Raw genomic sequence first — 65765 nt, 5'->3', positions numbered from 1 at the left:
CAAACAGCTTTTGACTTACCATGTTTAAGCAGTCCAGTTAGGGAAATTGGCACATTTAGTCCTTCTGAATTTAAAATATTTAACACCGCTTGTATACAAGCACTTGTTGGATGGTAGTTGCAGTACCATTCTTTGAATTTATCAATTAAATTCTTTTGCATTTGGTTATCTATTTGCATTTTGTTATCTACTGCACCAAAACTAGAAACATTTATTTCATCACTTTCTTGTAAAACTATACTTCTGATTTTTTCTGCATTACACTTTTTTTTGGGGCTTCTACTTTTTCATTCTTTCTTTCACATAGCTTAAGTTTGCGTATTAAATAATTTCGTTGCTTTTTCTTTTTATAGAACTCGCGCTCATTCCTCTTCTACCCATCTTTTTATTTATTTAATTTACACTCACTCTTTTTGTTATAAATTTTACTTAAGTTATTTCTAACTTTCCGAAGCACGTCTTTTCATCACAAAAATACACTTTTAATAAATTTACAGAAATGAACGCGTCGCTTTTTTTTGTTTGTACCGCTATACATAACTGTAAATTTCGACAATTGTGTATACAACGTTAGCTCGTAGCTACGTAGCGGACAGTTTATTTTGTAACACCTTGCCTACTCACTTCTCGAGACATAAGCATTTTACTTGCTTAGAAGCTGTTCTGTTATAGCTTATGAAGGCAAGATATTGCACCATTTCCTTCTGGGATATTTATTCTGAAAAGATATCAATTGAAATACGATAACGGGCGTTGTATGGCATTGTAAGCATAGACGACATTGTAAGAGCTGGCGTACTAGCAGAGTAATCGTTGTGATTCGTAGGAAATCGCCAACAGAAATCAAATGCATATAATTTGGCATTCCGAGAAACTGGATTTGAAAATAACATGGTTTTCCGGGAATCTCTAATTTCAAGCAATAACACATCACAGAACAAGGCGAATTGAGTATTGAAGGTGGCGCCATTAACCCATTACTGCATAAAGTTTGTCCTTATACTTATAATGAATTTCTGTGAAAATTTCGAGTTATGGAGATCACATATGTAAATCGAGTGGTGAAAGAAAAGTTACACATTTGTCTGTAGTTTGTTGTAAACAAGCCGTCCGATTTATCGAACGTTATGCATACCGGCACCTCAAGCTATCTCATGAGAAATAAAAAAAACCGAATGCTTCTAGCAAAATTTATTTAAAATATTACTGAAAATGAAGAAATACAAGTAAATCTTATACATATATAAAATAAAGTCAACTTTTTGTGTGTGTTCGCTAACCGGCCGTGTCTTTGCACCGAATTAAACCGAACTTACACACATTGTTACGTAGGTATTGAAGATGGTTTACGTATAGTTTGGATACCTATTGGTGGATAGAGCTCGAGCTATAGGTCAAAACGTGGACCCGGGTAACCTTCGAATGTGTATGTACAATATGGGTATCAAATGGAAGCTGTTGGTGAATGCTTTAGTTCAGAGTATTCTTCATGCCGCTCCGTGACTAGGGTCTCGAGATAGAGACCAAAACGTGGACCCTAGAATGTGTTTGTACAATATGGATATCAAATTGAAGCTGTTGGTGAATGCTTTAGTACAGAGTATTTTTCATGCCGCTCCGTGACTGGGGTCTCCAGATATAGGTCAAAACGTGGACCCGGGTAACCTTCTAATGTGTATGTACAATATGGGTATCAAATGGAAGCTGTTGGCGAATGCTTCAGTTCAGAGTATTTTGCATGCCACTCTGTGACTAGGGTCTCGAGATAGAGACCAAAACGTGGACCCTAGAATGTGTTTGTACAATATGGAAATCAAATGGAAGCTGTTGGTGAATGCTTTAGTACAGAGTATTTTTCATGCCGCTCCGTGACTGGGGTTTCGAGATATAAGTCAAAACCGGACCCGGGTAACCTTTTGTTGTGTATGTACAATATGGGTATCAAATGAAAGCTGTTGATAAGTGCTTCAATACGGGGTAATTTTCATACTTATTGATGACTAGGGTCTCGAAATATATGCCAAAACGTGCATCCGCCGTGTCTTTGCCCAGCGAAGCGGGCCGGGTTTGCTAGTTAATTATATATAAAATATAATTAGGTATTGGGCTCTACATGATACTCCATGAAACACTTAGGATGGAGGCCTACTTCACATTTTTGGCATTTGTATTTTGATTTCCCACCACACTTATTTGCACAACGGCGTTCGGAATTTATTGGAACAATCCAATGGTTCAGGCAATCAAACCTTGTAGTGGACAATGGTATAGCTGGTTTTCGGCCTTTATGTGGGGGTGTTCCGTGTGTCACAAGCAGAGTTCGAGCCACATGCCTCCTAAATGCAAAGAAGGACTCAGTGTCCTTATTACAGCCAACTTTTTTCGCAAGTAACCATCCATTTACAATTGAAACATCAACGAAAGAGGCAAAAATTGGTCACCACCATTTCCTTATCCGCATCCTTGTACGCAAATTTGCAATCGCATTTATCTATTCCACCCATATACTTATTATAGTTAAAAATTAAAGACGGTTGGGGGAGTGCAATTTTTGCTTTATTCACGTGTGACCACCGCGTGGCAGTTGTCATTGTCATTTTTCGAAATTGGTTGCGACCGTAACTACATTGTTATCTTTCCAGCGACAGGTTGATTCAAACCTGTTACACCTTATATTTTCGGAAAGAAGTTTTGGAACATCGTTGTCTCTGGAAAAATAAAGTCGTTTATTTGGTAACTTTGCGTATCCTGAAAGTATCATTCCTCCCAAAATAACATAAATTTTATCTTCAGTAACCATCAGCTGTTTATTCTTCTGCCCAGCGTAAATATTACTTTGGTCCACAATTTGTTTGATCAATTCCTGATTGAAAAACAATTTAAAACAGTCTGTAGGAGTCTTACAGTTAAAAGCTTCTTCTGATGGTATTCGTTGGCTGAATTCTGTGCAAGAAAAATTTGGAATTTTCATTGTTAACATTTCCATCATCGCTCTCCAAAAGGCTCAAAATTCCATCTACAGTCAATCTGGAAAACGCAAAAAACCAAACCACTTAGAGCCTGCTATGCATAAGGTTCGATATATCGGACGCCACAACTAAATACTACAGTAAATGTTTGATAATGAAGCAAACTTATGCACTAATAAACACTTGTCACTAAAATTGTTTGCTAAAAATATACCAAAAAAATATAAAAAAAAATTTTACTCTTTACGCGAAAAAGTCTGCTTGCAATCCGCCATACTGAAAAATTTAAAATAACGGGAACTCTTTGCGATGGGCCGACAAATGAAGGGATGCCATTGTTGAAGAAATAGTTTTCTTTCGATTACAACCTTTAAGCCACCTTCACATCACACTTGCTTGATACAAATTTAATTTAACTCATGTCCGATATATCGAACGTTATGCTGTAATGGGTTAAAAAAGCAGTTGCTTTATTTTTCGCACTTTTAACAAGTTTGACGTCAGCTCCCTTCGCAATACAAAACAAGCAAATGGAGGACGAATTACATATTTGGGAAAATTCAGTGAATGACCTAGGAATCTTTTGATTTGTGACATTAAAAAAATAAAATAAAAACGAAGTATGGCGTGTTAAATTGTGAAAGCACAAATTAATATAAAGCCACCAAATGCAGTTTGCTTGCGTTTTATGGGGAGCACGCCACTTGCAATAGAATGTGTGTGTGTGTGGGGGGAGCAGCCTAAAGTTGGGGAAAAATCCGGGTATTTTCTTTGCGTACAACCGGCTGTCATGGAAATGTCTTGTGTTTGGTTGTTTCCATTGCTTTCGCCTACTCTTCTTCTTCACAAACAAATAATTCTCCTTTCTTTTGATCCGATTTACACGAGGAGACATCTGGAAGGGAGACACTGGAAATTCTCTTTTGATGTTTCATTCGCGTATACACGGGCAAAAATGTTGCCGCGACATTTTTACATTTAATACTTTAGCATCGTCTGGTTCGAATGTATTCTAGCACGCGCTTACATGTAAAGCAGAGAGCGTTCGACAGCAGTTTCTTAAATATATGAATGAAAAATGCAAACTGATTAAATAATAAATAATTTGTTGTTTTTTTTTATTGAAATATATTTATAAATTCTTATACTTGAATAAAAAAAATTAAATTAAAAATACTTCATATGTAAATAATTAACTTACAATTAACTTGAGTATCTAGAAATGCAGGGAAAAATTAGAAATCAATATACACATGTCCCATAACTATTTTAAATTATACCTACTTTACTAGCAAAAATAATCGTGCATTTCCCAAGCAGCGTTCGGATGTTTGTCATCGTTGTTATCTTCCGTTTGATTGAAAACCAACACATAACTTAGAACTTTCTTCCACAAAAGAAGAAAACGAATGAAGCGACTGTCAAAAATTGCTTTAAGATAAGAAATACGAATAAGAAGAGCAAAGCGTGTCGCCGAGTACGGGAGACAAAATCCCTTCTCTCTTCCCCGACCGTCTATCGCCCTTGAACAAAATGTTTCTCTTCCAGATGTCTCCTCGTGTAAATCGGGTCTTATTCTTGATCACAGAATACAATACTGGAAGGCGAATTGAATACATTCATGGGGAAATGCAAGAAACAAGGCGAATTCATATGAGAGGGTGTAACTAAAACTAATTGACGCCCATTTCAAAGCGTTTTATTGAACTGATATGTATCTTTGTTTTTATAAAAAATACAGAGATATAGAGAATTGCGTTTCTAAATTTTTCTTCACAAGTAAATCGCCTTAAAAGTAATTAAAGTAAGTGCCCATTTACACAGGGAAACATTTAGAAACATTTTGCTTGTAGCAAAATAATGGTCGGGGAAGATACGGAGATTTTTTCGCCCGTACTGGCGACACGCTTTGCGCTTCTTATACGTATTATCAAATTTAAAGCTGACTGTAAAATAATTTTTGGCAGTTGCTTGAATCGTTTCTTCTTTTGTGGGAGTAAGTTCTGGATCTGGCAGGATCTAAGATGAAAAACATTAGAACGGTGCTTGTGAAATGCAAGATGATATTTGCAAGTAAAGTAGGTTTAATTAACTAAATTTTTTTTTTATTCAAGTACAAAAATTTATATTATATACATATATGTAAAAAAAAAAGTATTTATTATTTAACTAATCCAGCCTGTGTCTTTCCTTCAAATTTTTATGAAACTGTTGACAAACCTTCTCCGCCTTACATGTTCACGGATTTTAGAATATATCCAAACCGGAAGCTGCCAAAAAAGTAAACGTCAAAAGCAACATATGTTGCTGAAAACACTTTTGCCTGTGCGACCGCGAATGAAACAGCAAAAGAGAATTTTCGTTTCTCCCTTCCAGATGTCTTTGTGTGTAAATCGGCACTAAGTAATTAGTCGACTTAAAAGTAAGTAATTGCGTTGTTCGATTTCGCTGTGACGTCATGCTCCGAGAATATATAAGCAAAAAGAAGGGAAATTACCTGTTTGTGAAGGTGAAGAGTAGGGGAAAGCAATAGAAACCACCAAACACAAGACATTTCCCGTACGTTAAGAAATCATTCACAGAGTTTTCACAAACATGTAATGCCTCGTATTTTTGTGTGTTTTGTATTGGAAAGGGATCTGACGTCAGACTTGTCAAAACCGCGAAAAATAACGTAACTGGTTTGGCAAGGCAGCACCTATAGTACTCAATTCGCCTTGTATTGATTCAAATGAAACGAACGGCCCAAGGTGGAAATTCGCCAGAGAATTCGCCTTGAAACGGCCAAACGGAAATATTTTCGCAAGTTTGGTTCAATTGTTCAAGAAGCGTTGTAAAGGTCAGTAGCTTTGCTTTCGATAACGTTCTACTTAAATATAATACAGTCCACTATTTTAAAAATGTCTAAGAAGGAATTAATACACGCTATAGGAGTTTACTTGAAAATCGAAGTTTTGGGAAACCCCGACTGGTTGAAATTTAGCTATAGTTGGGCATCATCACTAGAGGATACTGAAGAAATTAATGTAATCTACGAGACGAACCAAAAAGGTGGAGATTTAAGCGAGCATAGAACCTGTACTTTACCAATTGTAAGAATCAAAAGCTCAAATGGGAGCAATTCACGTGAATGCTCCATGTATATGAAGGTAATTCCTCAAATGGCACACGGAGAAAATTATGTGAAATTCGGCCGAAGGTGAGTATAGTTTTTAATTGTTTATTTTTTTTTTTTTTTTCGTTTTTATTTGTGTTGGCTTTCCATTGCTGCCACGATAAATTTGGGCTGTGCTTTCCTTTTCTACCACGATATATTTGCTTATAATGCCTAAGTGCGTGGACCGAATTTAAAAATTATAACACGCAAATGTAGTCACTGTATCAGCCTTTTGATTTATATTACTTTTTATAAATTAAAATTAAGAATTAATAGCAATATTTAACGTTAAAAATGCATATATTTTTCATAAGCTTGAAAAAATGCTCGGCTCCGACCCCATGTATTCTCCCATCACTTCTTTTGAGAGAAATATTACGAATTTTTCAATGAAATTCACAGGAGATGTTCACTTCGTGCTTATTTTGCTAAAACTAGCACCAACACTATTCTGTTAATAATAGTTTTTAAGTTATTTGTTGATAAAGTTTGTCTTTTATCTTCACCAAATTTTGATAGAATAAGTGCATTTATCACATTTATTTTAATAAATATTGAAACTATATTAACATACACATACGTTTTTAACTCTTTTTATTTATTTATACCACAAATTAACCATTTATATTGCATTTTTAAGTTGCTAACTCCAAATATGCCAGCTAAATTTACAATAACTGAAAAGCATGGCTGAATGGAGTGCTGCCAGAAGCAAAAAATAAAAAAAATAATAGAATGCCATTGAAAACGAAGCAACATAGGAACATAATTTCCACACACTCTTTTCTGTTAGAATAATGAAGGAATGGGGGTTTACAACCTCTAAAGTGTATATATTGAGTTCATAAATACAATAAATACAATATCGATATGATTTTCGAAATACAGTTCCGCTTCACGTAAAACTCCGATGTGCAGCGGAGACGGTGTTTGACTATTAAGGGTGATTTTTTTTTGCAGTGCGGCCGAAGGCCGCCTACGAAGAAAAAAGTTTTACGCAAAATGTTTTAATTATTCTTTTTTATATATAGATATTTAATATATAAAAAAGAATATATATAATATATTCATAATATAGGGAAAATTTGGAATTAAAAATCGCGCGATTTTTTATTCCAAATTTTCGCCTGCGGCGCTTTTTTTTTCTTTTTTTTTAAATATATATATGTATAATATAGTGAAAATTTGGAATTAAAAATCGCGCGATTTTTTATTCCAAATTTTCGCCTGCGGCGCTTTTTTTTCTTTTTTTTAAATATATATATGCATATATATATATCATATATTCATAATATAGGGAAAATTTGGAATTAAAAATCGCGCGATTTTTTATTCCAAATTTTCGCCTGCGCCGCTTTTTTTTCTTTTTTTTTTTAAATATATATATGTATATATATATATCATATATTCATAACATAGGGAAAATTTGGAATTAAAAATCGCGCGATTTTTTATTCCAAATTTTCGCCTGCGGCGCTTTTTTTTTATTTTTTTTTAAATATATATATGTATATATATATATCATATATTCATAATATAGTGAAAATTTGGAATTAAAAATATATATATCATATATATATGTATATCATATATTCAAAATGCATACAATCAAACATACTTTACTGAAAATCAAGCATTAATATATATATGTATATAAATATATACATATATCCATAAATATACCTATATATATATATATATATATATATATATATATGAATAGACGTATATAATATAGAAATAATTTGTAAAATTTTGTATTTCTAGTCATTTATTATCTTCTAAAATTGTTTATTTATACGATGTCTGGCAGCACTTCGGCTGGTTGTAGTAACCAAAATAGGAGGATTCTTGGTCAATTTTACAATTTTTAAACTCAAATAACTTAAAAACTATAAGCCTCCGGTAGGTTCTGTTTTCAGTTTTAAGATGGGGATACACCCCTCTACCCCCCCTTATACCCCTTTTTTTAAAAGGGGCGGGAGAACAAATGGGGATTTCCCCAAATGCTCTTTTACAGACGCTTATTTCACTTAAAAACAAACACAGAAAAGTAACAAAATCACTTATAAGAATTCTTTATTACATAAAGATTCGATTTAAAGCTATTTTTACTAAATAATAGTCCAAATTCTATTAAAATTCTATTATTACAAATGTTCTAGCCGTTTGTAATACCGTGCAGAATAAATTTGAGGAGCGAACTGTCGAACGATGAGAGAGAGAAGAACAAAGCGAAATAAGAAAAACCCAGTCAACCAAAAGCGAACAATTCTTTTATTATTTATAGGGGCGCTTTTTTAGTTTCAAATATACATAATATTAAAAAAAGAAATGTTTTTACAAATACTGAAAATTTGGAATATTCCAAATTTTTGCTTACATGTTACAAAAAAGAAAAAATTTATAAATAGTGAAATAGTACAAAATCAGACAATTTTTTAGCTCAATTTTTCGTCACTTATAAATTTTACGATAAAACAACATTTTCATAAGTGGTATGAATTATAAAACCTTACTTCAAACCCTTGCTGGGTTAACAATCGCTGTATACATTTCTTTTCAACTGTATTTCAGTACAAGCTGCAACCACGGTGGTAAAACAACTTATTTTCAAACTTTTTCTGGGGGTTCTATAGGGACCCTAGGGGGTTGAGACTTTCATAGTTATGTATAATGGTGTGACCTTGCACTTTCTAATGGGCGGGCGGGTGTTGTCTCCCATTTTTTATTTTTATGTTTTTGTTTTTATGTTTGTTCTTTATATTTTTTTTATATTTTTTTTTATTTTTTAATATTTTTTTTAAATATTTTTTTTATATATTTTTTTATATATATTTTTTTATATATATTTTTTTTATTTCTTTTATATTTTTTTTTTTTTTAATTTTTTTATATTTTTTTAATATTGTTTTAAGAGATAAGAGACAGGATCGAACCACATCTGAGTGGGTATAAGAGGAGCTGAGTGCTCGAACAGCCGCTTGACTGTCAGTGAAAAAGCGGATATCTCCTAGTGAAGTTCTCTTTTCTAAGAGAGTTTTCGCAGCATACCATATAGCGCATACTTCCGCTTGGAATACACTACAGTAGTCGGGTAATCTAAATGACAGATTGGTGTGAGGGGAATTGGGAAAAGATTCCAAATCCCACTTTACCGTCTTGTTTTGAACCATCTGTATATATAATCAGAGGGCCATCGATTTCGGTAAGATTTGTCTTCCATTCTTCCCTAGTTGGGAGTGAACAGGAGAATAGCAAGGGTGGTGATGGAAGACTTACATGATAGTCTATGTCGGAAGAGATAACAGTGTTCCTGTTCAGTATGGCCGAATGGCCAAGATACTTTTACCATTTCGATATGGCATTCACGCGTGTCGCTGCTTTCGCTGCAATCGCTTTGCCAGCCAGATCGATAGGGAACAAGTGAAGAAACGTATTTAGAGCCTTAGTAGGTGTTGTACTTAAGCATCCTGTTATCAGGAGGCAGGCTGTTTTTTGGACTCGATCAATTGAGGCTACTCGACACCGTTTTTCGATATACATATATATTTTTTGACTTTTTTAAATTTTTTTTTGTTTTATATATATATATAGATATTTATATTTTTAACTTTTTTTAGTTTTTTTTTAGGTTTTTTTTATTTTCTTTGTTTGTTTTAGTTTTTTTTATTTATTTAGTTTTTTTTTTATTTTTATAGTTTTTTTTTTATTTTTTTAATTTTTTAATTTTTTTTTTTTATTTTTTCAGTTTTTATTTTTTTATTTTTTTAGTCTTTTGTTTTTTATTTTTTTAGTCTTTTATTGTTATTTTTTTAGGTTTTTTATTTTTTTATTATTAGATTTTTACATAAAATTTAACATCCTTCCAGTTGCATTCATACAAGCGAAAACTTCTTTTTGCTGGAGGACTTGACCTTTTGGAAATATCAGAGCATCAGTGGACACACAGGAATGGGATTAAACCTAGCGCAGGCTGCTTTGACGAAAATGGCTCACTTTCATGCTGCCTCTATGGAGTATTTAAAAGTAGAGAATTGTACAGATTGCATACTAAGTGTTTCGGCATTAATCGGTAATTGGGACGTCGAAAAACGCATGACCATAGCCATTGAAATGATTGAGAGACATTTGCCGGAGTTAAAAGAAATCACTACAAAACTTCGCAGTTATTTGGAAACATTTCAAAAACGCCTTATCGATCTACTGCTTAAACAAAATTTGCCATACAAAGTCATCGCACTTGGTGATGCTTCCTTAAAAAATATGCTTCATAAATTTAACGAATGTGGTGTGCCCGACGTTGTGTTTGTATGCCAATTTAATACACTTATACATACATATATTAGTATATATATTATATATTAACTTCTACTTTATTTAATTGTCTCTTTCGGCAGAAAAACTTTAACGCTTGCTTTGTTGGCAGTGTCGGATACGACTTGAATATCTTCTTCAACACCAGTTTGAGTTTGAGAGAACTCGCGTTTCATCGTTCCGAACTACTTCGTTACTATTATAAAAATTTAAAAGCGGTATTATGTTCAAAGTATTCCTGTGCTCCCAGTTGGCAAACAATTGTAGATGAAGTGCGGGAATTTGAACATTTTGGATGTTATGCCCTGCTATGTGAGATGCCTACTTGTTTTGTAAATGATAATTTGAAAAAATGGGTTGTGCTTCAAGACACCGTTTTTAAAGATGGATGTTTCGAAGAAGATTATGACGCATTATTCAAAAATGGAGAAGCAACAAAGTTGCTAAAATATGGTCTTGAACGTTTCTATGAACTTTGCTTGTGGGATGATAAGGCAGAATAAACAAGAGGAAGTGTTTGGATTCGTCAAATTATAAAATGGGCAATGTGAAAAACAAGCTTTTAGAAATGAATATGGATTTAGACCAGGTATTTCAACATTCAGGTGTTTCTCTTTTTTTGTTTTTTGTTGAAGTTTGAAACTCAACAACAGTGTTTAATATAAATTCAAATGTGTGTATTGTAATTTGAAATTTGTATTTATCTACAAACATATGGACTATGTATGAGTGATTTGTACTATTTTTTCGTTTAAATTGAATACTGAAATAAAATTTTTTTAACGTTTTATGTTTACTTATGAATTAAATATCTGCCTAGGACCTTTTGGTTTCGCCATATTCAATTCCTTCGTATACGAGGTACATTAGAAGAAAATAAGAAAAACCAAAGAAAGTATTTACTAGTGGGGTACAGAAAGGTGAAACCTTCATTAATATAATACTTAAATTCTGTTGCATTTTGACTAATGGGAGGAACCCGAACAATTGTCTTCATCATACAGACCAATTAGTCTCAGTTAATTTTTCCTTAAAACAATGGAAAATATAGTTGGTCAGTATATTAGGGAAAACAATTTAGCTAACTTTCCACTGCATCGATTTGAATTTGCCTATCAACAGGGGAAAATTCACTGAGACTGCAATACACAGCCTGGTAACAGTTATTGAAAAGGCTATTGAGTCCAAACAGATAGCTCTATGTGCATTTATTGACATATCAGGAGCTTTTGATAACACTTCCTATGAGGCAATCTATAATGCCCTATATCTAAAGGAGGTACCTGAACCCATCACTAGATGGATAATATTCATATTGAAATCTAGAACGATTAGCACCGAACTAGAAGGAACAATCAAATCTATCAAAGCCACAAGAGGTTGCCTCCAAGGAGGCGTACTCTCTCCTCTTTTGTGGACTCTAGTCATAGATGAACTTCTCCATAAGCTGAACAACCTAGGGTTTCACCCTCAGGGTAGTAGTTTATGTATTAGGCTGGCATGAGGAAACCATTTCGGATCGCATGCAGCTAGCTCTTACAATAATAAACAAATGGTGCACAGAAAAAGGGCTTTCCATTCACCCATCCAAAACAGCACTTGTACCGTTTACTAGGACAAGGAAAATAAATCTCAAATGTCCCATCCTGAATGGAACAACACTTCAACTCTCGACAGAAGCGAACTATCTTGGCGTCAGTCTTGACAAAACGCTTACGTGGAATTGCCATATTGAGAGAGTTACTTCAAAAACCACAAGGGCATTCTTTGCCTGCACAAGGCTTTTTGGTAAGACATGGGGACTAAACCCTAGAATGACCTTCTGGACATTCACCACTGTTGTGAAACCCATAGTCACTTATGCATCCTTAGCATGGTGGCCCAAGGACAAGCAAAGAAAAGCAGTAAACGTATTAAACAAACTGCATCGCTTGATATGTGTTGGTATTACAGGGGCTATGAAAACATGTCCTACTGATGCATTGGGTGTGCTCCTGAACATACCACCGCTTCCAATCTTGATTGAAAGGGAAGTTCGCTCGTGTGCCTTATGATTAAAAAGTATATCTGAACTTAAAAGTGGGGATATGAAAGGACATTTAAAGATCTTAGAAGAGTTCCTACATAGTCCCATTCTTCATAGCGATGATATACTATCACCCAAACCAATACTCTTCAGGAACTTCCATGTTATAATTAATGAATGCACAGACTGGAGAACAAATTCTATCACTTTCAAACTTGACTCTCAGCTATGGTTTACTGATGGGTAAAAATTGGAAAATGGAGAAAAGGGGCAGGAATCAATGGGCCCAAATTCAAAAATCGATTCCGATTGGACTCTACCCAACAATATTCCAGGCAGAAATTCATGCCATTGAAATATGTGTGAGAGAATGCCTTAACAGGAAAAAAACAGGTACTCACATCTACATCCTTTCAGATAGCCAAGCGGCTCTAAAAGCCCTTCTAACAACAACTATCACCTCTAAATTGGTAAATGACTGCCTAAACCTTCTCAACACGTTAGGAAACCTCAACATAGTAACACTGGGCTGGATTCCGGGACATGAAGGTAAGGGCATGAGGGAAATGAAATGTCTGATGACCTTGCAAAACAAGGAGCAAATATGCAACTTACTGGTCCTGAGCCTTTCTGTGGACTCACCAAAAGCCACATTAATGAATTCCTTAGGGAATGGGAAGAAAGGAAATTTGCTGCACGCTGGCTAAACTGTGCCGGTCAGCGTCAAGCCAAACTATTTCTAAGTCCCAACGAAGGAATATCTGACAAGCTACTCTCACTAAGCAGAGTAGATCTGCGTCTTTTAACAGGTCATCTTACAGGTCACTGCAGCCTGAGGTACCATCTAAATAATATTGGTCTATCCGAGACCAATGTCTGCCGCTTTTGCGAAATGGACATAGAAAGCTCAGAACATGTGCTTTGTAAATGTTCTGCGTTGGGCAGACAGAGACTTCATCACCTTGGTGGTATCGTAGTATCTCCGTGCAAGCTTTGAAACAACAAACCTAAAATTGTGCTAAAACTCTAAGGTTGCAAAAATAGGCCTTTCCCAATAGATCAGCTCTGATCGCAGTGCGTAATGGCCTTCTAATAATAATAATAATAATGGGAGGAGAGTAATTGCGTTGTTGTAACAATATACACATTCTCCATATTTAGAAGGTGGTAAACCTTTTACCGGAACATTGCCATTCTAAAGAAATTGAAAAAGCAAAATGCAAAATTAGAAGAATTTGAAGATTTTTTTATTCGACCATAGACCATACTACACACAGACCACCTATACAAAAAGCAGGAGAAGTTACATGTTTGTGAAAATTCAGTGAGTGTCTTGGTAATATTGTGATTTAAGAGATTTAAACTAAACAAAACCATGCAAATAAAAAATACTTAATAAAATAAATAAAAAAGATATAATATAATACCTAAAATAAAGAAAAAATATATAATAAAATAAATAAAATATACATAACAAAATCAACACAAAATATGTAATAAAATAAATAAAATATATATATTAAAAAAAATAAAAAACAAAATAAAATAAATAAGACATATGAAAAAAAAAAAAACGAAATAATATATATAAAAAAGATGAAATAAAATAAATAAAAAATATTTAATAAAGTTATGAATGATGGGTGTCTGTCGGGAAAACCCCTATTGGAAAAATACCCCCTATTTAGAAACTTCAAAAACTCGCATTTTATTTCGTTTTGATTTAATTTGTTTGCATTTATTTCGTTTTTGTCTTTACGTTGTTATTAATATTACCACTAAATACATTACTTAAAACTACTTACAAATAGAATCTGTATCTGTATTTGTATTTATATATACATGTCGCATATATGTATGCATGTATGTGGATAATAGGCTTTAATGCAATAACTAAAGTAAAAGAAATTAAAATTAAACCAAAATTGTACTGTTAAGTGGTTAAGATGTGACAGAGGCACAGCCTCAAATGGGAAAATGTGCACGTGGTGCGCACTTTCCTATTCATCTTGTGCATAAAAGTAAATACAAAATTACATTCATAAGTGATTGCTAAAGCATTTCAAAATCAAGACGCTTCTCTAACAACGGCACAGGCGCAGCAGGTCCGGTTGAGAAACAGCAGCTGCAACCTGGCCAATGTTGGAGAGGCGTGTGATTTTCCTCAAGCCTTTAAATCGCATATGCAATCTATGAAATTATTACGCGAAATCTTTTATACGAAGACATAACAAATATTACAAAGGTGTAGCGGTGAGCTTTTAAAATGCAGGCGGCAGCATGCAAAAGCGGGGCGACAGCAAGCAAATTAAATTTCGTTTTGTTTAAGAACAAAAAAGAGTCTGCTTCTGGCTAATATTTAGATGAATTTGCACTGAGGCCGCACACTGGGCAGAAAATATGAGTTATAGCACGAATTTATTTTTATTTTTAATCGAAAAAAATTCTCTATAATCACTAAGAGTTTTCGTTTTTTTTTCATTTTTTTTTTTATAGAGGCTGTAATGATGAACCATCATTGATAATATGGGCTCAAAATATGCAGATATAAACTAGTTTCGAAATTGTTTGTACTTCGTTTAAGGAATATGTGTTAAATGATTTTTATGAAATGATTAAGAAAATTGATTATTGATTAAGAAAATCGCGCATCACGCATTGTTTAGCAAAATAACAAAGGCACGAAGGCCAGGATGATAGAGTACATGGTTACGCCTTCCGAATTCGCTGTGTCGTAAGAGCCCATGAATAAGCAAACAAAATGAAGAGGAATTACTTGTTTGTAAAGAGGAATAGTAGGCGAAAGCAATGGAAACAACCAAACACAAGAAATTATGTGGCGTCTTTCGCATCAAAACTCAAACAAACTGCATTTGGAGGCTTTATATTTTAGTTTTAATCTCATAAATCACAACATAACCAAACCACTCACTAAATTTTCACAAACATGTAATTTCTCCTCCTTTGTTTTGTATTGCGAAGGGAGCTGACGTCAGACTTGTCAAAAGCGCGAAAAATAAAACAACGTTTAGGCAACGCGCCACCTATGGTTCTCAATCCGCCGTAGTATCAAGGCGTATCTATAGAAGGTGGTGTGATTAGAATAGTTGATTTACTCTGCTTCAATTCGTTGCGGCAACACATTTGACTGACGTGACGTGTAAACGACGTACTGTGGTGCCACATTGAAAATATTGCCGCATATAAAAAAGCAGCAGATGTTCTTTTCGTGAAAGCAAATACCATATTTCGTGCTGTATAAAAAGGTTTTTGTTGCTTGTGAAATATATTAAAAAATTAATGCTTATTTGAAGCGAAAGAGGGTTTTAATAGAATTTATGGCAGTCGTAGGCGGTGGATGCGCTCTTAAGTACGGAATCGGGAATCATTTTGCAGGACTACTTGATTTTCTCTACTCTTTTAAGCTTTTATCGAAACGATAAGGGTGCATTTGAATAGATTCAATTCATTTAAATTCCATTATGATTCTGCATTTAATTATTTGATATAATGAAAAACACTATCGATAAAAATTTGCGTGTTGCAAAATTGTTTTTCTTTAAACAGTTGTCAAATTCGCCGCACTTGCCGTACGGCGTTAAGTAGAAAGTTGCCAATGCATTTCGGCATGGCGTACGCCACGTATGTGGCACTTTGGGCCCAAATACACAAAATTTATTTTGCTGTTACTGTCAAATTCGTTGCCGCAACGGGCGGAACGGACACATTGTGACGGGTCTATAATTTTATCTACTTATCATGCATTCCATTCTTCTATTCGCTTTCGGCTGGACATTTATAATTTAAAATTTTTTGTTGTTGCACGAATGGCATCACCTTGCAAAGGTAGACGCCTTGACAGGTACCTTTACGTTCTATATATATATGAACTTTCTGGGCGCTTGTGGTTTTAACGAAAGAACAATACCTTCGCGAAAGTTAGCGTTTTTTGTTTGTATAGTTGCTAAAAAATCGGTAAATTTTGCGAAGGTGCTGAATGTAAATGCACTTATACAGTTAAACTATGCGCGACAGCGATTGTTGTGCTCATCAGTTTTTTTTTCTACAAAATTGACAGTTTATAACGCAATTTTTAAAACACCAAATAGCAGAGATTCTGCATTTTCGGCATTGCGCATTTTGGTGTTTTAGAAAGCGCGTTATTGTATGAAATTTTTTAGTCTTACATTATTACAAAGCTCATGATAGTTTATGAAATTATGCAGCTAAGTTAAATGTGTAAATATGCAATAGTTGCATGGGCGCCACGAATAAGCGACAATCAGCGTGTTTGGATTCATTGTTTTTTTGGATATACATTTTTTGTCATTAATAAAATTTGTGAATTGTTTTTTTTTCAGCATGAAAGTTGTGTATTGGCCTCTTCTCTTCGCCATTTCCCAGCTCGATTAACGAAAAATTTGCATGCGAAAGCAACAACAAAGTTATCGAGCAAGATCCGCCGCTAGCGAGTATGGCTACAACTCATTAGACTGGTATAACTCAGTTGCTCAGTTGCTTCATCTATTCATCACTTGGCAGCGCTTGGCGAAAAGAAGAGGCCTTATTAAGATGTATATATTTTGAGGTTTGGGCATTTTGCGCTACTACTAAATTACCACTAACTTTTTTTTGCAGTTAAAGTAAAGGTTTCTTATTCAGTTTTTCAGTGTTTTACCTAACCACTTGTTGCATTAGTCATTTACCGCCCATTGCATTAAATATTTTATGCCCGAACCTGATATATTTTAAATGACTTTATGTGCTTCATTAAAAAAATTTGTCTATTTCTAATTTTACATTTTTCTTAAAAATATTTATCAAGGCGCATTTATTAAAGGTGGTGGTACTAGACCAAAAATAATGTTTTTGTACGTTTGATTATCACGGCAAAGTATTGGAAAGGTAAAGGGTTTTCCCAATAACAGGTGTTACAGGTGAATGGATTGCGCTATCGAGAGATGATCAACGCTTTTTATGGCCGGCATTGTATGGTATTGATCTGGACAACGTTTATTTTCAACAAGACGTCACTACGTGCCACACAAGCAACGAAACCATTGATCTTTTACGGGAAAAGTTTCCGGACCGTGTTATCTCTCGAAGAGGTGATTACAATTGGCCACCGAAATCTTGTGATTTAAGGGGTTACATGAGTTTCGTGGGTTCAAAAAATCGATTTTTTGGCTTATTAATTTCTACAACATCTCAAGAACATTATCCTAAATTTTCAAGTCGATCCGAATAATAGTCTCGGAGATACAGCCTTTGGAAGGTGTGCGCTCCAAGCCACTTTTATTGTTACTCAAAACTGTAAACGCGTTTTTCTCGGAACCGTGTTTTCAAAGTCGGTTGTCAAATGTTTTCGAATACTACTGAACCGATCTTGATGAAATTTTACACAAGTGTTCGAGATACAATTTACTCGTGCTTGAATGAAGGATTTTTTTTTTTTCAATTACAGCTATTTAAAAAAAAACAAAATGTCAAGCAAATTTGACCGAAATGTTCATGTTTTTGGAAAAATGTCTCCCAAAATTCCAATTTCTACTTTTTTTCTTTCCTTCGTTCAAGCACGAGTTTATGATCTTAACTAAAACACTTATTTTTGTTTTTTCATTTTTGATGATCCTGTCAGGAGTAACGCTGACAACGCGGACGCACCTTTTTTTTCGAGGGGTCACCGGAAATGACGTTACAATGGAGGAGTTTTAACTTTTTGTTTTTTGAAAATTTTAAAAATTATTCTTTAAATGTGTATCTATAAGACAGAAAAATGTTTGCATTAAATAAATAATTTGTTACATAAAAAAAAAATATTGAAAATAGACCCTTTTTCACCCGACGAAACCCATGTAACCCCTTGTGACGTTTTTCTTTGGGGCCACGTGAAAGAAAAGGTCTACGCCAACACACCAACAGCCCAGGGTCGATTCAAGACCTCAAAGATGCAATTCGTGAGACTATCGAGGACATAAGGCAGCCTTTGCAATTCGGTTATGGAAAATTTCATGAAAAGGATAAGCGTGGTCGTGGTGGTCATTTGCTTGATGTTATTTTCCACTATTAACGGCATACCTTCCTCTTTATACGGAAATAAATATCCGATCAATTATATTAAAAAATAGCATTTTTCTTTGAATATCAAAATAACACTTCGTATTAAAAACCCCTTTAGAAAACAAAACAATGAATTCGCCTTCATTAATTTTGGCCTGACAGCCACATGGACATGGCGAAAGAAAACAAACCAAATCAACTGATTTGCCAATACCACCCTTAATAGATTCGCCTTGATATTTACAGGTATAATCCAAATTTTTCTTCTTCTAATTTTCTATTTCCGAGCATTGTAATTTTGTCGCTAACAACCTTATTCGCGGCGCCGTTGCAGTTGTTAATTCAATTACGTGTAAAATGCAGGTGGTTGTGTATGCATACAAATAAATTTGAGTTTGTTTACGATGATCTGATGCTTTACAGTGTGTACACTTAAATGGGTTCAGCACTTTTCTTACAACTTAACACTTAACTTAATACAATATAAAATTATAAAATATATAATAATTTTTTTTAAATTATTCTCTTCAATTTTAAATAGTTCTTTGTTTGCTGATATTTTTGTTCGTCTTACAAAACTTGTACATCTACATATGTATGTATGTGTAAGGGGGGGATTGTATTGATAATATTTCAATTATATTTGTTATTCCTGGCGTAAATGTAAATCTAATTTATGCATATTAAGAAAATATTTCCGTTTAAGTTGCTTTTTAGGGTTGCTTGTGAACCTGCATAGTTATTAATTTAAAAAAGGAAAAAACCTTAACGTAGAAAAAAAATGTATGAAAGCGATAGTGCCAACTTCCACAGATTCGACCTTTAAAATATCTGATTTTGAATTTTTAAATTTTTTACTTTTCAGCAGCTGATCACTTACGTTTTATGGCGTTTTTAAGTTGGTTGTCAATGGACAATTATCAAATAGAACACAACTAGCGACTAAAGAGTTCACGCAATTAAATATATATGCACTAAAATATATATATTAATGCGTTTGTGCGTAACTAAGCCTATTGTTGTAGCTAAAACTAAGTATACAACATTTGTATGTGCGTTTGTATATAGTTAATTATATACTAATCATTTATATCTGTATGTATTTATATCGGTTTCTGTTTGGGAAATTCGCAACAATGTCATATTGCATTAATTATTGCGTTGTAGATGATTTCGTTGCAGCGAAAAATGCGCACTGATGCTGTACGCTTGCGCGCTGTGACTTTGGCTGCTGCTGCTGCCCGAGCTGGTGCGCGTACGCTTGGCGGGTGAAACCTTTTTCGGTGTCTGGGCAAGACGTTTGCGCTCCTTCATGTATTCTGTAAACAAAAAAAAAGTAAAAGTGTTTTAGTAAAATATACAACAAATATAATAATATGCGTAAAAGCGCAAATGCGTTTTAATTGGAAAAGGGAGCAAACACATTTTTTTCTCTTTTTTTGGGGATTAAAAATTAATTAAAAAAGGGTATTTTTATTTATATATATTTATTATTAAAAAAACCCATATTTTTATTCATTAAACATTCAACATCTCTTTAAGGGGTTAGGTGTAGTCAGAGGCCCAAAAAATGAAGATTTTAAATATTTTTTTTTTTGCTAGTCATTTGCAAAAATAAAAACATAGCATTAATACATCATGTTTCGACTTGACTTTAGTAAAATTTCAAAACAAACAAAAATTAATAATAATAAAAGTTATCGCTGTTTGTGTGGAGCCCGTTTCTCCAGAAGTCCCTTGCGGTATTCATCACAAGTCCTTGGAGATTCATCTAAAATCAATCGGACAAAGGAACTTAGTTTTATTGATAGATAATCGGTGCAGCAAGGAAACTACTTGAGAAAAAACCACAATACATAACACATGGGCTGAAAAGTCCCGGGCCTAACAAAGAATACACGTCTTTTTTTGGTGTTGTTAAAAATTAGATGTATTCATCAACGTAAGCCGCTGCTTGTTCCTTTTTTTAGCTTTAAGTGAAATATGAATAAAAAAATCATTTCCATCAAGAACAACGCCATCATTCTAGCGCCGCTCTAACATTTCAATACCACTTTAACACTTTTGTGGAACGATTTTGCTTCAAAATAGGCCTCAGTGCAATTCGAGGTTCAATTCATATAGTTGTGCCTTGTTTTTATTGACTTGTGACACGGTGCGTCGTCTTGATGAAACTAAATTTGTTCACTATTGATGGTATTTCCCTTCTCAAGTTAGTCGATGAATACTACAACACGCACATCCCCAAATATTGAGGTCATAACCTTTCCAGCCGATTGTTGTGCTTTCGGCGCTTTGGACGAGGTGCACCAGTAAGGTGATGGATACATGTTCCATCCATTGTCACATATCGACGCAAAACTTGCGGTTTATAACGTTTATACATGGCCAAACACTGCTCAAAATCATCAACACGTTCTTGTTTTTGGTCAACAGTCAGCAAAAACGCGACACCCACTTTGAACAGAGCTCGCTCATAATCAAATGCTCATGCAATATAGAGCCAATACTTTCTTTTGATATCTTTACGATGTCAGCGCTAACTCACGCAACTTCACTTTCCGATCATTCAAAACGATTTTGTGGATTTTTGGATATTCTCTGGTGTTAAAACCTCATTTGGACGTCTACTGTGTTGTGCATCATTGGTGTCCCTACGACCACGTTTGAAGTCTCCAAACCATCGTTTTATTGCTGTTTCTGATGGAACGGCGTTCCCATAACACTTTTCAAGCCATTGCTTCGCTTGAACGGTATTTTTCTTCATCAAGAAGCAGTGTAGAATTAAAACACGAAATTCTGTTTGATCCATTGTTTTGAAAATAACAAAAGTATCGTCCCTCTTAGCACGATAACTCACGAAATAATGAATAGAAATTGAAAAGGAAATTTTAAAATCTGTCTTTCTAAGCTTAGTAATAACTTAAAAAAGGGGTGGACGCAATAAAACTAGTGCCGTCTATGTGTTAGGCTCGGGGCTTTTCAACCCATGTGTTATGTACCAGTGTAAGTATAACCAGTTGTCTCAACAAACAGAAAAAAAAACTTAAAACAAAAATATAAAAAAATAACAAAATAAAAAAGTTAATAAAAAAAAAAAATAAAAAAATTTAATAAAACGTAACAAAAAATTTTAAAATTAAAACAAAAAATTTAAAAAAATAAAAAACAAAATTTAATTAAGAAAAAATTAAAAAAAAAAAAACATTTAAATGAAGAAAAAATTTAAATGAAGAAAAAAATTAGAAAAAAAAATTTAAATGAAGAAAAAAAAAAAAATATATATATATATATGTATATATAAAAAAACCCAAAAAAAAAAAAAACAAAACAAGGGCATGCTGCATTTAAAAACCAAAATATGCACAAGTGCGCGTGCGTAAGTCCAGTTTTCTCAGCACACAAAAAAATGAAAGAAAAAACAAAACAATGAAAAAAAAAACCAAAATAAACAAATACTGCCTTTAGCAAATAAACAAAACGAACTGTAAGAAGAATTAGAAAAGTAAACAGATACACGCAAAAGCCATTCAGAAAACAAAAACAAAAAAAAACACACACAGGGGCCTAAGAGCAGCGTGCAGCAAAAATCAGCTGTGCATCCCTTAGCTACACAAATCCGGCAAAGCGAAAATTTGCCGTTTTATTTGGACAAGAGCGCGTCTAGTGAACTAAGAACAACAAAAGACAGGCAGGCAACCAGCCAGCCAGTCAAGTCAGTGAAGGCAAAATGCCAAAGCGCGTGTTGGCACGTGACTGGCAGTCAGTGATATGCATTTCTTAAGGCAGGAGGAATTCAGAGAAGGCGCGCAGCGCAGCTAAAGGCGGATCTACATAACATAAATTCAGGTAGTTCTTTTTTCATTTTTGCGTTTTTAGCTATAAACACAATTAACGAACGTCAAAGAAAGCAACAGCAGCAGCAGCAGAGTAAAAAGGCAAAGCACGTGAAAGTGGCAAAAAATTAATGAGGAGGCAGTCACGATGAGACACCGATTAGAAATTAACCAGTGTTTGCATGATTGCATGAAGCAAAGAAAGAAGGCGTGTACAGCAGCACTGATAATCGAGACTAAAGAGGCGATCAATTGCAAAAATATTTCTTTTTTGTTTTAATGCTTACAAACCACTTTTAGGAGCTGATTAGTATCGTGCAGAGTTTCTTCACTATTAGACATGGGTTGGTCTATCCCGGATAAGTAAGAGTTGAACCTGTTAGCATATCCAGAACCTTAGTTGTGGCAGACTATCTCAACAATAGTCGGCTAACTAAGTATCGTCACGACTCGGTTTTCACGCGACCAAGGACGGCTTATTCAGCGATGGAATTCTGCTTAAGTCGGTGGATGGTATACATATTTTTTGATTCAGCACTGGAATTTTAGCTGACATTCACAAAATTATTAGAGTAATATAAGCATTTCAGCCAATTGAATGGAAAGCCTGAGCCGCACCTAAAAGGTCCACCGCAATAATATCGTGCCAGTGGGCTGTCCGTAAAATAAAAGACCTAATCTACTTCAAGTCCAATTCGCATGGTGCGGTAGGTTTATTTTTTGTCAGTCGGATCGAGATTACCAGAATAACCTGAATTTTCTTGTGTATCCGGTAGAATTTTTTTAAATTTTATGTGATGTGTTTTATGTGGTTACAACAACAAGACGTTTCTTTGGCATTGGCTGAAGTAGTCACTTGGGGATAATGAATAAATGCCAATTTGGGTGTAAAGTGGTACTACAACAACAACAATACGGTGAAGTAAACAAGTATTTAGAGTTTATCTCACATATATATGTATGTATGTATGTATATCAGCATTTCATATTTGAAGCGATATAGTATTGTGCTAGTTTTAGGTTAGGTTATGGTGGTAGTCGGTCCGTATGACTAACTCACTTAGACCTCACAGGTCCGTTGTGATACCACTGTGCGACACGGGAACCTTGTTTATTTACTTTCATGAAACCATTTTGAGGTTCTTATGAAGCGCAGGATTGGTCTAATCCAAGCGCCAGATAGTTCTGTAAGAGAATTGAAAAAGTGTTTACCTAGACAACCTGCTCTGATTTTAGCTAAGGCTGGATAATTGCAAAGGAAGTGATCTACTGTTTCCTGCTCATCTCTACAGCTTCTAAAATATTCATGGGAGAATACTCCTAGTCTCAAGGAATACCTTCCAAATAGCCAGTGGCCGGAGACACAAGCCGCGACCTTCGAGATATCTTCTCTTGAGAGGGTAAGCAATTCCTTTGTCCTTTTCTTGTTTATTTGCGGCCATAATAGCCTGGCTGTTACGCATGTATCTTCTTCTTCCCATGCCTTATTGGCCTCTTGCGTAATGTTGTTTTTTTATTATGAATTTACTCGTGGCCAAAGGTATTCCAATGGTACTTTTATCACGGTTTATCACAGTTGAAGAGCAGTACCTTTTCTGGCTAACTCATCAGCTTTACAGTTTCCCTCAATATCTCAAATTATTTTATTTTTAAATAGTTAATTCTTTTTTTTATAATATAGTTTATTATTATTTTTAAATAGTTTAATATTTTTCATTATTTATGGTTTATTTTTTTATAGTTTATTTTTTTCATATAATTTACAATATTATTTTTTTTTTTATATAATTTATTATTTTTATATAGTTTATTTTTTTCATATAATTTACAATATTATTTTTTTTTTTATATAATTTATTATTTTTATATAGTTTATTTTTTTAATATATCATATTTTATTGTTTTTTTCTATAGTTAAATATTTTTTATAGCTTATTTTTTTCTAAATAGTTTATTATTTTTTTTATACTTTTATTATTTTTTTTAATAGTTTATTACTTTTTTTATATAATTTATTATTATTTTATATAGTTAATGTTTTTTTACAAACTCTAGCTCATTATACATATAAGAAATACTGCATAAATCCACACTTCAAGCTTTGCACAAAAATTATTAAAATTAAAAAAATTTCCACTAAAATTTCAAAATTTCTACTCTGAATTTTCGACCAAAATATGGGTACCCAGGTTTATAGTGCATTAAATTTCAATATGATAAAGTGTTAGCTTGAGCAGGCTCATAATTCTCGTTGATACAAACTTTCCATGACGGCGCTGCGCATTTTCTCCATTTCCAATGAAAATTTCGTAGCATTCATTACATCATCGTCATCATCATCATTCATTCCTTCGCCGCCGTTGAGGAGCATAGAGCCAAAGTAAAATGTTTCCATTTTGTGCGATTCCCGGATATATTTTTCACTTGCTGCCAGATTACTATTTTGTCCACTGCTTTGTATTCCTCTTCGATGCAGCGTCGCCAAGAGGCCCTAGGTTCGCCTCTTCTACGCTATCCTTGGGGGCTCCAGTCCAGCGCTTTTCTGCTGATTTCAGTGCTACCTTTCCGTAGGGTATGGCCAAGCCATCTCCATTTACGTTCTCTTATTTCAGTGTGCGATTGGTTTTTGATGGCATCATCCATGCAATTCGGTGTTAGATATCCAGTTGTCTGGCCACCAGATACGTAGAATGCGTCTCAAGCAGCGGCTCACGAACACATGAAGCTTCTGTACATAATATGGTGTTTGAATCCATGCAATTCGGTGTTAGATATCCAGTTGTCTGGCCACCAGATACGTAGAATGCGTCTCAAGCAGCGGCTCACGAACACATGAAGCTTCTGTACATTATATGGTGTTTGAATAAAAAATTTTTATTAAGAAAAATTTATTTGCACTAAAACCGATATTCGTCAGAATATCAAATCATTCCACTTTTAGCACAAAAATATTTAAAAGACTTATTTGAAAAGCTACTTGCATCATATAAACGCGTTCAAAAGGGGAGAAAATTTAAATTGATGGTAAAAAGATGGCATAAATGTATTAGAACTGAAGGATGCGAGACTTGCATACGATTTTAAGCTAAGCAATGGTGAAACGACGCTCAAGTGGGTGGTTCGGAAAAACAAAAACGTCCCTAATAAATGCGCGATTTTATGAAATCATAAAAAATATGTGGGTATGTATATGTAAGTAAATACAGACATAGGTATGTACATATGTATGTATGTAGATATAGATTTCAACATAAAACAGTCGCTCATGCGCAACATTTCAAGTGCCCAACAAAAATGCTTGCGGCACAAAAGCAGAAACTAGGGGGGCAATAAGAAAAAAATTAAAAAAAAAAATAAAAACAAAATGGGAATTAAATATTGTAGCAAATTATTTCATTTGACTAGCTGGATTGGGTGGTTGGTTGATTGAATTAACGTCGCAGCAGAAATTTTGTGATGATCAGTAATTTTTGATTTTGTGTTTTTTCTTCTTCTTTCCTACTTGCTGCTGGGCATCATCACTTCACTGAACAAATTGTGAACTAAGTACACCGAAGAACGTTGAAAACAAATTCAATGAGTGGTGACAAAGAAGAAAACAGTCGATATGTGTATATGTAAAAATTAACTCCTGAGCGACTGTAAGCTGTCTGCGCGCAGATTGATAATGGAAATTGATTGTGAGGCAAAAAAAGAAGACATTTCTAATTTTAAGCCGCCAGCCAGCGATTGTATAAAAATGTGTTGCGACCTCAATGTAAGTCTGGATGTAATAGTAAGCGTTGAAGCGTGCCATCCAATGTAAAGAGAGAGTAAAAGTGCCATTCGCTGCAAAAAATGCATAGAAATTAATTAAGCACACAAAATAAAAAATATAAGCGGAGGTACATCAATTTTTACATGCATCCCGCGCCACAGTCGTATTTGAGGATCTCGCGTGCGGTTGCAGCAGTAGCCGGCGGTTCGGTAGCATGGCAACCGGTGCAAAGCGATGGCAAATGAAAATGCAAGCGCGCATAACAATAAAATCTCGTTTTTCCAAAAGGTCAAACTACAACAAAAACGTTTCCAAACGTTAAAGGCGGCGCAGCAGCACTACAAAATGTGCACAGCTGTTGAAATTTTCATCGAATTTTCCCCCATAATGCACCAAAGCATGCAGCGCAGTTAGATTAGTCGGCCAGCGGATGGGCTGGTTTTTCCAAAGCATATGAAACACAAAAAAAATTAAAATAATATACAACAAAAATTTCAATCAAAGGGTCACATGTAAAGCGCTACAAAGCATTGCGGAACGTGTAAGTGAAGCACGCCGCTTCAGCGGTGGTGGTGGTGGCAGCATCGCATGCAATCATCCCCCTCATCGGCGAGCAGTTACACAAAAACGGAGGGTTGCACTTTGGAAAACCTTAGTTGATATGCAGCGATATGCGCAACGCATTTGAGTTTGTATGTACAAATTCACCAGATATTTATTATAATAGCAGTTCTCGATCACCACATCCAAAAGCGTTCAGAGTTGATGAGCGCTGCCAAGCAAACAGCTGCCTGCCGTTGTTCTCGCCAAACCAAGTGAAATACGTTGTAGTGTCCATACGCGCGCGCACTGGTGGTTGTGGTGGTGATTCGAACGTTGAATCACTTGTGGAACACGAATCTTTGCTTGGTTGATGCATGCACATAGATATGGATATGTATGTACGTATGTATGTTTGCAGCTATAGCAGTATGACGATCGGATGCAACCCTTTTGTGCATTTTAGAGTTTTGCAGCTAAAGTACAGTGTGCTGTTATACAGAAAAGTTTAAATAATTTTTTTTTTATTGATACCTAAAGTGGGGTTTGATTTATACTGAATTTCCATTTTCCATGTCACTTAGTTAGCAACAAAAGCTGCATTGAATCTTCACAGCTGCATTGAATCTCCAGAGTTAAATAGGGAGTAATCTATTTAACTTTGATCCTCTATTTCTTTGGATCGTTCAACCAGTTTAGTTGGTTCAAAGAATTCATCCAGTAGAGTTTTAAGTAAAATTAGAGACATAGCAAATTATCATTGCCTTGGTAGTTGTGGCTATGTAACCGCAGGAATGACTCAACAACAATAGCAATCATGTTTTAGATCCTCGCTCGGACTGCCTTTCGGGATATCTATGCAACTGTTTGACTTTTATGTCCACAAAATGCTTTCCTTGCATCACCAAAGTATTATTTTTGTTTCGAAAAGGTAAGAGTCAAATCAGGCGAGTACCATTGTTACACCAGCCTAAACATTTCCCATAAATGTACAGGGAATGCTGGTGGAGTGACAGTCCTTGGCTGGATATAAATCCGGATCATTTCGGTAACGTAAAGCCGACTGTCGTGAAAACGAAGATTAGCACCGTAGTCGTTAATAGTCAAAATTCAATTCTTGGTAAAAACATAAAAAAAGTAATAATTAAAATAAAACAAAATAATTAAAATAAATAAAATAATTAAAATTATTCAAATAGAAAAATAATAATTAAAATTTAAAAAATATTAAAATAAAAAACAATTAAAAAAAAAAAAATTAAATTAAAAATAAAAATAATTTAAATAAATAAATATTTAAAATTTAAAAAAATAATTAAAATAAAAGAATAATTAAAATAAAAAAAGGAATAAAAAAATAATAATTAAAATAAAAAGTAATAATTAAAATAAAAAATAATAATTAAAATAAAAAAATAATAAAAAAAAAATTAATTTAAAAAAAATAATTAAAATTAAAACAATAATAATTAAAAAGAAATTTAAATAAAAGAATAATTAAAATGAAAACAAATAATTAAAATAAAAATAAAAAAATAATATTTAAAATAAAAAATTATAATCAAAACAAAATTTTTAAAAATTTTAAAAAAATTAAAAAACAAAACATTAAAAAAATAAAAAACATTATATAAAAAAAAATATATAAAAACAAATATAAATAAATACAAAAAAAATTACAAAACAAAAACAAATAAAAAAAATATATAAAAAATTAAAAAAAAAACAAACAAAAAATATAAAAAAAATCGGTCCCCATTAGCAGTCGCTAACGCCATCTTAGTCAAATTTTATGGAATAGGTAAAGCGACTCGTTGATTTGCAGCAAAACATTTGGAAAATCGTCCGTTTTGAGATGCTCCACTCCATTCCCATGAATTTCAATGATCTTTAATGATAAAATCACTCACTACTTGAATGGAAACTACTTTCTGTTATAACAAAAATATATTTTTGTGCGGAAACGCAACTGGAGTAACAGTTGTAGACGCGATATTCATCAATCAGATGCGTTCTAACAACCTAGACCACACTGGCGTGAAGAGGATACAAAAAAATTAGTTGTTTTAAAACGAATATGGGAAGCCTCAAAATTTGACAGTCTGGTTATGACTACGAATTTAGATACTACAAAAACAAAAGGGCTTTGAACGTGCAAACCCCATTTTCGAACTTTGTGATGCAAATCGAAACCCTTTTACGAAATTCGATTTTTTTTTTCAGCCGAATGCACAAATAAATGAGGTGTAAGCTTCAGCGCACTAGACAGGACTCGTTTACTGGGCGAGACCCGCGTAACTTTGGCTCAATTACGGTCTGGCTATTGTAGTAGGTTAAACACCTTTTTATCTAGAATCGACGCCGACATACTCAATATATTATATATGTTCGGCATGCAAAGGTACATCGCACGATACCAACCACCTATTCTTATGCACTCTTAAACCTATTCACCTAACATCCCTCCCGCTTTGGACCCAACCTTTCAAAATAGCATGTCTCCTGGGCCTACCATTAGATGAATTAGACGACGATGATCGGTAGCTAAACCGTACTGGCAGGGCCTAGTGAGTTGCTACACCAACAACAACCTCTCTATAATAGGCAGGTTTCCGTGGTACAATATATTGATATTCGGCATCATAAATATAATATAATATACAAACAAAATCAGTGCTTAGAAAATTGTTGGCAGATTTTTCGATGCATGCAGTTTTGTGCTTATTTATAAAAGTGAGAAATTAGGGATTTGTTTCTAGTACGAATTTGTGTGCTGTATTGCTTTAGTGGTACCACTGTGCATTATAGCAGTACAGAAAACCTCTTTTCATGTTTTTTTTACCTTTTTCACTTTTTTCAAGTGCCGGCGAACAATGATGGCACAAAATAAAGCAACACTATAATTATCTGATTTTTCAAGCAACTAATTTTGTTTTGTTTTTAGTTTATACGTTGGCAAGTAGTTGTTTTACAATTTCGTGGTGAGTTTGATTTTATTTTATTTTTTTCAAGAGATTTTTTAGTATTATAGTAAACGCCTTTTTTTAGATTTTGCCCGTTTTCGAGCTTCACAAATTTATTGATTTCCGGTTAGGTCTTTGATTTAACCGGAAATGATTTCAAATCGTCAAAATTACATATCCTGCACTCATTTGCTATCGAGTGCATGAGAGAGATACGCCTACGCAGATACGCCTGGTACAAAAAAAAGAGTACAAACAAAAGCCAAACAAAAATTGCTTACCATTGAGTTGCCTACTGATTTGAGGCAGTCAGCTTACCAGTGAAATAAATAAGCATGACTTTTGTAAAGGGAGAAAAACAAAATTATAAAATGAAAAAAAAAAATTAAATAAACATAAAAAAAAAAAAATTAAAATAAAAATGACAACAAACCGCAGTAGTTGTTTAACGAAAATGTGGTGTACTGCAATCAAACCTTGATTAGCGGTTTTTACGAGTTTTAACTGATTTTTCATTGCACGCAAAAATCAACCAAGCCTAACTTGGGGTTGGTTTTTCGAAAACTGTGATACAAATACTTATGTATATTTTTAATTTTTATTTAAGCCGCCTACAATCGAGTAGCAGCAAAATGCTAGCGACCAATCAACCAAGCGACCGTTAAAACCATAAAAGCATAACGAAATTCACGCAATGCATAAATATAAAAATTCGAAGGCGAGCAATTTTATTGCGTGAAATATTAGTTTCCTGTACTCGTAACGATTTTTTATAGGATAATGTACGTATGCATGCATGCAAATGTGAAGTACCATAGAACACAGAAATACAAAAAAAAAAAAAAACACAAATTATTGCTATGACAGCGAACTATGCTCAATCAAGCGCAGCAAGGTAGGGAAACACAATTCCCACGCTAGGGATAAGGGCGGTGAAATTAAGTAATTTTGTGTTATATCGAAAATTCAATATCAATTGCGGTCTATGCCAATAAGCAAATGACAAGAGGTACAATACTCTGATACATAGTAAGCGATCAAGCGTCTGCAAGTAGATGAAAAACTAGCTCGCCTATAAGGAAGTTAAAACTCGTTCCCACACACCTCAGTCCAGCAAGGAAGTAGGGAAGCGATGCAGCAAGAATGATTATAAAGGAAATGCGCTGCACTTGCGACATAAAAACACAATTACTTGCCTGAATGGGCACGCGCATGGGAGAAATGGGACGTTATTTCATTATATGAAAGCTGCTTAGTCTAATGTAAGCCTAGTAAAGACTAGTTAACAACTAATGCATTAATTTACCAATTCACCAAAACGAAAAAAAATGGTTTGTTCCAAAAAGCTACAATGGCATAATTCAAGCCTAATATGATTTTCTACTAACCTGTAATCTTCGGTTGTCGCTTGCGCAATGACAATCTGCCAGCAGCACTATCATCATGCGCACGCTTACTACCACCACAGCGCTCTGTATTCGGTACTTTAAATACTAACGACTCATCCTGTGAGTCATAGTCCCCGCAGGAATCTGTGTCGGTCGATGTGGATGTGTTCATCATATAATTTTCACGTTCTGCACGTTCGTCCATGAGCAAATCGGCGCTGCACGGCACCACGGGAGCGGGACGTACATGCGCGGCGCGTGTTAGCGTATAGACTTCGGGTGCGTGTGTGGATTCCTGATAGGAGATACGCTCCCAAACGAATTGTGTATTCGAGGGCAGCGGCAAACCGTTTCGGAAGTCAAAACCCCATTTTTTAATAGCGCGCTCTTGATGTTTATCCAGTTCCTCAGCGAATTCTCTGTAGAGGAGAAGAAGAGTTTATTTTAGTGTTCGTTGTAGAAAGTGAATGTTTTTAAAAGGTAGTAGAAATTAAAAAAAAAAATAAAAATAAAATTAAAAGAAAATAAAAAATATATAAAATAAAAAAATAAAATAAAAAAAAATAAAAAAATATAAAATAAAAAAAAAATAAAAAAAGTTAAAAAAAGTAAAAAAAAAAAATAAAATAAAATAATAAAAAAAGTATATGTTTCAAATAACTTCGTACATATGTATAATATGATTTTTTATATTGTAGTAGAGAATTTTTTTTTACAATTATTTACCAGCAGCTAGTGTGCTCTTTTTTTGGTTCTTAAGTTAGTGTAATATTTTATATTATTCTAATAAATAATAATAATAATACAATTATTTAATTTTTGTGATGATCTCGGCATTACTAATTTTTTCTTGTTTTTTTTTTTTGTTTGGGAGTATTTGATTTGTTTTAAATAATTTGTTTTTTTTTTGTTTTTTGGCGTATTTTACTAGATTTCAATAAATAATTCTAACGCATAAATCTTGTTTGCAATGATATTAGCTGACATAGAAAAGGACATAGGAACTAGGGGCATATCTGTTGTCAAAAGAAAAGCTGAATACCCTTTCCCACGACAGTCGGTTTTACGTAACCGGAACGACCCGGATTTATATCCGGGCAGGGACTGTCGTCACCCCAGCAGCATTCCTCGTAATTTACGGGAATGTTTGTGCTGCTACAACCGAGAGACGTGGTGGCGTATTGTAATTGTAACGGAAGCATTGGTTCACCCACATCTGTGGCGCTATGATGATGATGATGATGAATACGTTTGAAGTTTATATTCATTTATGAATTGGCGAGGCGCACGACCGTAGTTCGACTACGTTTCCAACACAATCAGTTTTACGTTACGGAACGAGCCGGATTCATAACCGGCCAAGGACTGCCTCTCCAGCAAAATTTCCCGTTTATGTATGTATATTTAACAACCAAAGCTCATTTAGAGGTGTGTTGGGGCGTTGGGCCCTGTTACAGTTTCCTCGTGTCGACGTGGTGGGGGTAAAATCGATCATTGCTCGATCGTACATACATTCGCTGGAATTATTATAAAGGCCCCACATATTGGCAAGTTTTGATTGTTTACTCGTTTCCTTATTTCTTTTTTAATTTAAATTATTTTTTCAAACATTTTAGAAGCTTTATAAAAATTCCACGAATTTTTATCGAAATTTAAAAATTTTATTCAGAATTCAAAAAAAATATTGAGTACCAATTTTGAACAAAATTTCAAAATTTTTATTCAGAATTAAAAAAAAAAAAATATTGAATACAAATTTTCATCAAAATTTCAAAATTTTTTATTCAGAATTAAAAAAAATATTGAGTACAAATTTTTATTGAGAACTAAAAAAAGGCAAAACTTTCCTTTACTACCACGATATATTTGAGTAAATATTATTTGTAAAAATATTTGTTTTTGTAATATATACGTATATTTGAAATCAAAAAAGCGTCGCAGGCGAAAATTTGGACTAAAAATCGCGCGATTTTTATTCCAAATTTTCAGTATTTGTAAAAATATTTGTTTTTGTAATATATATGTATATTTGAAATCAAAAAAGCGCCGCAGACGAAATTTTGGACTAAAAATCGCGCGATTTTTATTCCAAATTTTCAGTTTTTGTAAAAATATTTGTTTTTGTAATATATATGTATATTTGGAATCAAAAAAGCGCCGCAGGCGAAAATTTGGACTAAAAATCGCGCGATTTTTATTCCAAATTTTCAGTATTTGTAAAAATATTAGTTTTTGTAATATATACGTATATTTGAAATCAAAAAAGCGTCGCAGGCGAAAATTTGGACTAAAACTCGCGCGATTTTTATTCCAAATTTTCAGTTTTTGTAAAAATATTTGTTTTTGTAATATTATGTATATTTGAAACTAAAAAAGCGCCCCTATAAATAATACAAGAATTGTTCGCTTTTGGTTGACTGGGTTTTTCTTATTTCGCTTTGTTATTCTCTCTCTCATCGTTCGTTTGACAGTTCGCTCCTCAAATTTATTCTGCACAGTATTACAAACGGTTAGAAGAACATTTGTAATAATAGAATTTTAATAGAATTTGGACTATTATTTAGTAAAAATAGCTTTAAATCGAATCTTAATGTAATAAAGAATGTTTATAAGTGATTTTGTTACTTTTCTGTGTTTGTATTTATGTGAAATAAGAGTCTGTAATAGGGCATTTTTTTAAGCTAATGCAAAAAAGCTGCATTTTTAACGTTAAATATTGCTATTAATACTTAATTTTAATTTATAAAAAGTAATATAAATCAAAAGGCTGATATAGTGACTACATTTGCGTGTTATAATTTTTAAATTCGGTCCACGCACTTAGACATTATAAGCAAATATATCGTGGTAGAAAAGGAAAGCTCAGCCTAAAAAAAAAAAATATTGAGTACAAATTTTCATCAAAATTTCGAAATTTTTATTCAAAATTAAAAAAAAAAAAATATTGAGGGCCAATTTTGATAAACAAAACAAAAATAAACCGCACATTGCTTGAAGTTGTTTTTGTAAATGCATAAGACATTCCAAATTTGGCCAATGCTGCTGGAGTGACAGTCCTTGGCCGGATATAAATCTAGGTTGTACTGGTAACATAGAACCGACTACCGTGGGAATATGTAAGATGACGTCAGTAATAGCGGTTAATGGGACCAATGATTTATTAGACAACGGTTAGCAATCCTACTACAACAACGGATCGTATTTTTGCGAAACACGGATCCGGATGACTCCTACTTAGTAGACTCCAGCCTCATACCGACATACGATAGTCCCAATTAAAGCAGAAATGGATTACCTACCGATACACGAACGCTTCGAATTCAACCGCAATGGAACTTGCGCTACCTTACATTTAAGCGAGAGTAGTTGAGTTTATTTACTTTTACTTTTCCCCTTTAGATTCGAAATGTGTACTCACTTTTTTGTTTCCACTGGGTTTGCTGGTCCAAAGAGATCACGCTTTATGCGATTCAATTGACGATTACAAGTCAAATTGCGTCCCATTGTGGTTGGACTGCCGCGCAGTTTACAGAATTCGGCCAAAACTACTGGATTTAGGACACGTGCAGCGGTCATCTCTTAAGGTACTTTATGAAATTCGCTTAATAAACAAATTCAAATTGCGTGGCTGAAATTTAATTACTTGCACCTCCAATTGTCTAAGGTCTTTGTCTCTGCAATTCTATTGCCTTGTTTTTTTTTTTTTGTTTTTTTTTGCTTGAAGCGTTTATTTATTACGCCAACAAAAGCTTGCAACAACACTTAACCTTGAAATTAACACTTTTTGTTTGCTGTTTTTTTTTTTTTGTATTAATTATGCACAGCGACTCAAAATAAAATAAAATTGTTCCTACTAAACACTTAGCCAATGACGTTTTATTCGAGCAGTGTTTTTCATCGATTCCCTCAATCACGTTGTGTTTGTTGCTGCTTTTCAGTCTCCAATACCAAAAGACTTGGACTTGTCAAAAGTTTTCGCGCCAAAACTTGTTGATTTCCCCACTTTTGTTTTTTATACAATGATTCTTCCACACACACTACACTACACAGCAGTGTTCAAGTGGTGCAAATCACTTTGGGGTACAGTTTCGTTGCAGCCTGCTCCACCTAACCTGCACCCACTGGTGGCCGCAGCAGTTGGCACTTGAGTTTTGTGGTGTTTGCCTAATAATTATTTATTTTTGTTTCGCAACTTACTCGATTGTTTATTAAAATTGTCACTTATAAAAATGGAATTGTTCAATATATTCAATAAATCGCCCCCACTACGCAGGTTTTTGTTCAAGTTGCACGGCAGCTCCAATTCGTCTCTTTTCGCTCTTATTTACGTGCGCTACACTCAAAAAGCAACAACACGAAATGTCAAAAGTTTACTCGTTGCTTTTGGGCTTTGTCAATATAACCAAAAGCTTTTCAAGCACTTCAATAAGGTTTCCAAACAAGTTTTCCTTCAAAATTTGATTGAATAACACAAATTTGTGTATTCGTTTATATATTTAAATATGAATTTAGTATTTTTTCAATTCGAGTACGTCCGAAAATCTATGCACAACACTCACTGCAAACGAAATACATACGTTTGACTGTTCACTAGTAGATTGTAAACGAATGATTTGTACTCGCTGAACGCTCTTGACGTACTGATAGCTAGAGCAACTTCGAATTTTTACTTTGCCATCATCAAACGTAAAATCGTTCACACAATTGCCAGCAAGAGAAGACAACCCAATATTATAAAAATAAAAAAACTCCACACAAGAAGAACTACGCTGCCATGCACGGTGGTGGTGGTTTTCTTTTCACTATACTCCGCTGTTTGTAGGCGATGCTCATACGTACAAATAAACACAAGAGAGTATTGCGGCTAATTTAAAAATTCGAAATGTTAAGCAAGGCGAGTATTCACAGTGGTGTTTTATTTGATAACGTTGGGCTGTTCAACACAGGGTGTGCGAAATAACTTAATTTTTTTCTATTTCTCTCTCAGGTTTTGCGTGCATATGAGAAAGAGTGCGACTGTGATGCACTGTTTAACAGTAATATTACTGTGCTGATTTTCCTTCCGCTCGCATACGTAAACCAAAATCATCAAGTTTACTTTCAATAGAAACTTAATGATGGTTTTCATTCCTCAGGCTGGTTTGCTAAGTTGATGTTTGACTCTTCCATTTTCGTTACGATAGGTGTCTGTAGGGATTTCCTTTTTTTATTTTATTATAAATAAATGGTGTATATTATTATAATTTTAGTTTTGACTCTACGCTTTACTTCCGAATCTCTGATTTTAGTTCATTGTTATTGTAATTGTTTTATTATCATAATATTTCTTTAACTATTTTATTTTTGTTCTTCTCTTTCTAACTTCTTGCAGGTTTTGTTTTGTCCATGCTGTACCCAACTTTTTGTTATGCCTCCCTTTTCCTTAATTTGTATACCGGTTTTAGGCGATTTTTATTTATTTATTTTTTCTTTTTTTGTTTTGGGTTCTTATTTGGAGTTGTACTCTTTGGCCATCAGATTTGTATACGGCAACCGAAATGGATTTCCTTCTTTGTTTACAAGATTTCACTTTCTCATTACGCTGCCAACGTTTGTACACATTTTGTTGGTAGAAATTTACACGGAGAAATGCATATGTATGTGTGTACAAACGTGTGCGTCTGTGTATTTTCAAAAATAAAGTAAATGTGATTGGAGAACGTGTGGGGGCAAAGGAGTCACTGTTAGGTCGTAAGGTGAATAGATAATGGATCGGAGTGGTGCAGCGTATATACATTTGTGTGTATGTAGAACTTTTTCGGGAGTTTAATGACTTTTATTTACTTTTTTCATATTAATAAATGATTATTCCAATGCAAGCACAGATACATTTCCGAGCAAAGCTGCTACTTCCGTAGCTCCATTCGATAAGGGATACTAATAGAAGTCAGTACTAGAGAATTATTTATTATTATATTATAATTATCACCATCAGGCTCACTCAGCCTGTGCTTCTACTTCGCGAAATGTGTTGGCGGCCCTCCCTAAGCTCCCGTATTGGAGCCTCCACGGTTTCCCGGGGATTACATGAGCAGTGTAACTCCTTCAAAATTTATTTTGGAATAGGTTTTCTTAAAAATATTTATTTTATAATAAATAAGATTAGTTAGACATTAGTTGATACATATTTTCAACAAAGGGCTTATAATGGGTTCACATATAAATAGATTATCTACTTCTCGAGTTTAACTGCCAATCCGTAATTAAATAACGAGATTACTCATTCAAAAATGTGGGTGAGGTAGGGTTCAAAATGCCTTCGCACTTACAGTGACCGTCGGCTACTACGTCGAGTGATGTGGCCACTAAAACAATTCCCCCCACTTTTCGCGGGAAACTCCCACACCGGGACTAATTTCTGCATTATTTCGGGAGGGCCCAGAGCGACGTTCGTGAAATGGACCAGTTTTATTCAGCCACGTCTGAGTCCACCATGCTTGTAGCCAGGGCTCGTCTTCTTATGTCTCTATCTTGTGGCTTCGCTTTGTTGTACTGCGTCGAGATCTAACTTTTTTCTCCGTAATACGCTTTCAATGTATATTTTTATTGCATTCCAGTTATCCTCGCCTTCCAGCTTCTTGGCGGTCACATTGGTCGGCGCGATGACCCTAATCTGCTCCCTCCAAGTGTTTCTTTTCACGTGTCATTTGTCGCAACTAAAGAATGTGTGTTCGGAGTCATCGCTCGGTGCTTGGCAGTATAATCACCTTACCTTACCCCCGCGCCAGCGCGGTAGGGTGAAGCAACTCTGAGTGCCGCTGGTCGTTGCACAGCTTTCTTGGTTTTCCCGTTATTTTCCAGCCATTTTCCGCTGCCATACAGGAGTATTGCGTTTGTGGTCGCCATGATCAGCCTTCTTTTACTCTGTTTTGGTCCTTCGATTTTCGCCATTAGTCTGCTCAGCATTCCCGTGATCTTCACTGCTTTTGTAGCCACATGCCGTATCTGGGCCTAGAACGTATGCCTGTAGCCAAGTTGAATGCCCAGTTATTTCAGCGTTTTTTAAGTCACTAGTGATGTGTCGCCTAGTTGCATGCGGACTCAAAAGGCATGTTTGACTTCGGTCTTAGATTATAATACTATTTTTTCCTGTGCTTTCTGTGTTATCGATAATTATTACAACGAATGTAAGGAGAAACGTAAAAGTAAAAACTGAATAAAATGAACGGAGATATGAAAAGAGGTAATTCTAATAAAAAGCGATCGCAAGGACACTTGCGGCCGGCACCAAGCGCCTATAAAGCATATCTTATCTAAAGGGATGCATTTCCTATCCGTTGTATCAAAAATACAAAGGATTACCGGCTCATCCTAAAGTACTCCTTAAAAAACTGGCATGTGCTGGAAGGAATGTCTAGCTTCCAGAACTTGTCGTGCTTCGCTTGCAATACACGAATACGGCTTGATAATTCTATTCACCAATAAAACAAGCTGATATACTCTCAATTTCGTTTTTTTGTCCATAGCAAGGTTGGTAGATTACAGTTTTGGCCAATAACTATAGTGAAAAGCAAAATTGTGAGGGAACTTCGGCTTCTACCTCACGGGAGAGATTCGCCAACCGAAGTCTGCACGATCATTTCTCACATATTCACACACTCGTCCAATCAGTAGTTGTTTAGGCGGCAATGAAGTGATATGACCGACGACTATATTGTCTTTTTTCACATATCACGGACACAATATTATCGCCAGCCAAAAAACTTGCAAAGTAGGGGAAAGTGAGAGAGCGAAATAACATTTCATTTTGAGGGGAAGTTGCAAGTTTTCACTGGTTAATTTTTACTTGTAAGAATTTGCAAGTGAGAAAAACAGCTGATCGAAAAGTAAAAATAAGTACGAATTAAATTTTACGAATTGCAATTACTAATGGAGTGTTCTTCATCTGACAGCGATGATGAAATGGAACAAATTATTGTGGACAAAATGAAAGCATGTGATTATTTTGCATTTTATTTGCTTAATTTTGTTTTTTTTTTTTAATTTAATACGAGGTAGCTCAAGTGAAAAAAATTTTTAATTCTTGTGATTTTTCTGCAACCAATTTAATTAGCTGTTCGTTAAACTTGCAATTTGGTACTGGTTTTGCGTTCATGATGTTTTTGATGTTTTTCTCTTTGAGAGAGATTTCTCGGAAATTAAGTTACTGCATAATTTTTACGTGAACAGGCCTATTGTGTCAATTTTTTCGAATATCACTACGACATTTTTAGTTTTTTCGTAAATAAACCGGTTCGTAGCTCCTGCTACGTCAGCCTAACGGCCGATTTTATCAAATTCGCTGAGAGCTGGCTAACGGTATGATATTGGCCACACCCAAGAATGATAGAAACAAGATTGCGCCCACCAGAGAGTGCGTGACGTCACATTGACCGAGTTGTGCAGTGTTGCCAACCATTTGCTCTTCGCAATAAATTTAGTGCTTTTTTTATATCAAAATGCGAAAATTTTTAAGTTGGTGTTTGTTTCTTATTTTTAATTTAAAGCTAAGTTAAAAAAAATGTATTATTAAGCAAAAGAATGTTAAAAAAGGTCACTCTGAGGAGATTTTAGTGTTAATGAAAATTTGTTGGTTCTTATAAAATTTGATATTTTGAAAGTGAAAATTTAATTTTTTGCTCCTTTTAAGGTTATGAAAGAACATTAAATGCCCCTCTCTCAACTCTTCTTAGCATTGAAAACCTTTTACACATTTTAAAAAGCGTTTGAATTTACTGAATGCGAATTAAAACCATAGAGGTGTAATCGTTTCTTCCAATCCTCAGAGGGACATAGGGCATTAAGAGGTGTAGGAAGAAACTATAACGACATTTTTACAAAAAGAGTACCTTATCCTGTTACATAACCTCAAATATAGCAAAAAAATCGTTCCCTTAACAAAAGAGTTTCTCTTAACAAAGTCATACATGAAATTGTACATAACCATAACACATTTATTTAAAAAGTCGCACATTTTAAAGACAATTTGTCATGGATACAAAGTTCTTTAAGTAATTAAATAAAAATTTGGTATTTTATTTTCTTTAAACGGGCATGTTAGTGCGTTTTTATATCCAAAGCTAGGCAACACTGGAGTAGCGCGATAGAGATTTGACTGCTGAAAGCAGAAGAACACCAACAACAACTGCAATCGCGGGCAATGCTACCAGATGTTAAAAAAATTAAAGCCAAGTTACGAAAATGGTAATCTGGCCATACTGGTGCTAAATCGCCGTAACTCATTGTCGAATTCGCTGAGAGCAAAGTAACGGTACCACTATTCTTTCCATCATGGGCCACACCATAAAAATCGTTTCACCATGTGTACATAGACGCTTTTGCCTGTTGTTGCTTATTATAAAATTTAATATCGAATTTCGCATGCGCATTGCTGCCATAATTTTTTGCAACCTCAGTAGACGGCGGTTACGGATTTCCTCCAACTGTCTATTACTAGCAGCCAATTGCGCAATTAATAATAATTGAGCAAGCAAACAACACTAAAAATGTTCCACCAAACCAACTTTTATGAAGAAAAACCCTTCAAAATAGTCTGGACACTTGATTGCCACGTTTGTAGTTAATTTGCTATATGTGAACAGGTGGATTAATTTTCGTGGATTTATTGCTAATCGCGGCATAAGTGAACGAATTTTTAGGTGGATATTTTTTTGTAGATATTTTGAAAAAAATATTTTTATTTGAAAAAACATTGTTTAGTTATAGTTTTTAAGTAATTTAATGTTAGACTTCTGTAATTTAGCGAAAAGTTGGTGTTGCCATACACCTGAAATAAAAACGAAGTTCGTATGCAGAGATGTTCAGTGGAGGGTTGATTGTAAAATTGCAATATTTTTTGCTGTAATTTAAAATTGAGAAATATTTTTGTAAATTTGTAGAATTTTTGCATAGAATTTTTTTTTGCATGGGCGGCCTTCGGTCGCGCTTCAAAAAAATAACCTTCATCAGTCCTACTCCGGCTAGGCAATCCACAGTATTTTTGCGTAGAACTCCTTTCCGTGATAAAACCATTGAACCCAAAATTAAAACGTCATATGCGTGTATGTAGCTAGGAGGCACAATCACCCCCATTCCCATCATTAACACTAAACTCAAATAGTTAATTTTTGTTCATATTTTTGTTTTCATTTGCAGGCATCCGGCAACACCATACTGTTGTCATTCCAATCTTCTTCTTATTCGCGTTTAAAATTGGAAAGTGATTGTGTGAACAAATGCATTTGCATTTAATTTTAATAAAAATATTTCGAATATAAGGATAAAAATAAGTAAAAACACGCGTGTGAGTGTATATTTGGTGAATTTTAGTAAAGTGTTAAAAAATATATAGTGTAATGGGCCAAATTGTAGTGAAGTTCCCGAGGGCATTTTGAAGGCAAATAATTACGAAATTATTATTTACCGAACAATTCGGAGTTATAAAGAGTGTTCCTTAACACCTCACTAACATCTCCACCAAGTTTCATTAATAAAGACATTGTAGTTTGCCAAAAATTGCCCAATAGACATTATTGCGAATCCCAGCCTTCATTTTCACTACGGGCATTTTTATTTACGCAAACTCATAAATGAGTTCTGAAAAGTTGCTGATTTCGAATTTCCGAAAAACTAACTTCCTTATTGTTTTGTACCTTAATTTTGTGCCTAATCAATTTCCGTAATCGGCGACATGCGCATGTAGAGCTCCCGCCGTGACAAAATCCACGAATTGTCTTCTCTTAATTAGCAACAAATTCCCCAGTTAGGCGAACGAAAACCCCTTTTCTATAACTCCTTTCGATTTTTTACATCTTTACTAATTAAATTCAATTTCACAAAATATTTGTGCAACAAAAGTGCACAAACAAACAAAAATCATTAATCCATAAGTCTAAATGCATACATACATATGTCGGTGTGTATGCATGTATGTGTACATACATACAATACCCGCACGCACGAATATATCAAACCAAAATATAAAAAAAAAATGCATTAAGAACATTCAACCCCTTTCGCAGGCTTTGTACTGCGTCTGAGAGTGTTTCCTAATTATGCTGACACTTCAACAAAATGATAAACAAAAAAAAAAATATCATAAAAAATCAGGAAGAAAAGAAAAAACCACTGCTACCACTTGAAGGCACATCCTTTGCTTATGATTTTTTCTTTTCTCACTTTTCCGATTTTGTTACTCCCCGCGCTGCACAAATTCCAAAATTTCAAGTGCTTCAACCCATTCGCACTTGAGCAGGAAGGGCTGCAAGAAAGTGATACATTTTGATAGAAAAGTATAAAAAAAGAACGAATTAAATTAAGAAGAAGTGTTTTCCACATTAAGTAAAAAATGCATGATTCTTCTTCCGCTTCCTCTTTGCGACACACATGCAGAGGTCATACAGTGGTGGCGAACAAATGTGGTATATTAAAGGTATGTGCAATATGCGGATGCATTTTTTTTCGTTACTACAGTGGAACCTCTCTTGGGCGGACACACACCGTCAGACCAAGCGATGTGCCCATTCAAAAAAGGGTAACTGCTGCCGAGACATAAGATTTGTTATAGAAAAAAATGTCCGCTCAAGCGAGTTGTCCAGCTAATGGAGGTGTCCGTTACGTGAAGTTAAACTGTTTTTTTATTCATACAACAAAATTCGCATGTGAAAGAATAGCCCGTAAAGTCATAGTTAACATACATAGGTCTCCAAAAATTATTATATATTGTAAGAACTATAATATTTTCCTTTTTTTATATGAAACTGAACACGATTTTGGTGTTTAAAAATGCCCCTACCTCCACGTTTTTGCGAAAAATGGGTATGAAAAGCGTTACTTTTGGAGTTTGCATCCGCCATTTTGAATTCTAAAAAACTGGCTTCGAATTCGTAATCAACGGCCAGCAAAACCTCTACGTAGTCATTTTTATGAGCTTAGCTCAATTTAATTTAATAATTTGGTATACGATTGTAGCCACGAGGCTTTAAAAGGTTAACCCCATTATTCAACACTATTTACAATATTTATTTATATTATCTTTTTTAACTTGCATAATTTACACACATATGTGAAGGCTTATGTGAGTAAAGGCTTAAAGTCTTAGCTTTTTTTTGTAGCATAGGTTGAAACCTCTAGCATGTCAGGTTTTTGAGAGAGCACGCAATGCCGCTCTGTTGAGACCAAAAGCAGTCTAAGTGGGGACACGAAATTCGATACGATACAATACCAAATCAATATTTATGTTATTCGATACCGATACGTTGAAGTTGGCGCCGTCTTCGCTCGCACTACAGTATTGGATGCATCAGCATAAGAGCTTAACAAAGTGAGTACAGTGGGATTCTCATTGGTCGATACGATGATAGGCGAAGGTGGAGACAAATTAACCAAGAGAGGCTGTTCAGATTTTGCAGTATTGGCTTTGTTGGTGTCTTTTTTTTAGCGATTTGATGTTTATTTTTTGTAGTCAAATTCTTGTTATTATCTTTCTATGATACGCTGGAATTGGTTGTATTTGCATAGTGAGCAACAACATTGCGTAAACTTGCAATTTCCGAGATTATCGAAGAGATGGCCGCATTGTTTTCATTGTTTATTGCGTACAGAGAACGAACTTCAGCAAATAAGCTATTACACTTTGGGATAGCTGAGAATTAACACTACTCAGAGCATTTACCACAGTTAGTATTTGACTAAAGATTTTCAAAATTATTCACACTGGAACTAAAATCAAACTTTGATAAGAAATATCGATTACCAGCAAACAACTTTGATTTTTCTTATTATACAAAGAAATCGGGTTGCGTTTTTTACAACCCTTATAGATATTTTTATAAGAACCAGCAAAAAAAGTTTTTAGATTTTCTGTATGTAGATTTTTCTACCCTAAAACGCTATACGCCGCTGCGTTATGCTGGTGGGAGCGAAATGCGGTTATTTGGGCTTCAAATCGTCGGTGAATCAGTCTAACCACTCTGCTTGACATGCGTTGGTGCGCGTTTTAGTTTTTTTCAATAAAACTTTTCAAGTACTTACTGAAACATGCTCGTTTGACTCTTCATTTCATTTTATATATGACACCAGCTTAGACACCTAATTATTTATTTTATTTATTTATTTTTAATTATGTCGCAAAAACGTAATTCCCGGCCCCAGTGAATATTCGTATGCGTTGTTTTTATTGTAAGAGTTTACAAAGCCGTACTTAGTATAGTGTAGTCATCAGTCGTCATCATCTCCCTCAACTAAGGATAGGTCCAGAAAACAGCCTGTTTCGTTGGAGTGAGACCAAAGTAAGAGGGATGTTAGCTGAGTGGGTGCAAGTAGGCTTGGGTCAATTCTGAATAAGTAGGAGTTCAACCAGCTGAAACGCAAGTGTGTTAGGGAAACATAAATCTCACGAGTCAGGTGAATATTTTTGGTGGTGGTCGGTTGGTTGGTTGGTTTATGCGGTGATTCCTCCAGATTCTCGTTACCAATTTGTTTAACAGTTATTTACAGCATGACTACATCCAGTCTGTGCGGTTCAGGCACCTTATTAGGTTGTTGGTGGTCGGACTTCGTTAACAAATCTCCGTTATTCTGGAACCTGAGTCGTTCTTCCTAAAAAAAAAAAAAAATGTTTTCCTGGTGAAAATAAAAGACTAAGAAAATTTTAATTTTTACAGATATTAAGTGCCGTTCTTATTTAGTATGCCACCACTGTGCGTAATTTTGCGCATACAGGGGGTTCAAACAGTGGTTTCTTTTTAAAAATAAAAAAAAATAACAAAAATCATTTTTTTTTTTATTTGAAACAGCAAACATTCCTTTATTTATGGAATACGATTTTGTTTCATTTTGATATGGATGACTCGGCTGGCTTCGCAGTAATGCGACTTTTAAAACTTTTTTTTAAAACCTTCGTGACGGTTTCTGGCTCTATCTTACTAGTAATTTGCTCGATATTCGTCTTAAGAGACTGAATTATTCGCATAAAGATCGTCCAAGACTATGTTTTCAATTTTCGATTACTAATACTCGTCTCGTTTTTTTGATCTTCTCATTGGGGTGTGTCCAACTGGCGCCGGTTAGCACGAGAAAGAAACGACTGGCGCGTTTTGTTAAACTCGACCAAAATCGCGTAACAAATTATCCCGCCAATTAAGAAGAGAAGAGAAGAAAACTCGTCTCGCATGCCTCTGTAGCCCTCGCCGTTGACCGAAATAGCATTTCCAGCCGCATTTTCATAGAAAAATGGGCCAATGATGCCACCGCTCCAAAATCTACACCAAACTTGTCCTCTTTAAGGATGCATTGGCTTCTCGACAATAACGAGCGGGTTTTTCAATTCCCAGATGCGGCAATTTTGCATGTTAACATAGCCGCCGAGGTGAAAATGCGCTTCTTGGGAAAATATATATGATTTTTCGAACGATATTGTTTTCCATTTCCATTGCAATGTCTTCACAATGCGGTTCAAAAGTAAAGCGATTGCGCGGTGACTTTTGACTTTTTGTAAGGATTCTGAACGAGAAAGAGCTGCCAGTGGCAAAATAACATAAAATAAAAAAAGTGCGTGTAGCGTAGTACACAACCGAAGTGAAACTTTTAAGGCAGACAAAGAAAGAGGGAGAGACCCGAGAGAGAATGAGAGAGGGAAATAATACAGGTATATCTAAATAAATTTGCAGAGAATACAAATAGACAAAATTTATAAAAAACGGAGAAGGGTCGACCGGTGTAGGTAAACGCCGGACACAAATCATGGCAACAACGCGCACTACTCCGAGCGTTTATCACCCGCATAAACGCAGCGATTCCAGGACCCCAGCAACGGCACAAATTACCGCAAGGCAACACCAATAAATTTGACGGCGGAATGGGCACCGAAGGCACCAAAAAAAAAAAACGCCAAAAAATTGGAACCAAAAAAAGGCCCCCTAACCAGTAGGCACCAAAGAAATATAACGCCAAAAAGTAGGCACCAAAAATATATTTCTTACAAGTTTGTACCAACAAACAAGGGCCAAAAAGTAGGCAGTGTTATTTCTCACTAGAAATTAGCAACAACAAAGAAAAACTCAGGAAAAATAGTCGAAAGTGCATTTAAGTTATATATAAGGTATAGCTCTCTCTCTCCTTTTCCTCTACGTTATATCTTTTTTCTATCTCGCGGAACGAAAATGCCCAACACGTTGCATGGCCTTGAAATTTTACCCTCCATTCTCGCTCGTCCATCGACGCCTAAGAAGTTTCGTTTCAAAAAAATACTGTAAGTACCACCCTGTACAAGCAATACTTTGCAAGAAAACTGCATTTTTCTTATGCGCTTCTTAGGGCTGCTTTGACTTTTCTTGCCGCACAGGATATGCTGAAAGGATATATGGCAATGCACGGTAGCAACAACAATCAACGTCGACAACGGCCGTGCCAATAAATAAACAGCACGCAAATAAAAAAAAGTAAATAACAACAAAAAAGTCACAAAAGGCTGTGTGTCTAAATACACGTGAAATTCACTTAAAACGAAGAAACATAAATAAAAAGGTAAGCAATAAAAAAGTAGTAGAAAACAATGTGTGTGTGTGTGTGCGCGCGCTTAAGGCTTGGCCGAGGGTGTGCCCCATAAACTAAATGATGTGGCATGTCCTTTGCGGGGCTCGGCTTTTGTGCGATCACCAATTCTGATTTGTTGATTACTGTGCTGATCGTGCGCTCGATAATCGCTGAAGGCTAGGCTTTGGTTCTTGCTGCCTTGGCACTGAGTTTTGATTTCATTGGGGTGCCTGCAAGTTTTTGCCTTGCATCAACAATTATAAGCGTAAAAATAATTTTCTTTCGAGGTAGTTTTTTACTATTTGTTGTTGTACGTGCATGCATACATACATAACTTTGTTCGGTGCATCTTTCGCCACCTTTAATTACATTTTTGCTTTTGTAAGGCCACTTGATTGCTGTTGTTCAACTTTTGTCCTCGCCGTGTTAAATGGTGCATTTAAATGCGACCCTGATCTTTTGCCAAAAAAATTCTACCAGGCTGCGCATACTTTTTTAGCGTTTTATTGCATTTTCTTTTCCTTTCCATTTCTACTTTTCATTCTTCGCACTATTTTTTATTATTCTCGTTGGCGCAATTAAATTTTTTATGTTTTTGCACAAAAATAAAGTTTCTTAATGCAGTGCTTCGGCATCTTTTCGCTTTAAAAGCCATTACGATTGTTTGAAAATTTATTTTCCAAATATTTTTTGTAGATTTATGAGCATTGCGCAGTTTCTTGTATGAATTTATATTTAATTTTTGCTTTTCAAATTTCCAAGATGTTTTCCTCTTGTTGTCTTAAGATTTACAGTCGGATTAGCATTGTTGATCAGCGATCAGTGATTGATAGCATAAACCAAACCGTTAAAAGTAGTAAATCACGTTTTATGGTGGATTAGCAACTCCCATCAGATAACTACGAAAAAAATCTTTCTCATATGATTTTAAAATAAATAAAAAAACAGCATTTTTGGCAGTTATTAGCTTTATGTTTTTCCCGTCCAAATATTGTGCCATTTTACAGAAATATGTATGTACTCATAAAGGGTGTTCCATCTATATGTACTTGACACATGAGAACTTCGAAAAACTTACACAGTTGTTGCTCGACTTACTTCTTCCATGGAGTGCTGGGGTGGGTTTGGACATAAATCCGTCCAAATAGCCATCATTTCTTTCATCATGAAAAGAGTTTTACCAGGAATGAAAGAGATCAGCATAGACGGGGTTGCTATTGGTTTGGTCAGCGAAGTTAAGTATCTTGGCCCTTCCCTGGATGCCAAGCTGAGCTGGAAGAGGCATGCTGACGCAACCTTGCCCAAAGCAACAAAGACTCTCATGATCTGCAAACGTCTAGTAGGAGAAGCTGAGGTTTTTTTTTTGTTTTTTCGGAAGGAGGTTGAAATCAAAATGTCAGAAACATCTCAGAGGTGCCGTCACACCAATGTTATGTGGCGCACGCTCCTATTAATGCTGTAACAATCCTCTACCTCGGCTAATTCTGCCCTGGGATCACAAAAGTATTTCTTCTGGGTAGAGCCGCGTTTATGTCTAAAGACACAAGAGGTACTTGCGTCCAGGTTCCTCTCCTACATGCATAAGAAGGCTATACACCGTCGATAGTCTCCATTACTCCCACTGAATCCTGAGATGGATGTACATCGTGATAATAAGACCAACGGTGACATATGGAGCCGTCGCTTTCACTTTCTGGTCACTCTCTCGACGGTGCGGGCAGCGCTAACTAAGCTACAGCACTCAGCATGCATGTGAGCGATGCAGATCTGCTCTACAACTGCGATGGAGACGATGTTTGAGTTGACACCGCTTCCTATAGTTATTCAGCAATCAGCGAAGCGTACTCTTCTGAATATTACCAGGGAAGGCTTCGGGAGAGGAAAAGTGATGTCATCTAAAAACAAGGAAGTGCTGCAGCTGCAGCTCCCACTTACCCAGCTACCCAGAGATGATATCACTAAGGTGATCAAATTCGAAAAGAAGTACAGAATTGAACTGAGAAATAAGTGAAACTGGAGTATACCTGCATTTGAAAAGAAGCTCCAGGAGTGTACCCTGCACTCGTGCACAGATGGCTCGAACACCTTAGAAGACATAGGCGCTGGAATTCACGGCCCAGAACTAAGCGCTAAGAACCCATCGGCACGGTAGTTTTCCAAGCATCTTCCAAGCGGAGTTGTATGCCAACTGTCTATGTGCAGCAATAAACTTAGACAAAAATTTCCGGAATGAGCGATACGCCATTCTGAGCAACAGCAAGGCGGCACTAATGACCCTATCGTCCCGTGAGATCAAATCCTCACTGGCCCTTGAGTGTATCGAGAAGCTTAATCTATAAGGAACGCACAATTGTATCCGACTAATTTGGTTTCCGGGAATACAGGAGTATAACTGGGAACGAAAACACGTTGGCGAAAGAGGCTGCGGCCTCGATTTGAATGGGGCTCGAGCCCTTCCTTGCTATGAGACACCACACCATCAAGGAGAAGCTTAGAAGTGAAGAACTTGGGCTAAGGGAGGTTTGCTGGCATCAAACTTTGAGGCTACACCAGGTAAAATACCTACTGAGAGGGTGCAACCAAACGACGTTTAAAAACTCATAACCCTCCTCAAGGATAAACTGAGAATGCTCGCGGGCATTATAAAAGGTCACTGTAGACTGCAAAGTCATCTGCACATGATCGGAATTTGGTCTGCGGACTCTTGATGTTTCAGCGACCAATCTCAGGTGCACCTTCTGAAATGCAGCGCTATAGCGCGGGGAAGATTGAGACATCTTGGCCACCTGCAGCCAGAAGAAAGGCACATACGCTCCATCCAACCCAGCTCCATCCTGAGTTTAATAAGGGAACTGGGCCTTGATGAGGTACTGTGATGAGTAGAGGGCACAAAAGGCCATGAAGGTGAAGTGTAAACTTCATAAAGAACCTAATCTAATCTAACCACCTATTCAGATGCCTCCTTAAATCTACTCCTCTAACACCCCTTTATCACGAAACCCACCTCGTCTGAATACCATGTTCCTTGGGCCTATTGGTAGATGGGATTAACAAAGACCACCGATGACTTCACTGCGCAGGGTTTGGTAAACTGCTACAACAAGAACAACTTTAAAAATATCAGTAATCGTTGAGTGGTCCTACTGGGTCTGAAGGCTTTGGCTATATGTAAAGTGTGTTTGCAAGGTGGAATAAAACACAAAAAAGCGACCAGCGTATACCTGTCGTATTTTGGGGTAGTGAACCAAGTCATATTTCAGTAATTTTTTGGCAAACGTTTTTTTTTTTGGTTTAACGCCGTATGAACGCGACTCTACGTACATATCGCCCAATAAAACAATCTAGAGAAGTCAAATCTGGTGAGCAAGGTTCTTAAGTGGCTTATAAGGGTGTTTTAAAGGCCGTCGCTGTGGCCGAATGCGTAGGTACACAGGCTCAAAATCCCTAGCGCGAATCACCAATTGATAGAAAAGTTTTTCTCTCCTCAGCAGGCAATGGCAAGCCTTCGACTGTATTTTCGCCATGGGTCGGTATATAGCTGTAGGTCCATCCATTAGCGGAACAACATCAAGGCGCATACAAGAAATAAGAGCAGAAGCTCGGTGAAACACCCAACGAAGAATGTGAGCGCCAGTTATTTATATTCAATTGTGTCTTAAAAATTGTTTTTGGATTTTTAATGGGGATAGAACCAAGGCGAATCTATTAAAGGTGACGTTGAGTTGTTTTTTTTTTCTTTCGCCGTGTCCATGTGGCTATCAGCTCAGAATGCAACAAGGCAAATTCATTATTTATTTTCTAGTTTCTCAATGGTTTGCTTTGACAATCAAACGTACAGAACATTGTTGTTGGTGTAGTGTCATCACCTTTAATGAAGACACCTTCGGATAGAACCATATTTTTCGAAATAAATTTGAACGATTTTCAAATGTTACTGCGGCGTGTTGAGCTTCCTAGCCAAACTAGCCTGAAAACGTTCAGAAACTGTCAATTGGGCTTTCAGAGAAAACTGTGCCGCCAATTCAAAGTTCACAGCCTAAAAACAAATAATAATAATAATTAAAAAAAAAAACCAAAAGTCTTTATGAGCATAACACAACTCTGTAACTGACACTTGTAAAATGTTTCTTTTTCCACCACAAATTAGCTCGACGTAGCTTTAACGAGTGGTTAACAGTCATTTGCGTACACCTGCTTGCAAAATTAATGCGATTTCTTTACTCCCTCACGAGCCACCAGCTGCGTGACTTACTCCCTCCAACGATTTTATGCTAATTTGGAATAGTTGCAGCAGAAAAATGCTAATTTCCTACCAACATCCTCTAACTTCGAAGTTATGCCGCAAAGGAAAAATATTTTTATGTATGTATGTGTGTGTGTGTCGATTCATACGTTACAAGATTGAACCGTAAAATTTCCACTTATGTTGCATAAGTATTTCTCAGCATTAAGAAAATTACTTTTCGTTACGCTTTATGATCACTTAAGCAAAAAAAAAAAACGAAAAAAAAATACAAAAAAAGCAACAAACAAAAAATAGATTACTTTCTTACTCAAACAACTGATACGAAAGGAGAAACGAAATTAAAGAAAAAATGCGCGACGGTCAGCTATGTACTAATTTCCATAAAAACGGCTCGTATTCTGAAGCGCACAGCAAACAGCACGTGGCCTCAGCCAGCCAACCAACCAAGCAAGCAGCCTGGCAGCAGTGCACGGATAAACTCATAAGTTCCTGCCAGTGCTTCAACAAACCCCTTGAGCAGGCATTGAACACTGAAACCTATCAGTTTACTTCCCTAAAAGAGTAAAAAAAAAAACAAAAAAGTAATAATACGAATAAAATGCAAGAAAAACATATTCAAATTTTGTGTTGAAAAATCCACAAATTTCATATTGTTACGCCGCGTTTTCTTAATTTTCTCCACTTTAGAGTCTTCCATGCACTCAGTCAATTGCGATATGCGCGATAAGGAATGCATTTTTAATGAATGTAACGTATATTTTATATAAAAGTACATGCACACACACACACACACATGCACATATGTGCATACATACATATAATATTTCAGCGTTGCCTAGGCGGTGGGGGAAATGAAAGTGAGTAATCGAAATAGAAAAGAAGCGAAGAGTAGAGTGCGGCTTTGCGATCGCGGAAGTGCGTTCGATCGGAGCAAGATGCCCTTTGTGTAGCCTTAAATGATCTGAAATATAATTTTATTTTAAGCGATATCGAATAAAAAGCATTTCGTATTTACTTTTGATAAAAACAAAAAAAAAATTCTGGAAGTGAGTTTGCTGTTTCGCGTCATGCACAAAAGGGGCAGTGAAAGTGTTTGCTTGCGATGAGATTATTGACCCTAAGATTGGAATGACTTTCTTCGGCTTTTAGTTGAATTCTACAGCGGAAAGGCAGGAAAGGGAGGCAAGAATTAGTTCCACTTTTATTCTTCAATTCCTACGTATGAACTACTTAGTATGCATGTGTGTGTTGTTAAGCCTCGAAAAATTCACAATCCACTTTCAATGGCTGACCAAAGTACACAACTGGGTATATGCACAGTAATGAGCTTCAGGAAGTATTAAGTCAGAATAACCATGTCATGGAAAAATATGATAAAAGCAGTTCAAGAAATAAATTCTCAAAGGCATAAGCTTCAGAACTCCAGCATATAAAACTTTTCATTTTTAATTTACAAGTAATTTAACCCGCCGTAGACGAGTAGCCTACGCATTCGGTTATCTCCCCACAGTGGGCATGAAATAACAAGTGAAAGGAATAGAGAGACAGGAATCTATCTTCGTATGGATGGTAAGACAGGCAGATTGGTTGGAGGTCATTCTTCCGCGAATCTTTTGGATTCATTGACGAATCTAGAGAGATGCTCAAGAGGAAGAGTATGAACTTTATCCATGCTCAGGACATCGCACCCCAACACCCTAAGTCTGATTCTAGAAAACGCCGAACAGCTACAGAGAATTTTTTGTTTTTGTCGGGACAGACTAGCAAGTACCGCACTCAGACACAATTAAGTCCATTGTACTGCACTAGGATTCCCTTTTTAATTTTCTTTAAATCTACTCGCAGCCTCTTGCAGCCTGCCAAGCTTGCTTGTGGGTTAGAGGGAGTGGCAGAACGGGCTCTGGGTCAAAAAAGTTGGCCTCAGAGCCCATTCTGGCTCTGTGCAGAATATGCTCTGCAGTGTTCTTATTTTCACGACAAGACAGGCATATTAGGTCGTCAATAATTCCCATGGCAGCCATATGCTGACCACAATCATTGTGACCTGTGATTACACCTACCTGTACTCTCAGATCGTTTCCACTAAGTTTAAGGAGAAAGGTCACTAATTTCTTGTTTGGTTATTTCACACAGTACGTGGCTACTCTGCAGGAGCTCAACTCAGACCAACGTCTTCTGTGCGTATTATCATGAATATATCTGCTCGTGGCTTGCCTAACAACTCGCCAGTTCTGGATGTATTGAAATTGGGCCACGTTTGTTTGGTTATTTTGCAAGTATCCGTGTTAGTCCATTTGCCAGCGGCCTGCTTCTGGAATAGCGAGAAGATCTCCCTTTTGGGGACAGCCTATTTCTACTATTTCGGGAGCTTTATAGAATGCGCTCTGTCTTGTCAGTGCATCAGGTCTCTCATTTCCTTTTATTTTCCTAGGGCCAGGTACTCAGATGAGAGTGATGTCTGTCATGTACGCTAAAGTATTAAGTTCTCTCTCTTTTGCATTGTCTGCTGATTTTCGAATTGACTGTAGGTGACTTTGAAGCTAAGATGGCTGCTTGACAATTTGAAAAAATACTAATTCAGTTAACCCAATATTGCACCCAATTTAGTACAGTAACTGATTCAAAAATCCAATGGAAAAGTAAACCTTTCAATATGACGTAGATTTTCTGCACAAGCAAAGGTCGCTTGCAAGTTTTTGTATCAAAATATTTCTACTCTTCCGCACTGCGTATATTTTCTACCAAAATTTCAAAGCCAAACTCACTTTACAATACCCTATTTGTCTACTAATACTGATTCATTTTATTTATTCGAAAATAAGTCATTTACACAAGTGCCAAATTCACCTTTTCAAACAAAACCAAATCAGCTGAGCTGAAGGAAAACACAGCTGGTTTCCTCAGCTGACAGCTGCCAGCTGACACAAACAAATCAAAATACAATGAAACAGTTTACCATTAAACGCCTACATTCGCCACAACGTAGCACTCAAAGGACATTATCTCAATGTGTGAAAAATGGTTGTGTATTCAATTGCAGTCTGTTAAAATAACAAATAAGAGATGACATGAAAAGAATTGAAGGAAGACGTTGAAGTGAAACCCGAGCAAATAGTTGCACATGTAGACACATATATACGTACATACATACATATGCCATACGTTGCTTATGGTGACTAACAGTCTACCTGTGCGTGCATTTGTAACAACAACAACAACAAATACTACAGTGAATCCTCTTTAAGGAAAAGTGCAGCAAAACCGCAAACAAGTCATTGAATTGGCTCGAACGGTGTTGACAAGTGAATTACAGGTAATTACGCAGGAAAGTGACCAAAAAAAGACAGCAGGAGCTAGACGCTGCTGAAGGTAGAGGTAGATAGATTTCACAGGAAGAAAGTGAAAATGGAAGGCAGGAGGGCTAATGATAATGATTCGAATGATGTTTGGCAAAATAAGGACTATGTGAAAGAAACCTGTAGTTCTATTATTTGTTCTCATTTAGCACATTTGAACACTTCAAATAATTCGCAGAATGATGATGAGAATGACTCAAAAAAAGTTGATACTAATAATAATACGATAACGAGCGTATTGATCTGCCGTACAACTCCGAGCACTGAGTTTTTGGAAGGAAGGTATGAAGATTATTTCTTTTTTATGCGGCGCTGTGAGGCAGCACACAGATTATATATGAGCTGGAACTGAATTATACGGACAATTTGAGGTCACTGAGAACGAAGTCTTGTTCTGGCTAAACCTGGACATTCGCATAAATAGTGGAAAAGACTTTTTTTCACCCCCTCCGCCTCACAGCTTCTGCAGATGGTATGGAAAGTAAGATTAAGTCTGGCTGCCTTCCTACCTTCCAGTGTCCTGTAAAGGTGGCAGTAATACGTGAAATGTTTGAACGAGAGCATCCTAACAGGTTATTCGTGACGGCCATGCTTTTCTTGTTGTAGTGTATGTAGCCAATGGCTTCCACCTTCCTTCGGCTAAAGCATAGTAGTGTGAAGCAATGGATGCTTTTTATTGTATTGCAGGGGGCTGCAATTGCCACCGCCTCTGCTATGCCTAGTGCCGAATCTTTTCTTGCTAACTCATCTGCTATCTCATTACCCTCTATATTTCTGTGAACGGGAATCCGTAATAAAGTAATTTGAAATGAATGACCAAGCAGTTCTAGTTCCTCTCTACTCTGTAAAACTAATTTGGCTGAAATGGAATTGAAATCTAAGGTCTTGATAGCTGCTTGACTGTCTGAGAAGATAACTACTCTGGCACCAATTTCTTTGTAGTGTTTTAGTGATTTGCAAGCTTCCCTGATTGCTGATAGTTCTGCCTGGAACACGCTGGCATAGTGAGGAAATCAAATTGATTTGCATAAGTTAAATCACAGTTCATCTTAGAACCGTCAGTGTAGATTTCGACATCAAATCTACCAATGACTTTCCCTTTTCCCCCCATTCGGCTCTCGGTGGAAAAGGTATCGTAAAGTATTTCTTGAACTTGAGGTCGAAGATTGTGTAGTCTAATTTGTTTTCGAGCAGTGAGGGTCCCTGTAGCAGCTAAAGGAGTAGTTGGGACGAAGGTTTTCACTCATTGCCTGCCTTGCGAATGTTTTTCAGACGGAAGTATTCCCTATTGCCAAATGCTGCTACATTCTGAATCATAGTAGGTAGGTAGATAGGTAGGTGAAATGGTTGAAGTGTCAGTTTGGCACTACTGAAGCGTCGTTTTGATACTATTATGAGACCTGGATCATAGTCAGTCATGTCACATTAAAAACGGCCGTGTTGTCCTCTTCTCAAATAGTCGCATTGCTATTTTAGCTCTGCCGTCTTTCGCAATCAAGTCGAAGCTGGTCAAGGTTCGTGATGAGTTAACCTGAGAAAGTTACTGTCCTCCAATCATGTATTGAATCCCAAATAAAGTAATTAACAAGAAGCATTTACCTTCAGCGACTTCAGCAATAGGGTCACAGATGTTGTAAGCCGATATTAGTCTGCTAGATACAATCGTACCGTGCATTTTTTAACCAAAAGTAGCCAGGTAACTTTGTGAATGTTTAGATGAGGTATCCGATGTTCCGTATTATACGGAAAATAGTGGGTTTCCCATAAATGAGGAAGCAGACAAGTGTGCTAAGCGCAGAAGTTCTTCAAAGATTCCTCAGCCTACAAGTGCGCTTAGGCCACAGCAGTTACGGTACTAATAGTACCTGAATTTATCTGTGCTCCTGAAGAATATCACGGATATATATCGGAATATCACGCTCAGTTTGGCCGTGGCTCAATGAATGAAGTACGCGGAGTTCGTTGAGGCTCTCTGAACCGTGCATACTAACGAAACACTGAACTATGGCCCGGTGCTCACAACAGAACATATGACCATCTTAGAATGGTTTCTGTAAATGTTGTAGAAATGAGGAAGATGTAGCAGTTCCTAGAAGACCCTTAGGATTTATGTATGACAATATCTTCGTGAACTGGACAGTTTAGGTATAGATTTGTTGGAGTGAAAGGATAGGTATTGGGAAATCTTCAATCTCTGTGGCCAACGAATCAACTCTTGACCTCATCTCATAAAAAAATGCCACGCGTCAAAATCTATTTGTTAAGTAAATGTAATAAATAATAAAAAAAGAATATCGGATAAAGGAACGAATTAAATCCTCCTCCTATTTGTGACGTGCGTCTTGATGTTGTTGCACAAATGGAGTGACATACAGTTTTAAGACGACTCCGAACAGCAGATATTTTTTATGAGGAGCTTTTTCATGGCAGAAATACACTCGGAGGCTTGTCATTGCCTGCCGAAGGGCGACCGCTATTAGGAAAAAATTTTTCTTCATTTTGGCGTTTCACGGAGATTCGAACTTACGCATTCCGAATTCCAAATGGTAGTCACGCACCAACCCATTCGGCTACGGGGGCTGCTTGAGTTAGGTGTGCTATTTGTTCATCGATGCCAATTTGATTTCAAAGGCCTTGAGAAAGTGAAACTTTTTCATAAAGCCAATAAGCGACACAATTCGCCATCAGCTCCAGAATTACTCTCACTTTAATGTTTAAAACTCACTAAATCCACGAACTGGCAGTCATTTCACAACAATTAATTTTCCAACGTCAAATCTTTCCCAACGTGCACCACAAAAATTTACAAAATTAGACAAATGGATATTTTGAAAATATTATACAAATGATATTTACCGCCTTTTTGATCACCACAAAGAAAATTTGAGAGTATTTTGTACCGAAGCAATTTGTTATCTTTTTACTGCATCATTCATTGCCACAATTACGGCGTTTTGTTTTGAGAGAAGATTGCCTAAGGGACCACAAAATAAGAAGGCAGTCAGTCAAAGTGGCCAAAATAGCCACACCACAAACGAGAACGTCCGTCCGATAAGAAGATGATCATCATTTGTTCTACTTTAGTGCGACTTTGCGCATTGGTGGTAGTGACCTTCGGCTTGTGAAAATTTTAGTCTCGGTGTGATAATGACGTGCACGAAAGCGAAAGGTGGTGAGAAATGGCTTTGGGGTGTAAGGCGATAAATGGAAAGCAAAAGTTTCATAAAGGTGTAAGGCAGCCAAATATCCGTTTTGAACAAATGAAGGTATGCAAAAATCGCAGTGAGGCATCATTAATTATGAAATTCAATTTTAATGTTGTTTATGTTGTTGGTTAAATGTGCATGTAGGTTAAATGTGCGGCATTCGGGCGAAAGTGAGGAATGAGCGATGCAGACCAATTGGATAGAATGCATTAGGAGCTTAGAAAATGTTTTATGAAAGGTAAAGGTAAGTTGGTGGAGCTGGATTGCATATGAAATTATCAGTAAATGCTCAGCGTAGCACAGAGTTGATGGAGATGCAGAAACAAATTAAAAAATTAACTAAAAACTACATAGAACCAGCGGCAGAAGTCTACGTAAAATGATTATTTTTACAATGTTCACAAGCATTTTTATGTTAAATATTTTTATAATTTTTTTTTATAAAATAAAAAATAATTAATTCAGTAACATAAACTATGTAATCTGTGTAAGAGAACCTTAGGCAAGACATGGGGTCTAATAACGGCGATAGTACACTGGTTGTACATCACCCAGATGAGACCCATTATCACATACTTCTCCGTAGTCCGGTCGAAGGCTCCTACGGGTAACTCGAGAGTAAAACCACTAATCAGACTACAGAGAAGTGTGTGCTTGGGTATAACAGGTGCTATAAGTACGACATCTGGCGATGCCCTTAATGCCATCTTGAACTTGAAACCTCTAGATCTTCAAATTCGGAAGGGAGCAATAAGGCGGCGTGCAGACTCAAGTAAAACGGAGTCTGGAGCAACGAAGAAAACACTGGCCCTGTGGAGTTCCTCTACCGGTTGAGCTCGGTTTAAATACTCATCAGACATTAGGAAAAAAAAACTCTAAATTGAGGTTCTCACGCAACATTTTTTTCAGAAGACAATGTTGATAAGTAAATTGTGTAACAATTGCGAAAATGTTTCGAAATTAATAAATTTGCGGCATTTGGAAGATAGTTGCATCATTTCGTCTTTTAAACTCAAGCATAAACTTTTTCTTTTCCGATCTATTAATTTAGTGGTCGTTATTTATTAAAAGTCTTTGATGGACCAATGTAGAGGAGATAAAGCAATAAGACACGAGAACTCGTCTCCCTATCAAATTCAGAAGACTTTCGTTGTCTCAAAATTAATGCTTTGTTATTCCAGTTGTTGTAGATTTAAAACGCCCAACATTCAAAACCAAAAACCACCAAATTTACTTCACTTTAAGAATGCACAGATAACCTAACACTTGCCGACTCTCAAGAAGAGTTTTGCTTACTGCACCGCAATTAGGTATATAAGAATCATAATGACAGTTAGATTTGTAGGCGTTGTAAAATTTGTTTCGATAAAACATTTCAGTCATATGTGCACACATATGAACATTAGGGTGTCTCATAAAAAAAAAATTGTGGTTTTTTTACTTTAAAAAATTAAACAATTTTTATTAAAATTAAATTAAATAAATATATTATTAAAATATTTTTATTATTTACGTGAGCTGAACCGATCTGTGCAAAAAAAAACGCCCGAAAATCTAGTTGTGTTTTTGATATTTTTTTTTTTTAAATAAATTGTTTTTTAATACATTTTTTTTAATAAATTTTTTTTTAAATTAATTTTTTTTAATTAAATTGTTTTTCAATTAATTTTTTTGTAAATAAAATTTTTTTTAATTCTGCTTTTTTAATTTTTTTTTATAAAAAAATTTGTTTTAAACATGTTTTTTTTTAGTCTTTCAAAAATCACCTCAGATAATAGTAGATTTTAAGTTCAAAAGGTATGCATAAAAATGTTTACAAATTTTCTGAACGAAATAAAAATAATGAAATTTTCGGAGGTACTTTTAATTCAGTCCGCTAACGTAATTTTTAAAAAATTTTCGAAATATTTTGGAGAAAGTCTTAAAATGTATTCAAATTGTTGTTTCCAAAAATTTATCGGCTAAGCCTCGACGACATTTGGTTCCAACAATTCACCAACATTCAAGCCACCATTGGCACCATACGACCAGATTTATTGGAAAAAGTTGTCAAAAATAGGAGTGAACGAATGGACCATGCAACTCCCAAACTTTGTAAAAACTTTACAAAAAATAAAATATTATAATCAAAATAGTCAAGTTTTTCACCAGATTCGTTAGAAAACTTCTGAGTATGAAAACTTCATAGCTTCGAATCTCCGTGAAACATCAAAATGAAGAAAAAACTCCGAGTGTATTTCAGCCATGAAAGAGCTCTTCATAAAAAATACAGGGTGGCGCACGAATCGTGCTACAAAAACAAAACGTAATAACTTTTTTTCTGTGTGAGTAATCGGCTTTTTTTTTTTATTTTGCAGATTAGTATTTAGATTTACAAAAAATGGAGGCTTGGGATACCGAAAAGAGGATTTGGATAGTGCAGCGGTACCATGCTTTGCAGTCCATCATTTCCGTCCAAAGGGAATTTAGGCGGGAGTTTGGCGGCACTCCCCCGAGCAGATGGACCATTATGAGGCTGGTGAACATGTTTGCTGAATCTGGAAGCATCGCACGCAGACCGTACCATCGAGATCCCCATGTTCGGGTCGAAGCCACAATTGCGGCTGTAGCATCGTCAATTCAGGCAAATCCAAGAGTTTCGACTCGTAACTTGTCGGCGCAAATTGGAGTTAGCAGACAGTCATTGCAGCGGATAGTTCATGATGACTTAAACTTGTTTCCGTACAAAGTTCAAATCACAAGCAAATTAAACCCTCTGGATTTGCCTATTCGCCTGGAATTTTGCCAAAGAATTATTGAAATAGCCGAAGAAGACAACAACTTCATAAATTGCTTGTTTATGTCTGATGAGGCCCATTTTGATCTAAACGGCAATGTAAACAAGCAAAATTGCCGTATATGGAGTCTATCAAATCCGCAAATACTCCATGAGATGGAACTGCACCCAGAACGAGTCACAGTGTGGTGCGCAGTTTCATCAAGGTGCATTGTCGGGCCATACTTCTTCGAAGAAAACGGTGTAACAGCGACTGTAAATGGGGACCGTTATTTAAACATGTTGAAGGAGTTTTTTTATCCAGAACTGCGGTGAAGACGTATCCCTTTTAACAGCATTTGGTTCCAGCAAGATGGAGCAACTGCACATATAGCCAGACCGGTTATGGAGGAGCTCCAACGAAAATTTAGAAATAAATTGATATCCAGAAATTCCACTTTCCGCTGGCCCCCAAGGTCACCTGACCTCACTGCACCAGATTTTTTTTTATGGGGTTATCTCAAACAAGAGGTGTATAAAGCAAAACCAAGTAATTTGACTGAATTGAAGCAGTCCATCACAAAAATAATTGAGGCGATCCCGACTTCAACCCTTCAGTGCGCAATGAACAATTTTCTCATCAGGTGTCGCATATGCGTGAATGAGCATGGAGGTCATTTACGTTCTATTATTTTCAAAACTAATTAGTTACATAAAATAAAATTGAATTATATATACAATAAAAAAACAAAAAGTTAAATACATTGATTAGAAAAAAAGTTATTACGTTTTGTTTTTGTAGCACGATTCGTGCGCCACCCTGTATCTGCCGTTCGGAGTCGGTTCAAAACTGTTGGTACCTCTATTTATGGAACAACATCAAGACGCACGCCACAAAAAGGAGGAGCAGTTTGGCTAAACACCTAAAAGAGGTGTACGCGCCAAGTATTTATTTATTTTATTTTTATGTAGTTTAATAGTCCATTAAATTTTAGTATAACATCTGAATAAGTGGAAAAAAAATTCTCAATATTGTAGCCAAAAAAAATTGTCAAAAATTAAAATTAAATTAATTGATTAATGGTTTTTAAAACTGTATACCCAGAAAAAAGTTGAAATTTCAATGATAATTTTTTGAAATTTTTGTGAATTTCGTACTGTGAGTTATGCGATTTCTTGTATACAATGAACTACATAGAAATTTATATTTTTATAAAAAATGTACGAAAAAAATGTTGCATGAAAAATATGATGAATACTGTAATGTAATGAAGTAAGTCCAAGTGCATGTGTGGATGTATGTATTCAAGCGATTCGAGAGTGCATTCGACGACCCACAAAAGTGCGTTTGCTCTTCGGCGAGCTTCGTGTCTACACTCTCTCGTTCTTCCTAATGCATGTCTAATAGACTTATCTACCCTAATAAAAATGATTTATCTACTTTTTCGCCTAGACAATATAATAATCTCGACTGGAGTCTCGCCTATTGTTAGAATTCGAGTCCCCTTTGATTTTTAGTCAAATCAATATTAATTTTGTGCCCCAAACTGGCCTATAAATCAATGACATACCTTTTGTTTTTCTTTTCGTTTTTTTTTGTTTTTTTTTTTATCTATAGCCAGACTAAAAATGCACGTGTTCCTCACGAATACACAAACAATACTCCATAAAAGGAGTCAAACATAAACATGTTAATACCCTCCACTTGCTCCAACCAGACAAACAAACAAGCGAATACCCTGCAGGGAAAAGTCAAACTGGTAGGGAAACTTACTTGTTCAGATATTCGTATCATATTTAATGGAAGAAATCATACCAATTCGTCATTTACTAGAAAAGTACCAGTATAATCACTAGTTGGCTTTTTTGAGATAAGGAAGTTCAAGACTGTACTGGGAAATATATTTCCTACCGTTCGGTAGTGCGCGGCTTTGAAACCCGATGTGAGCACAAAACACCGAAATGATAGAAAGAGTTTTCTGTTAAGCGTTTCCCGTAGTGGTTTTTTTGACTTGACCGCCGCAGCTGAATGGGTTAGTGCGTGACTACCATTCGAAATTCAGAGAGAACGTAGGTTCGAATCTCGGTGAAGCACCAAAATTAAGAAAAAGTTTTTTTCAAATAGCGGTCGCCTCTCGGCAGGCAATGACAAACGTGTATTTCAGCTATGAAAAAGCTCCTCGTAAAAAATATCTGCCGTTCGGAATCGGCTTGAAACTGTAGGTCCCTTCATTTGTGGAACAATATCAGGAGGCCAGTCACAAATAGGAGCAGGAGCTCGGCCAAACACCCAAAAAAGGTGTACGCGCCACTTGCAGGGAATCTTATCTGCTGAATTCGATAGCTATTGGATGGTATCCGTTTCGTTCTTGGTCAAAAATTCAGGGATAGTGATGGCACTGTGTGACGGTGCGTTATCTTGGTGCAAAAGTTGTTTTCCCCCAAATCCTTTCTTTTTTGCCGAATTGGCTTCACGTAACTCCCTAATAATAGCTGTTCTTAACCTACTGGCGAAAGTTTGTGGCTTACAATGCCGTTGCAATCCATAAAAACAGCGACCATGGCTTTTTTCTCTCATTGAAAACGATGTGGTTTTTTTGGTCTTGGTTTATTTGGTTTTTTAGTCTTGGTTTATTCGGACTTCTCCACTCACTCACCTGATGTTTGAATTGCCTGTCGTACTCGTAACACCCACGTCTCTTCTCCAGTAATGATGCGTTTGGTGAATGTTTGGTTGGATTCAGTCTTGGCAAACATTTCTTTGCCGATATCAACGCGGTGCCTTTTTTGCATGAACTTCAGATCCTTTAGGACCAACTTTACAGCAACATTAATTACAACGTCAGTCAGCTTTTTGATGATTAATTTGTGGTTATTGATCAACTTTGCTTTTAATTTATTTATGTTTTGATCTGTTTTCGCTATCGCCCGTCTGCTACTATGTTCGTCTACAGCGATGGACTCACAATCTCTGATGAAGCGTTCATGCCACTCGTTTCTTTAGAGTATCATTACCCAAAGAGTTCCACGCCATTTCTAAGCTTTTCGCACCATTGAATCCAAATTTAATACAAACTCGGTGTTGCAAATTCAAATCAATTTTTGAAACTATAAAAATCGAAAACACATGCAGAGGTAGATTTAGTTGCAGAGGAATATTAATCACAGATGTGGCAACCCAACAAAAAAAAAAAAAACTCAAATTAATTGATTAGAACGTCACCTGGCGGTTGTTGCGGGAACTTTTTGATCAAGGTGGTAATATTTATATTAGGTATAAACATGAAAAAAATATAGAACACGAACTGGTTGCGCTGAAAAGTGAACTGCTATTATTCGCGTTCACAACTACAATATTATATGCGGTTGGGGAATAAGTTCGCAGCATTTTTACCGAGGACTTTTATTTAAACAAAAAACAATAATTATATCAATAAGTTAATCAATTTTATATTCGGCGTTGCTGTTTACAACCGCCTTCCCACCTCTCGTCTGATTTGATGATGCCGTTCCGCCAAAAATCACCTGGTCTGGTGTCAAAGAAGTTGTTGAGCCAGTTTTTAAGCACCTCTTTGTTATCGAAGGTAACGCGAAAAACATGGTAATCGGTCGGTGCAAGATAGGGAGAATACGGTGGTAGCTGAAGGACCTCCCACTCGAGCTCTTGAAGTGCGGCTTTGATGACTTGTGCAACATGGAGTCTGGTGTTGTCGTGAAGGAGTATGGTTAGACCATGTCGACCAGGTCTTTCAGTCGAATAGCCTAATTCACGCGGTATAACTGGGCAAAGTAGAGCGCCTTGTTGACCGTGGCGTTCTTATCGAGCATTTCCCCGTGCACCATGCCCTTCCAGTTTCACCAAAGACATTTTTTGAATGAAGATCCGGCTTGACTCACGGCTTTGGGGTATCTCCTGGAGCCACCCACTCCTTTTTTTGCTACATATTAATGCATAGGCACCATTTCTCATCTCTCGTGATGTTTTGGTACAAAAAGCGCTGTTTATGATCGCGTGTTGCTCGATGGCGAGCGAAATGCTGAGAAGCAATTTGAAGGCGACTTTCTTTGTTTTCTTCATTGAGTTCGTGACGCACTCAGGCTCTCAATTTTTCGGTAAATCCCATAGAATGAAGGTGATTGAGAATCCTTTTATGATCGCAGTTCATTTTTTCCGTCAGTTCACGACTGGTCTGGTGACCAATCTCCTTCAAAAGTGACTTAAGACGTTCTTCACCGAATTCTTCGTCGACGTCAAAGTCGCCATTTTGGAACTTTGCAAAACATTTCCGTGCTGTAGACTTACCTATGACATCTGCTCCATACACCTCGCAAATGTTCCGGGCTGTTTCGGCAGCTTTTGGACCTCGATAAAAAAGCAAAGAAAAGCAGGTGTCGGTTTTTGCCTCCTGGGTACTCCATTTCTAAGCTAAAAATAATTAAAGAACTCAAAAATGCAATTAACATAGTTTTGTAGAGCAGAAACAGTTCTACCGAATGAATACTTACCCTTTGCCAAACAGCTAATAAATCGTTATAAAATGAAAGAAAATATAAAAACGCTATATGCTTATCCCCCAACCCATTGGTATTCCTTCCTACAGGGTACTTGTACATAAAACCCTTGTGTACATACAACACATCTGATAAAATAAAGTGCGAGCAACGATTTTTCAAACAAGCAGCTCAACTAAAATACTATTTTGTATAGTAAACGAAGGAAAAAAAAGAAATCTAAATAAATTTGTCAGATTGACGTCGTCGACGATAAAGCAAGGCAAGAGGGCTCAATGCGCAACTGCGATCCAACTGAGCAAATAACACAGTGCCACGTATTTACGTACACATAAATGTATGTGTGTATATATTTGTGATTATGTGTCTATGGCTATGTATATACCATTATTTATGAAGCCGCGAGTAGCAGCAATGACGTGCTGCGCATGCGCGACGTGCATCTCATCCTTACGCACTCATACACATACACATCTAGCACATAGGCACTTACATACTCATCCGCACACATAAATTCAGCGTACGCTTGCGCCTATCAGCGTGGGTCGCGCACTCACAATGTGAGCTCCTATGTGGCACTTATTCTTCTACCTGCCTGCCTGCCTGTGTCGGTCGGGACGTGATTGAAAAGCGTAATCTCTCTAAAACCTGTCTTGTAGCCTTTTTGCTGCGTTGCGTGTCGCTGTTTGGGGTTTTTTATTTTTTTTTTATTTGACTGCTCTTTACTTATTTGCCTTGTAGTTTTTTTCTACGTCATGTTTATTTAGTTTTCTTAGTGCTTTTATTTTTTTCTGCCATCTTTTTTTTTATTTGTTTATTTTCCCCCAAGTCATACCTTTTTTCTTGAAGTAAAGAACCTGTTCTCCTCGTCCACGCGTAAAACTCTTTATTTGCATCTTTTATTTCTTCGGCTGCATTTGTCCATCTGTTTCTGTGTGCCCTGCGTGACGTCATACGCTGCCTGTGCATGGATTGGGTTATATTAGGTTAACTGACTGATTGCTGAAAGGATTTTAATTTCATGCTGCGCTTTTGTAGTCCACAGATCAGCAAAGTTGGTAGAAAAAAGAAATAATACTTGTTAGTTGCGCGTTGTTTCTTTATGCGCGCTTGTCTCCCCCACTG

General features: G+C 35.9%; 2 protein-coding genes across 3 annotated transcripts; one reads left to right on the top strand and one right to left on the bottom strand.

The window, feature by feature from the left end:
• Positions 1-5788: 5788 nt before the first annotated feature.
• Positions 5789-11231, top strand: LOC128867873 (uncharacterized). Of its 2 annotated transcripts, none has more exons than XM_054109443.1 (3): positions 5789-6168; positions 9999-10433; positions 10527-11231. In XM_054109443.1, exons 1-3 carry the CDS (start codon positions 5870-5872, stop codon positions 10570-10572), a joined length of 780 nt encoding a protein of 259 aa, XP_053965418.1. In that variant the 5' UTR covers positions 5789-5869; the 3' UTR covers positions 10573-11231. The 2 variants fall into 2 exon arrangements, with proteins under 2 accessions (XP_053965418.1, XP_053965417.1); XM_054109442.1 differs by having other exon boundaries at positions 9999-10437.
• A 2944-nt stretch (positions 11232-14175) lies between these two features.
• Positions 14176-35872, bottom strand: LOC128865651 (cyclin-dependent kinase inhibitor 1). Its single transcript, XM_054105883.1, has 3 exons — positions 34432-35872; positions 31014-31432; positions 14176-19848 (listed from the first exon to the last, which is right to left on the bottom strand). The coding sequence occupies exons 1-3, from the start codon at positions 34587-34589 to the stop codon at positions 19679-19681; spliced, it is 747 nt and encodes a 248-aa protein (XP_053961858.1). The 5' UTR covers positions 34590-35872; the 3' UTR covers positions 14176-19678.
• Between the last annotated feature and the right edge of the window lie 29893 nt (positions 35873-65765).

Source organism: Anastrepha ludens, chromosome 6, assembly GCF_028408465.1.
Source record: "Anastrepha ludens isolate Willacy chromosome 6, idAnaLude1.1, whole genome shotgun sequence".
Lineage (NCBI taxonomy): Eukaryota > Metazoa > Arthropoda > Insecta > Diptera > Tephritidae > Anastrepha > Anastrepha ludens.
Note: the sequence above shows the minus strand (reverse complement) of the source record. Positions and strands in the feature narration are given on the sequence as shown.

Coding starts and splice junctions, on each gene's coding strand:
- LOC128867873 (XM_054109442.1), top strand. CDS start 5,870: ATGTCTAAGAAGGAATTAATACACGCTATAGGAGTTTACTTGAAAATC. Junction 6,169..9,998: donor TATGTGAAATTCGGCCGAAG/GTGAGTATAGTT, acceptor ACATCCTTCCAG/TTGCATTCATACAAGCGAAA. Junction 10,438..10,526: donor GTGTGCCCGACGTTGTGTTT/GTATGCCAATTT, acceptor CTCTTTCGGCAG/AAAAACTTTAACGCTTGCTT.
- LOC128865651 (XM_054105883.1), bottom strand. CDS start 34,589: ATGACCGCTGCACGTGTCCTAAATCCAGTAGTTTTGGCCGAATTCTGT. Junction 31,433..34,431: donor AACCCAGTGGAAACAAAAAA/GTGAGTACACAT, acceptor TCTCCTCTACAG/AGAATTCGCTGAGGAACTGG. Junction 19,849..31,013: donor GCGACAACCGAAGATTACAG/GTTAGTAGAAAA, acceptor TTTTGTTTACAG/AATACATGAAGGAGCGCAAA.